Source organism: Balaenoptera musculus, chromosome 7, assembly GCF_009873245.2.
Source record: "Balaenoptera musculus isolate JJ_BM4_2016_0621 chromosome 7, mBalMus1.pri.v3, whole genome shotgun sequence".
Taxonomy (NCBI): domain Eukaryota; kingdom Metazoa; phylum Chordata; class Mammalia; order Artiodactyla; family Balaenopteridae; genus Balaenoptera; species Balaenoptera musculus.
The window spans coordinates 63,563,495-63,635,583 of record NC_045791.1 but is presented as its reverse complement, the minus strand read 5'-3'; the positions used below and the strand labels follow the sequence as shown (position 1 = coordinate 63,635,583).

Below are 72,089 nucleotides of genomic sequence, written 5' to 3'. Positions count from 1 at the left end.
CCAGATACAGTTGGATCATGGGAACCAGGAATGTTGCCCCAGACTCAGCTTTCCATCCACCTTCCTCAACCATGGCCACACTACTGTCTCCCATGCTGACAAAGAGCCACCCTGAGTGGCAGCCTCATGACAACATTCCAAAAGGAGAATGTACAAAAGCTACTCTTTTCTTTTCTTTTTTTTTTTTTTTTGCTTTCTTACAAATTTATCAAACTGGAGAAGAGAAGTCAGACATAGGTATTTCCCACATGTTCTGGAACCAGAAGAAACAGGTCTTCCACTTTCCTCTGGCAGAGTCTTCCAGAGCATGACATTCTCCTTTCCTTTGGGATACTAAGCCTAATGCTCAGTCTGGATGGAAGAATGGTTATCTTTGCTATATTATAGAAGAAAATATGCAATCTGAATCCTCTTTGCATGATTCTAAGCAACAGAAGCCTTGGATCAACTTGGAACTAGGGATTACTAAAGATAAAAATATATTGGTTTAATAGCTCCACACCAACAACTACTTTCTACTTGCTCTGTGTAATTTGGAGCTGAGATGAAAATACTTGACTTTCCACAGTAGTATGTCTTTTAAAAGGGTGACTTTTTCAAACCATTATTTCATTCTATGATTGTTTCAGTTGTTCATATTTTCTTGTCATCACTGTCTTTTTGTTTTAATTCTGTACTGAGGTGATTTCCCAAAGGGCAAAATTTTAAAAAATCAAATCAATAAATATACTTTATTGCTACCTAAACTGTAAACCCAAAATATTTTACCAAGTGATTATGTTGAGATTATTTACGCATTCTCTTTTAAAGGTCACTCTTCTAAATTGAAGGCTTTCTATCAAGCTGACATTGCCTGTGTTTTGCTCATCATTGTTTAACCTATGACAACCTATTTTCCTCTTAGGAGAAGAAAACCTCATTAATTCACATTAATATACACAGGTTTGACAGCCAATGTTGTTAGGCCTTCAATGCTTATTAATACTCATGTACCATGACCTTGCTGAGAATTTTTCTTCTTGTCAAATAACACACTGAAAACATTATATGAAAATACAGCTTCACTAAAGAGGCTTGCTTGAGAGTTAACTTTGTACCTAATGGATCAAAAATATTTGCTCCATTGATTGTTCCTCTTCAATTCAAGGTTTAGTAGACTAATTCATTAATCATACAGAGCGGTTGTATGAAGGAAGGAGTCAATTCATTTGTGCTAAATGTGTTTTTGCGATGTGGGAACATGGATCTTTTGAGCTAAACTACAAATATATTGGAGATTAGGTAGAATGGTAAGGTAGTAATATAAATTTTTTATAATGAACAAACAAGTTTTAAATTGTATAGCAGGAGAAACTTAATAATATTGGGTCTATAACAACCCAAAACTTTATATTTTATTGTAGTTTTTAATGTTTTATCTTATCAGTGGAATTTTTCTATTAATACTTGTGCTTTAAAATCAACCACAAAGAGGAAATATTTGTAGCCCTAAGAATGGGTCATTTCTTCAAGGAGAAAAGGGAAAATGGAGAAAATCAGAGGCTCAAAGGAAAAAGAAAAATCAAATAAGGAGACCTACCAGCAAATTAAAGACTGTAAATGAAACATATTGTTCAAATTGATTGGTTTTATATATAATCTCTCTAAAACCTGGAGAAGAACATTAAATAATTTCAGAGAAATGTTTGTGATGTGCTGCGATACTAGAAGGCAGATACTTCCCTGATGAGCTATAAATAACACCCATTCATTCATTCATTCATCCGTTCAAAACTTACTCTATGCTATGTACTCTGTGAGGGACTGAGGATACAGAGTTAAATAAAACAGTCCCTGACCCAATGAAGCTAATTTGAATGCTGTTAATAAAGTCTGTCTATAAAGAAAACTATGTTACTTCATTCGAATTATGCTTGAATGTTTCCTAATGGCTACTATAAGAAACAAGGGACAAGAGCAGCCCATATTTCTCATTCTGAGATATACCTACTTCGGAAAAGAAAAGCATAACTACCATTATATTTGGCTTGCCTGTTCAGTTTGGAATTGGTGCTGAATCCCAACAAGCAGAGAAAGTCCAATTAAAGTAAACTATACTCAGCAACTAAAGACAGTTGTGGGTATGGATGCAGCTGTTTGACTTTGAGTTTAAGGTGGAATCAGTGAGTATATGACTTAAAGCAACACGAAATTATTATCTTACAATTCCAGAGGTCAGAAGTCCAAAATGGGTCTTACTGGGCTAAAATCAAGGTGTCAGCAGGACTGCATTTATTCTGGAATTTCCAAGGGAGAATTAGCTTCCTTGCCTATTCCAGCTCCTAGAGGGCACCTTGCATTACTTGGTTCATGGCCCCTTCTTCAATCTTCAAAGCCAGCAGAGCAGCATCTTCAAATCTCCCTCTGACTCTGACCCTTCATATTCTGGCCTCCCCCTTTCACTTATTACCACCTTTGTGATCACATTGGGACCAATCAGATAATCCAGAATAATCAAAATCCCTACTTCTATCATATCTGCAAAGTCCCTTTTGCCAAGTAAGGTAGCATATTCATAGGTTCTGGAGATTAGGACATGGACATTTTGGGGGGCCATTATTCTGCCTACCACACTGAGGTTTTATTTTATGATTAGTTATCTATAAAACCTTTTCACAAACACTTCCAGGAGATGGGGTTTTATCAGAAGTTTTCAGAAACTGGCTGCATTTGGAGGATGCAATATCTAAAGACCTAAAGATAGTCAGTTCCTAGCATATGAAAAAGTCAAAAAGAGAAAATTAGCCCTGTTGAAACCATCAAGAGGAGCCTATTGTTTGTGGGAGTCATACACCTACAAGCAATTGATGTATTTATACTCTTCCTACCAATAATGTTTTCAACAAAGACAGGACTACTTTTTTAGTAGTTACTGGGTAGTTGGTGAGTATGTTAGTTAGTTTGTTAGTTAGTTAGTAGTTAGTGGGTGGTTAGTGGGGATGTTTTTGGTTGTCAAAATGATTGGAAGGGACACAAGTGGCATTTAATGGGTGGGGGTCAGACATGCCAGATACACCACAATATGAGGACCAGGACTACACAAATTAAGTATGAAATGACAACCCACATGATTTGTGTAGGTAAAAACCTGTTTATAATTACTTAGGCCTAGAAACTAATTCCATTTTACATGTAAATACAAAGTATTTTTTTCTTTTTTTTTATACAAAATATTTTTTGCATTCTTTTATGCAATGATCATATACATGGTACTACATAATCGAGCGAAACATGTGGTTTTTTTATTCAGAACTTAACCAAGAACTGCTCATCAGTTTGGAAAAATTATACCTTCATCCATCATGCTTCCTCAATGTATCAATCAGTACAATACAACCTGCATTGTTAGCTACTGCATTCAGTGTGCTCCTCGGTATACATGCAATGACATGACATCATCATGTCTTCCAGTGTAATCCTGCTCATGGATTTACATACTGGAATACATGTTTATTACATATTATTTTGTTTCTATCCCTTTTGCTATTACAATTAGGGCATTATATTTATTTTCTTAAATTTGTGTGTGTAAATTTTTAAATTATCTATGAATTCCATGTTAAGTAAGGAAGGGAGGCATAATAAAACATTTGTTATAGAAAGGGAGCCATAGGACTGTGCTGCATTTTCAGGGCTACGACTAGCATTGATCTTCACTTTGGCATTGATTTTAGGTAGCCTTTGAAAATTACAGATGCTCTTTACTACAATCACCGAATAATGATGAAGATTTTGCTTGCCACTTTCATACTTCAACTAATTTAGTTGGCTGCTTAGAGCTTTCTTATATACAGTGGCTAACGGTCTACAACATGTCCCTCTACTAGACCTCAGGGACTTTTTCTCCAACACTACTCAATCTACAGTTGTGGACTGGGGGGGGGATATGAGAACATTAAATGAAAGTATTTCATTACACTAGTAATATAGGGTGATGAAATAGATCCCAATTTTTTTAAATAGAGAGGGGTTATGATACCAGTTATCTAGAAAACTACAAGAAGAATTTGGTTTCTATAAAGTGTGTTTTATTTCATTTACACAAACAGCATGCCCATAAAAAGGAGTTAGATGTAGAGTGTTAGGCAGTAGGTGTCTGTAGACGAGATAATGATTTATTCTCTTTATTTAAAAAAATGAATTAATATTTCATATTCTTACCCCTAAACTTTGGGAAATAATTTTTCATCTCCTAGAGAATTCTTGGTGTACATGTCAAGTTTTTAGAGGGAAGAACAATTTCTTTAAAAGGAAATATACTGGATAACCATAGGTAAGAGGAGATATACTCACAACCTAAGTATAATGGGGCTTCCATGAAGCCATGCTTATCAACCAAAAAGCAAAAAACAACAAAAAACAAGTATTGCACGAGCCTTGAAAAATGATATATTTACCAGAGTTTTCCTGAAAGGGGCACTACAGGGTAAGTTTTACCTAGCACATCACACAGAATGTTGCCTAAAATTCTTCTTAACATTCCTCTCTCCTCCTGAAGTGCCACAAACATGGCCATTATTAAACTTTCTTCACAGTGTCTGTATGTTTTCAAATTATGACCTTTCTTACCAGCCTCATAGGATAAGGGGTTCATTCCCTAGGATAACTCCTTTTTTTAAAAGACAAGTCCCCAAGAATTCTGCCGAACAAAATTCTTCTCAAATTTCCAAATTAATGTTTATTACTCATACATCCCAATTGGTTTATAAGGCTTCTGCTCTCCCTCTTAGGCTCTGTCTTAGGGACCATCTCAGATGTTCTGGGCCCTTCTGTACCTCATCAGATTATAATATTTCTTGCATCCTCCCAAATCTGGAGCCAGACCAGAAGTTCCTAAATCTGAGATACTCTATGGTATCTGGGCCATTATAACTGTCACTAGAGTCTACCTCATATGTTTTCCTGTGCTTATTTTCTCCATCTTCAAGTGCTTTCTGTCTATGAACTCCAAAATCCTTCCAAGATGGACTTTCACTTCTTCAGGAACTAACCACATTAAACAGATTAGGAAGCTAGCATTCCAACATTCTCCTTTCCTATGAATTTGTCATTTGCTTTTGATTTCTTAACTGTGAGACCATTTAAATATTCATTTATAATTCTCTAAAGTATTATTTACCATGAAACCATTTATACAGTCTATTGAAAGATAAATATTAAAACCTTTTTGTGACTCAACTCTAATTAAATAAATACCCTTTTTTGCCCCTGTTTCTCAGCATATGAGATTAATTATAGTTTCTATCCAGCATTGCCCAAAGGAGACTTTGTATTTGGAAAACATGACTGAGTGTTGTAACTAGAAATATGTGCCCTATAGAGAAGAGTTCTATACAATCTACATTAAAGAGACCACAGGATGACCCAACCCTTTTGCTCTGATGCAATTTCATCCCAAAGAGTAGTCAGTGGATTGGAGTTAACTGCATATTAGATAGATAGATTAGATAGATATTAATATAATATAATATAACTTATTATATCTATTGAGGACTTTTTGGTCCTGAAAATTCTGCTTTGCTTAGGTATTCAACCTCCAGATGGGTCAGCCATTTCTCAGAACTAATATAGTCTCCTCACTATTAATTTGTTGATATCAGCTTTCCTATAACATCTGATTTTGTAATCTACGCAAAAAATTCTGAAACAGAAAAACAAGGAAAAGGGAGGGAAGAGATGAAAGGAAGAAACAATTTCCTATTTATGTTCTTCAGTTGATGTTCCTTTTAAATAATTTTTATCCTGTAATATTGTGTGTGTGTGTGTGTGTATATATATATACATATATATATATGTATATATATATATATATATATATATATTCAAATGCTTTTTTGGAAAGGACCAAAGTACAAATATAAACATATACACTTACATAACACAGTTATATTTTCTTCTGACCCTTCACATTCTAATTCCTATAAAAATATTTTTCCCCACTCTGGAATAATCTCTTTTACACAGACTGTGTTTTTTTAAAAAAAAAAAAAGTTAAAGCCACATCTATTAAGCTTAATATAAATGTAAATAACTATTTTAGGAGCCTCAAATATCACTATTCTTAGCAGGATGCAAAGGGCCTTATAGTTAAATGGTAATATAATTAGCATTATGCCCAGCAAAAAACCAAAGCGAAAACTTTAAGGGTGTTTTTAAAGCTACAAGGGTTCATTTTTTTTGTACAGTCACAAAATTGTTGACCTCAAACTTCTATGGTTCTAAAATCACTCAGGGAAGGCTGCTTTAGAACATTTAACATAATGCATATTTGTTCTGTGAACTGATCTGTAAGTGCTATTACTGTTCTACTGCCTGCTCCCCACTCTCTACCAGCAAGTAAGTCTCAGTAGCATTTTGAGTGCTGTGATTGGAAATGGAATAAAATATTTCAAGCACATTAAGATTTATCAAACTTAATAAAAAATAATTATTTCTTGAAGACTAACCTCTTTATGAAGTAATGTTTTAAGTGCATAAACTTTGTAATTTCCCACTAATAGGAAGTCTGCACTTTATAAAACTAAGAATAGCTTGCTTAACATTTACTTATATAATACAGTTGACCCTTGAACTACTCTAGGGTTAAGGGCACCAACCCGCCACGTAGTAGACCTGGGTATAACTTTTCAGAGGGCCCTCGGTATCCGCAGTTCCACATCCACGAATTTGACCAACCTCAGATGGTGTCCTGCTGCAGTATGTGTTGTATTTAGTGGAAGAAAGTCCGTGTAGAAGTGGACCAGCGAAGTACAAGCCCTTCTCATTCAAGGGTCAACTGTAGTTACTACTTGCCATGCACTATTCTAAGCACTTTATATACATGAATTCGTTTCATTTTTTCAACAGCCCCATGTGGTAGACACTAGTACCATCCCCCAAGATCATATAGTTAGTGGGTGGAAGGATCTGTCTCCAGAGTGCACACTCTGAATCATTAGACTAAACGGTCTTTCATTTGTCTCTGTTTGGGAAATAGGTATTATTTCTAAAAGCATTACTGAATAGGATATCTTTTTTTATGGATGCAGGTAATCAAAGGTGGAATGAGGGAGAGATGTGCCTTTGGGAGGAATCGTGAACTTCTGTCACCACAAAATTTGTGATACTTTGAATTTCATTACCTGAGTCCGTAACTCTTTTTTTTAACGTCTATATATATGTTTCCACGTAAACATGCTGAGTAAATAAGTTTAGGCTTGGACCATGTGTCAATTATCAGTTATCACAATAATGCTGCATTTTAATAAACTATCCCCAAACTTAGAATCTTAAATAACAACCATTTATTGTTTCTCCTCTTTGTCGGTAAGCTGGGCAGTTCTGGTTTCCGCTAGCCTCACTCATACCTCTGTCATCAGCTGTGGGTCAGGCAGGCAGCTCTGCTGATCTGGGCCAGGCTTGGGTTGATTCAAAATACCTGGGATGACCCAACTTTGTTCTACCTACTCTCTCATCCTCCACTAGGCTAACCTAGGCTTGCTTTTACGGCGATGGCAGAGTTGTTGCAAGAGAAACAAGACTGCAAGGGTTCTTGATGCCTAGACTTGGGACTTTTACACCATCATTTCCATTGACTCCATTAACCAAAGCAACTGACTACACCATCCCAGACTCAAGGAGCGGAGAAATGGACCCCACTCTGCGATGCAAGAAACTGCAAAGTCACATTGTGGGGAGGTGGGGGGGATAAGGTGAATAACTGGGCCCTTTTGTGATGTATCTACCATTGCCTACGCCATTTCTTTTGTATTATTCTGAAACATTCTAATATATGGTCTATTCCCAATTATTTCCAAGTGTATACAGAACATACAACAATATAGATCATCTTCAAGGCCATAAAACAAATAGTATCAAATTTTAAAAGATAGAAATCATAAAATTAATTTTCAAACCATAACAGAACTAACTAGAAATCAATAACAGAAAGGAGTCTGAAAAATCCTCAAATATGTGGAAAATAAGCAATGCATTTGTAAATAAGTAAGTCAAAGAGGAAGTCTCAAGGGAAATTTTTAAATATTTTGAACTACATGAACATTAAAATCCAACATTTTAAATTGTGTAGAATACAGCTAAAGCAATACTTAAAGAAAAATGTATGGCATTAAATGCCTATATTAGAAAAGAAGAAAGATCTAAAAACAATAACTTAAGCTCTACTTTAAGAAGCCAGGGAAAAATACCTAAAGCAAATGGAATAAAAAACTAAATATTATGGCAGAAATCAGTACAATTAAAAATACAACTGAGAAAAACCTATGAAACCAAAGGCAGCTCACACTAAATAAAGGTGAAATGAGAACTTCCTTGAAATATTATAGTGCATTGGTTCTCACACTTAGTCCCAGGACCCCTTTACACTCTTAGAAATTATTGAGAACACCCCTGTCCCCAAATTTAAAACAAAAGCATACACAATCACGCATTCCATTAGCCTTCATAGAGATATTACCGCCACATATCATGTAGCCTCTGAAAAACTCCAATGCGTACTCATGTAAGAATGGAAAAGGCAAATAATGTCTTATTATTACGAAAAAGTTTTGAGTTCATGGATACTAAGCAAGGCTCTCAGCAACCCCCAGGGGTCCCCAAACAACACTTTGGAGAAACTGAAGAGGAAGATCTCCAAAGGCTTAGGTAGATTGGAATGTTAGAGTGAATTTATCATATGAGACTTGCTCATCTACCCCTTAAATATATATCCCCTGGAAGGGTTCAGAGGACACTCCTTTAATTAAGACTGTGCAATATACATTCATGAGGGGAATCCCAGCATCCTCAAAGCTCTGTGGTGGCTGTTCTTTGCAAGCCAGGAAAGACAGAGGAAACTGCTGCCACTGAACCGTGCTCCTTGAATTCAATAGGGTTAGTGGCAGAGTGACAGGGACCGAGTCGCAACACTGAATTGCCAAAAACAGGTTGATGTGGTTGCCATAGAGGGTTGTAAAGTCAAAGCATTAATCAGAATAATTTGGCATAAATATATATCTTTGGCATAGGTAATTGATCATGGTGTCCCTAGGACTGAATTAGAAGGGCAACCTACTAAAGTCTTAATTTGTAGATTTAACTTAAATCTGACAATGTTACATTGGAGTTAGGGTTTCAGTAGGAATAGGAACTTGCTGCTATAAGAAATTGTATTATGTTAAAGATTCGGTGTGACCAGGCTTTATTGACCCTTAGAGAACTGAGTGCCTTAATGCTTGCTGCAATTTACAATGCATAAGCAAATCCTAGGTAAAGCAACTTCACCTTTTTTAGTTTAGAAAACTGTGGAGGGCTTCCCTGGTGGCACAGTGGTTAAGAATCTGCCTGCCAATGCAGGGGACACGGGTTCGAGCACTGGTCTGGGAAGACCCCACGTGCCGCAGAGCAACTAAGCTCGTGCACCACAACTACTGAGCCTGCGCTCTAGAGCCCGCGAGCCACAACTACCGAGCCCACATGCCACAACTACTGAAGCCCGTGCACCTAGAGCCCATGCTCCACCGCAATGAGAAGCCCGCACACCGCAACGAAGAGTGGCCCCCGCTCACGACAGCTAGAGAAAGCCCGTGCGCAGCAACGAAGACCCAAAGCAGCCAAAAATAAAATAAATTTTTTTAAAAAAGAAAGCAGCACATCTATTGTGCCCAGCACTTTACCACAAAAAAAAAAAAAGGATTAAATTCGTTCCTCTCCAGAGAGATGGGAGTTTCTCCCTAAGAATGCTTATGCATTATAGTTCTATCACTTAAAAATAATTTAAAGCTAGTGCCCTTCTAGTGCACAGAGTTGGTCAATTTATTTTGAAACACAAAAGCACAATAGAGGATTAGCTTCCATCAATGTGTATACTATATTGAATACAGATGATTTTGAGGAAACCTCTTTTGAAGAACATTCTATTAGTTTCTGCTAAGTCCCATTTGGGGCCTTCCTGCACATTGGCCTAGAGGTTTTCCTTTGTCATATTCTCTTAGAACTACAACTTCTTAAAAAAAAAAACTACAACTTCTTATCCATAGCTTATGGAGAAGCTCTGTGGTCCCAACCTGAAATGTGATGCCTCAAATGAAGTTACGTTTTACTGAGCTATTATTCTATACAAATGTAGAAAACAAACAGTTATTTACAGAGGACTGACTCACAAAACTCATATGCTGCTTCTGCCTGTGACAGCCAAAATGGAATGCTGTGGAAAATGTATCCAAATTTTAAGAAACATTGAGACAGGAGCTTAAGGACAACCTTAATAGCTTTTTATTCTTCTCTTAAGCTTTAGTAACTTCGGTTTTATCAAAAACTTAGTTTATGGGAAGAAAAAAAATGCAAAAAACAGGGAAAAAAGGGAAGGAGAGGATTAAGATTGGCTTCAGAGACAATTCAAGCTTGGCTTTGCTACAGATAATAGGTATCATTTTTCCCTAAATGAATGAAGTAACTTTAAATTCATTTAATTGTTCCAGATCATGTTAATCTGGATTTCCTGGAAAAGAAATATATATTAATGATGAAATTCAGAAAATGTAAAAGGCTTTTCAAACCGTCAAAATAGTGTCTGAAATCAAGGGTATAAATTACTCAACTTTCAACTACCAAAGTCGAAAGGTGATTACCCTTAGAGAGAGATTAATTGTAAAAACCACTTGTGCTGTCAAGAGAACACAGAAATTTACATAATTAAATTATCACAAACTTAGTGGCTTAAAACAGCGGAAATTTATTACCTTACAGTTCCAATAGGTCAGAAGTCCAGTGAGCTCAGATGATTCTCAGAGTCTTACCAAGGCCAAAAATCGAGGGATGTGCTCCTTTTGGAAGGTTCTAGGAGAGAATCTGTTTCCTTGCTCATTCAGGTTGTTGCCAGAAGTCAGTAGTGGTAGGACTGACGTCTCCATTCCTTTCTGGCTGTCAGCTGAGGGCTCCTCTCAGATTCCAGAGGCTCTATCTCGGACTTGGGAGAAGGAGGGGATCCTCTGAGCTTAAAGGTTAATTGATTAGATTGGGCCCACCTGAACCATCAGTGATACTCTTCCCATCTCAAGGTCCACACCCTTTTGTTTGGTTGGTTGGTTGCTTTTTTTTTTTTAATTGAGGTATGATTGACATATAACATTGTATTAGTTTCAGGTGTATGACATAATGTATTTATTGTGAAAGATTCACACTAGTAAGCCTAGGTAACATCCATCACCACACACAGTTAAACAAAATTATTTTTCTTGTGATAACTTTTAAGATCTACTCGTTCAGCAACTTTCAAATATGCAATACAGTATTATTAACTGTAGTCTCCATGTTGTACATTACATCCCCATGACTTATTTATAACTGGAAGTTTGTACCTTTTGACCCTCTTCACCCATTTTCCCTCCCACATCCAACCTCTGGCAACCACCAATCTGTTCTCTGAATCTATGAACTTGGTTTTGGTTTTTTGTTGTTTTGTTTGTTTTTACATTCCACATATAAGTGAGATCATACAGTATTTGTCTTCCCCGTCTGACTTATTTCACTTAGCATAATGCCCTCAAGTTCCATCCATGTTGCCACAAATGGCAAGATTTCATTCTTTTTATGGCTGAATAATATTCCATTATATATATATATATCCCCCACAATTTTTTACCCACTCATCTGTCAATGGACACTTAGATTGTTTCCACATCATGGATATTGTAAATAATGCTGCAATAAATATAGGAGTGCATATATCTCAAGTTAGTGTTTTTGTTTTCTTCCGATAAATACCTGTAAGTGGAATTGCTGGATCATATGGTAGTTCTATTTTTAATTTTGGGGGGACCTCCATACTGTTTTCCATAGTGGCTGCACCCATTTCCATTCCCACCAATGATGCACACGGATTTTGTTTTCTCCACATCCTCGCCAACACTTGTCATTTATTGTCTTTTTGATAATAGCCATTGTAACTGGTGTGAGGTGATATCTCACTGTGGTTTTGATTTGCATTTCCCTGGTGATTAGTGATGTTGAGCATCTTTTCATGTTTACCTGTTGTCAAGGCCCATACCCTTATAACATCTGCATAGTTCCCCTTGCCATGTAATGTAACATAGGCACAAGTTCTGGGGATTAGGACACTGACGCCTTTGGGGACCATTACTGTGTCTACCACAAAGAGGAAAAGGGAAAGTCCTAAAAGGTCTAGAAGATCCTGTGTGATCTGAGCCTCTACTACCTCTGATCTCTTTTCCTCCTACACTTCCCTTGCTCACGCAGCCCTGGCTTCCTCCATGCTGTTCCCTGAACACACCAGGCAAATTCCTGCCTTTGTCCTTGTTGTTCCCTCTGCCAGAGGCTCTTCCCCAGATTCCACTCTAAAAATTTCATCCCCATCAAGTCTTTGCTCAGATCTCATCTTCTTAATGAGGCCTACCATCAGTGCCTTGTTTGATACTCCAGTATTTCTGATTGTTTTTTCCCCATAGCACCTATTACCCTTTAACTTACACTACAACTTATTTACTATGATTATTTCCTGCTGTATCTTTCTGCTGGAATATTAGGTCCACAAGAGTGTCTTTATTCCTGGGATGTATCCCAAAGCTGTAGTACACATTAGGAGATCAATAAATATTACTTGAATTGGTTGAACAAAGTTTTCCAAATATTGACTGATGGATGAGATTACACGTATACGTTCTACGTTCTTTTTGTAGGTCATGTAAACTGCCAGAGTGCCTGAAATACTGAATTATCTCCTTGATCCTTACTAATTTCTCCTTTTTAAATCAATGACATTACTCAGTGTTTCCATATTTTAATTCATCAAGATCAATATTCCTTTTATTCTGGCTCAAAAGAAAACTTTGAAAAAAAATGACTTATTTATACCTGTCCATTCCCTCTAAAAAATATTTTTGATCCTTTGTGATAAAAGCGAAGATGTACAGTAAGACTAACACCAAACCTCAAAAAAAGGCAAAAAGAAACAAAGATGTGAAAAAGAAGTTGTGTTTATTTCCAAAAGCTTAAATACAGCAATGGCTTTTTATCTCAGATTTTCCAGGTTCTGTTTTTAAAGTTTACTCTAAAACCTTTTCATTTTGGACACTTCTGACAGTCACCACAAGATGGAGGTAGTTTAAGTTGAATATGTTTCTGAAGTATTAGGAACACAAACGATGTTTTCAACAATAAAAAATCTAACTACTTAAATTCCACTTTGAAATTACGCTTCAAAAACTACCTCTGCAAGACTTAACAGCAACTTACAAGAAACAGCCAGGAAGAGACAGATGGCTTAAATTTATAAAACATCTCTACTGCTTAATCAAGAAATAACCTGTTAATTTAAGAGACGACCCACAGGCTCCAAAGACACCTGTTTCACTGACCCACCTGAGAAAAAAGTTCTAAGTCCCTTCCCAGTGTCAATATCTCTGCTCCAGCACACACTGCCCTAAGGTTTCTCACAGATTGCAGAGACTTGGAGCTAAAGCATGCATATGTGTTCTGGGCCAGAGATGCCTTTTTGTCCCAAGAATTTCCCTATGCCTAAACCTAGATTAAGTGCTGGCACAAACAAAATAAAAAATATTTATATGAGGAATTCATCAAACTTGAATGATGTTTAAATATTCAATTAACAAACATGTGCAGTGAGTGATTTATGTTGAGCTGATCCTTTGTATATTGTAAATTTTTAAGAAACTTTATATGACCAAAAATAACTCATTTGCTTTATGTTGTTTTTAATATTTTCTTTTCAAATAGTCTATTACACAGTAGATATTTCTAGAGCTGCAATTAGAACCCAGGAAATTGACTTAAAACACTTCTCAACTCCAGTGCATCTTAATTAAATGATTTAAAAATCAAATAACCTAAGTTTTAAAGAAAATACACTATAATTCCACAACACTGCACTCTAAAGAATCTGGGTTTCTGTCCAGTTGCTGTCAGTATATATCTATGTGATTTTAGGCAAGACATGTGTTCTGTGTTCTTATCTTCTGTTCCAACTGCTCCATAACCTACCTCCCTAAAACTCAGTAGCTTGAAACAACCATCATTTATTTTTATATCTCACAATCTTGTGAATCAGGAATTCACACAAGTTTTGGCTGGGTAATTCTGTTCCACGTGTTATGAATGGACTCCCAGTGATATTGAGCTGGCAGCTGGGCTCTGTGGAAGGGTCTGTGACAGCCTCACTCACATACTTGGTGCCTTCCTTGGTCAACTAGAAGGCTTAGTTTAGCTAAGTCCTTTTCCCATTCCATGTAGTCTCAGGCCCTTTCCATATTTCTCCCACAGGGTGATGGGTCTGCTTACCTGGCAGATCAGGACTTCAAAAGACCAAGGTGGAAGTTGCTGGTCCTCTTACAGGCTAGTTCTGGAACTGGCATAGCATCACTTCCCCTGTACTATATTGGTTAAACACACACACACACACACACACAAGGAGAAATAGATCCTGCGTCTCAATGGGGAGGAATGTCAAAAATTTGCACCCATCTTTAATCCAACCCATACTCATTTTTTTAATAAGGGTAATTAGCAAACATATTTACTACATAATGTTTAATGGATGCTTAGTGCATGCCAGACACTATTCTTAGTGATTTATATGTATTCATTCATTTAATCCTAACAATCCTATAAAGAATATACTATCATTATCACCATTTTATAGATGATGAGGCTGAGGCACAAGAAGGTTAAGTAACTTGTCCAAGGTTATACAGTTATCAGACAGACAGGACTTAAAAACAGTCTCAGTCCAAAATCTATGCTTTTAATCTTTATAAAAAGAAAATTCCAAGATTCCAGTAACTTTAACCACTACCTTTCTTTTTAATATATAAATTTTTTTTTTAATTTTATTTTTGGCTGTATTGGGTCTCCATTGCTGTGTGTGGGCTTTCTCTAGTTGTGGCGAGCGGGGGCTACTCTTCATTGCGGTCCACGGGCTTCTCATTGCGGTGGCTTCTCCTGTTGCACAGCAGAGGCTCTAGCTGCGCAGGCTTCAGTCGTTGTGGCTCGTGGGCTCAGTAGTTGTGGCTCATGGGCTCTAGAGCGCAGGCTCAGTAGTTGTGATGCACGGGCTTAGTTGCTCCGTGGCATGTGGGATCTTCCCGGACCAGGGCTTGAACCCGCGTCCCCTGCATTGGCAGGCGGATTCTTAACCATTGAACCATCAGGGAAGCCCCTAACCACTATCTTTTAATCAACCAGTTAGTAGTACAGTAATCTGAACTGCATAGGATATCAGAATGCTTACTAAAATTAATGTAAGGACACTGAGTCAAGAAAATGAGTATCAGATAGATATCCACTTTGGAAAGCTATTTAAAATTATGTCAGAGGGATTATTTTCACCTTGAGTCATTTCCTTTTAATGACCCAGTCAAAATTTTTTAAGTTAAAATAATTTTGATTCAACTTATTTACTGATGTGAGGTGAATTTCCAAAACTGGATCTGAGTCGCAATACCTACGCTTCTGCTTCATTAACATCCAACAGTCTTACAAGCTCATTAAGAACTTTAACTTCAATCAGCTTTCTACATCAAATAGAATTCTCAGCCCTTTTCAAGCCTGTCTGAACCTACAATGTCTGCACAACATATACTAGTGTATTTTACTTTTAGTCTATTCCTACTTATTATAGGGATAAAAACATGTATTGGAAAGTACTTGAGGTTTAAAAGAGTATTCATATTTAAGGCTAACTTTGTAATTCACAGGAGTGTCTTCATGCCCTAAATCACAGAGCTACTGCCAACCAATTCACAGGAAGTTGGAGAAACAGAGACTCACCTTTCTCCCTACTATCATAACATGAGAGTATCCAGTATTATGAATAGAAGGGAAGAAATATACAGAGCATTTGCCATTAAAGTTACACTGGAAATGTGAGATACAGATGAGCTGGAAAACACAAAGCTGAAAAAAATACAGTCAGAACACAATGTCATCCAGCTCAAGATTTGTTTATGGCCATAAACTTTCCTTTACTTGCATGGTAGAAGATGATAAAGCTGTGTATCAAAGTTAAACTTTTAAATATCAAAATGCAATGGAAGTTTTTTAGGTTTTTTTTCTAGTATCTTTCTATTTTTCTATTATTCTTTTTTCATAGTGTGGGAAAACATGGGGGCTGGAGAATCAAGAAAGGCAGTGAGACTAAGGTAACTGGGTAAACAAGAGTAAAAAATGTCAGGGGAATGAGGGGAACACTAAGTAAATTAATCATCTTGAGTCCCAGAAAAAAGATCAAAGTCCCATGCCTTATTTCTGCTCAATCTCTAGCAACTAGCATAATGAATAAGACAAAATAAACATTTGACAAATGAATGATAAGAACTTTAAAAGAGTTAGGATCAGGCAGCAAGAGGAAGGATGGAAAGGAAAAGTGCTCTTTAGATTTACAACACTTTATAAAACCTGATTAAGACATTTTGGAGAAAAGGCAAAACAACATTTCAGAAGGGAATGAGGGAATTTAACCACAAACTTTCAAGCTAGAAATTACTACCTTTTTAGCCAACAACGGTTTCTTTGCAGAACTTCATCCCCTAAAAACATTTCTACATTTCTTCACTCTAATTGCCAAAAAATATAGTTGGCAACAAAACCATAGTTCTTCATCTACAAAAACATCCAACAACTCTGCACACATACACACAAAAGGAACCACTGTGAAGTTAGCAAGGCTTCCTAGAACCTTACCCTTTCTTAAATTTCAGGAAAACTAATTTCATATAAAAATGAGCAAGACCAAAGTAGTGAGGTCAAATCCCATACAACGTTATTATGAGAAAAAAAGAAAAGAATGACATCCCTATAGACAATGAAAGCACACCAGAAAGACATAAGCCTAAAAAGATCAAACCTATAAACTTCTGTTTCAAACTGAGCTAAAAGACATCAATAAAATGATACAAGCATGAAATAACATAAATCAGAATTAGAAACCTAAAAATGATGTACAGAATTCAGAAAAGAATCAAAAACCAAAGGAAAAATCATTTCAAAATGAAGACTAAACCAGAAGGCACACAAGACTGAACAAATACAAGAAATAAAGACTTAAAGGAAAAAGAGAGTGAAAAGAAGGAAAACTCAAAAAGATACGGAAAGTATTTTAGTTTCTCTCACCTCCAACTGAGGAAGTAATTTTCAGTGTCACAGCAAGTCTTCCTCATTTTTCAGAGTGCACTGAAGAAGAGGAATACAGTGGTATTTCCAAGGGCTGTTAAATTCAGGGTCTTAGTTGACCTGCTGAGTCAAAATGTTCTCATGGTTCCTGTTAAAGTGGGGTCATAAGGAAGCCAGATGACAGAACCTTAGCCCATGTCTGTCTCACAGTAGGCCAGTCACAATATATAGTCAGAGAACTCTTGATCATTTGAACATTGTGCTGATCCACTACATTGATGGCATCACGTTCACTGAACCTGCAAGAAATAAGTGGCAAATACTCTGGACATTCTGGTAAGGTACACGTATGCCAGAGGGTAGAAGGTAAACCACAAAAATTCAGGTTTACCACATTGGTGAAGTTACGAGTCCAGTGGTCTGGGGCACACTAAGACACCTCTTCCTAAAGGATAAATTATTGCACCTTGCTCCTCCTACCGTTAAAAAAGAGACACAGCACTTGGTAAATCTCTTTTTGGTAGGCTTCTGGATTTTGGAGACAACCGAGTATCAATGAGAAAGTGCTTCAACCCATTTCTCAGGTTACTTAGAAGATTTTAGTGGAGCCCAGAGTGAGAGAGGGCACTGAACAAGTGACTTAACACCTAATCATCAATTACATCATAGCATATGAAATACATGACCAGAGCTGTCCCTCATAAGCTCGGTACTGTCAGATCCACGAAGCCCTGAGACTGAGCCAGCATAACAGTAACCCATGGCACATTCAGGTTGGGGCACAATGAGGCCCACACGCTCCCAGTTTCATGACAAGGTGACCCAGAAGCCCATGTCACTTACCTCCAAGACATTGAACACCTCTCCCTCAACTCACAATCTATGACTTGAGTTCACTACCATCAGCTGACAGGAGAAAAAAATCCAGGCTTGATTTAGACAGATCAGCTTGATATGTTGCTGTAAGCCAAACCCTGACTGCTGCCATATTAGATTCAGAGTGGACTTGAATGACAGTGATGAGGGGAAAATCCACCCAGTGGGCTGAGCTTCAAGCAATAAACCTGGTCAGCATTTTGGTCTAGTGATGTGATGTCAAAATTAATGCTCACCACAGACTTTATGTCAACATCTTCCTAGTTATTTAACTTGTCTGAGCACATTCTCTAGTCCACTTCTCAGGAAGCGCTCAAAGGAAATATTTCCTGAATTGTTGCATATTGATATTGTCTGAGCAATGACTTTTATACTTAAAAATCAGTTTCATCAAAAACATACATACATGTAGATGCAGAGAAAAGACTGGTGGTTACCACAGGCGAAAGAGGGGTGGGGGAAGGGGAAATGTGTAAATGGGGTCAATTGCATGGAAACTAGACTTTTGGTGGTGAGCATGCTGTAGTGTATACTGAAGTCAAGTTACAATGTTGTACACATAAAACATAGATTATAAACCACTGCTACCTCAATATTTTAAAAGATCAGTTTTCTTAGATATAAAATCTGCTCACATTTTTTTCCCACAATATCTTAAATGTATCATTTTCTCCTGGCACAGTACTGTATTTAAGTCTTGCTTTTTCTAAGTCACTGTTTTCATCTAGATAGCCAAACCCAGTTTATATCTGGGAAAATATTCTTAGGTAGACAAGATGTTCTTTCAATATGTAGCTCCAAATATTCTTTTTCAGCATTCTTCATACAGTTTTGTTCAGTATATGTATTTTTTTAATCTCTAAAATGTCACTTTTCTATAAATCCTTTCTATACCTTTTCTGATTTCTAAAGCCATCATCCTTTTTTACATTGTATTTCCATAAGGCATTATCTGTTGTTCATCTACTTTTGTGTGTATTCTCGTTTAGTCTTCATTTCTAAATTTTTTCCCTTTATTTCTAGTATTTTCCCAAGTTCTTCAAATTCTGATTTTTAGTATACTTTCATATTTTGCAGCATTTCCAAAACATCTTAGAACCTGTTTTTAAATAACAGGTCATAATTTTGATCTATTTTATGTGCATGCCTTTCTGGTGTGCTTTCAATGTCTATGGGAAATTTTGTTCGTTATCTGCTTTATTTTTTTTAAACAACTTTGCATGACTATACTTTTTTTGGTTTTTTTATTTAGTTAGTTTTGGCTGCATTGGGTGTTTGTTGCTGCACACGGGCTTTCTCTAGTTGTGGCGAGCGGGGCTTCTCTTGTTGCGGAGCATGGGCTCTAGGCATGTGGGCTTCAGTAGTTGTGGCTCACAGGCTCTAGAGCACAGGCTCAGTAGTTGTGGGCCATGGGCTTAGTTGCTCCGCGGCATGTGGGATCCTCCCAGACCAGGGCTCAAACCCGTGTCCCCTGCACTGGCAGGCGGCTTCCTAACCACTGCGCCACCACAGAGAAGTCCCATGACTACAGTTTTACGTTACTTACTTATTTTAGTGTGAAATCAGCTTTTCTGAACTTTAAAATGAGGCTTGTTTCAAGGTAACTTTTCCAGCTTCACAGATTCTACTGTTTTTGTATAGTACTGAAAATGCGGCAGTTTGTTTCCTCAGATTTTCCTGGCTTTTACTTTTGTTTTGTATTTTTGTTGGTTTTATTGTATTTTTTAAGTTGAGATACAACTGACATATAACATTGTATAAGTCTGAGGTATACAAAGTGTTAGTTTGAAATATTTATGTATTTCCTGGTTCTTTTTAAATAAAGGATGTGATGGATAAAAAGACAGGTAAGATACAATACTGGGTAAAAATAAGGAACCCAAACATAGCGAACAAATATTTTTAGCCAGAAAGCAAACTTCATGCTCCACAGAGGTTTACGGAAATAAAATGCCCTCTCAAAAATAAAACCCACAGCCCTTTTACAAAAATGTGTATAACTCAAATACAAATCCAACAGTTTAATAGGAAAAGTATCCAGATCTACCTTGAATAATTGAGTTCTGTATGTAAGGAAACAGGATATAAAATATACTCCTATTTTAAGGTGGAAAAAACTTTAAAAGTTTCAGATGAAAAATACTCTATAAATGTAATGATAAATGGATTTTCATCCATGCCAGTACATTCCTCAGTTTCACTTCATCTCAGAGAACTAAACAAGTCTTCAATGGTAGTTTGCTGTGATTTAAAAAGGATATCAAAACCTTCTATACAATGTGTTATTTTAGTTATTCTTTATAAATATGTATTAAAGATAAAGAAAGATGCAGATTACCTAGGTACATGTATTATGGTGAAATATCATGTCAATTAAAACCTCCTTTTCATACAAGTGCCAGCTTGATGAGGTTCTCACTGGCCAAGGAGGATAATTTGAATAAAAGAGTGATGACTGCAAGTCACTGAAACAGTGAATTAAAAAAAAAAAAAAAGCCGTAAGTGCATAGTGATACCAAAGGAAAAAAAATTTTAACTCAGGACAGCAGTGGAGGTTGCCAGGGCACCAAAAATAACTCTGAAAACTGATAAAGGAAACGAATTAAATATTTATCCTGCTATCCTGGTATGAATGTATTCCATGATAACCAAATAGCCCTAATGCATGGATGGAACAAGGTTCTTCTATATGAAAGAATTCCAACTAATAAATGCAACAGGAATGATAGGTTTGGAAAATCCTCAATTTGCAAATCTTAATGAAATAACTGATTCAGGCAAGCATCATTAATGCATGCTTTTAAATACATTATGTAAAAAGTTTACGGGGAACTTTCCAATGATGGTGTTTGGCTTTTGCCCGCATGCCCAATGAACAACCTGAGGACCATTAAAAGTGGGACAACCAGAACTAAATGCCTCATGGTTGAACATAAAGTACACCATACTACTATCAAGTATTCTTGCTCAAAAAAATGAGATTGCAGAATCTAATTAACCTTGTCTAGATATAACTTCTAGGATATGGGACAAATGACAGAACTAGTTAAACAAGAAAGCTATTCTTGTTTAGATCAAATTCAGTCTGTGGGACACTCTTGAGGCAACTCACATGGTTCCTTCAACAAATCATGGTGTACTGAACAGTGGGGAAGAGCAGGGGAACTCTAATTTAAACTTCAAGACACTCCAAAGACAAAACCAAATACACTGTGTAGACCTAGTCTCGACAGAGACTCAAACAAACCAAACATAAAATTCAACAAATTTTGGAAACAATTGGGAAATTTTTAAAAGGACCGGATAATAGAAATTAAGAAAATAGTGATTGTTATATGGTTATTAAAGCTGGATTACAGGTGGATGGAGGTTCATGACATATTTTCTCTATTTCTGCGAAGACTTCAAACTTCTTGTACTAATTAATAAACCACCCTTTCAAAAACTGCTCAATACATATAATTGACAAGTTTATTATCAAGAAACTTCAGTAGGTTTTTTAAAAGACTGTGTTGGTTTTACAAGACTGAAAGATGACAATCCATGACAGGACAAATATAAACAAGGATAATTAAAATATTAAATACCATCTAAATTAAAAGACCAGAATTCAAATTGTTAATTATAATCTTTGTGTCTTGTTAGAATCAGCTGTACAGTTACCCTTCATGATATTCACCTCACCAACTCATGAAGACTACAAAGCCTCACTACAAACTCAATTACATAATTTACAATAATCAATGAGTTTTTTGCACTTAAGCATGCACTGTCACAGAAAGCACAAAATCTTATATACAGGGATGTTTTGTTTCTTTAAAATGTATCTCAAGCATCGTTTAAAGTGCGAGTTACAAATATGCTGTATCCTTTAAGAAAAAGGCTTCCAAAGGAAGTATGAGACAGCTATACGATACTGTCAAGAGTGGTTATATAACTAACCGAAGGAAACCCAGCAGTACCCTGCTAAGTCTGTTTTATTGTGGCAACCTTCTCCTTTGTAGCTGAGTTCTTAGCTCTTACTGTATTACCAGCCAAACATGTATTCCATTGCTTTGGATACAAGACTTTCATCTTTTTTTGGCGTTTGTCTGTCAGAAATAACCTATTAAAAAAAACACACACAATTGTAAGGTTATGGTTTCTTTAGTATCACAGTCAATTCTTCAGTTAACGGCTAATTTAAAAATGCCAAACACTAAACTAAAGTGGATTTGCAGCAATAAATTGTATATTTAAAAATTAAAATATAGGCTTAGTTAGAACATCCTTATGCTTTTAAGAATAACAAAATTGTATTCCTTTGGCAAGGCAAATTACATCTGCTCCTTAAATTAGTAAACTGAACAAACAACACAAAAGCTAAAAGAGATAAGGACTTTAAAATACTGGTTTTAATAAAAAAAAAAACTAAAGGGAAAAATTAAACCAGTTCTAGAATGATCCCCAAATTTCAAGGGAAGTCAAACTGCCTTACTAAAGTGTTTTATCTGCTAATCTCAGGACCTGTGTCTGCAGCTAGGCAAGTTCAGAACTCCTGGCTAATTAAGCAGGCGACAATAACATACGGAATGACAGTCATAATACTTCTAGCATTCTTCAATGAATATAATGAACTTTTCCTTTAAGCTTTTTTGAAATGAGAAGTTTTGAAATGGGGACTGGTCAATGTTTTCTTTTGATAACCAAAGCTACTTCCAACCAGAGGTTCTTCATTTGCGACACCATCAAATTTAGTTATCAGTTTAATAGGGATTTAACATTCCCTCATGCCAGAGACATCCATAAGAGAAACTTTTTATGTATGCAACATACCTTAGAAAAAACTAAACTAATTAACTCTCAAAATGTTTTTTAAAATGGCAAAGAATTATTTTAAAAATTCAAGATAAATTTCCAACTGGCTAAAATTCTAATTTTTAAAATAGGAAATTTAAAAATGCAAAGTTTATAGGTTTCATCAAGCCAATCAACTTCAGTAGGAAATATTTAATGGCATACAAATCAATCCAATGAAAAAGTTAAACATGCTAAGCATTGCAGCCTTTAAAGTATATTCTTTTACCCAATCTTTAAAATACCTGATAGTCACTAGTAGAAGCTTTGTATGCTGTAGCAAGAGGTCTCATGGTAGAAATCCTAGGAGTACTTCCAGGTTGGGTTGGTGTACCTAAGGTTTTGATTGGTGGTGTAAAGGCAACAGATGGAGATGATAAAGCACACCTGTCACTGTTTTCCATAACACTCTAGAGAAATAAAGAGAAAGAACTTCTCTGTTTATTAACATAATACATATCCACTATTACATCCTACTTACAAAGAAAACTTCATTAAAAGTAGCGTACTTTATTTAATTAAACTTTCAAATAACTTTAGGCTTGATAAAACAATATGTGCTTCTTAGCTAGCATATGAGATCTAATGCTCAACCAGAAATCTCACTTGAATGACCTCAAATATCCTCAAGAAAACTACAGACTATCAAGAGTAAGAATCTCCTAACAAACACTACGGAAAATCAGTAAGAAAAAAAAAAGAATTCTTAGGGAAACTGAGGGGTGTGGGGCATCAAAGTCCAGTGCTTTTTAGTATCCAGTAAACCCAAATTTTCCTCTAGCCTCTGCAAACATCTGCCACAGCACAACGTAATAATTACACAACTACTCAGTAATCCTAGATTATGATAACAGGAGCCATGTCTGCTTCGTGCACTAGTGTGTATACGTAAGTCCCAAGCACAGTGCCTGGTAGGTAGCAGAAGTTCACATAGATTTACTTAAAGAATGATCATGATTTTACAAGCCACGAAGTTTAAATTGTGCCCAGTATTATTTTATCAGTATACAAATATATAATAATATTTAAATATTTTAAGGTAGAAATGACTAATAAAAAGCTTCAGCTTTTAGAAGTTAACCCTCAGTTACCATTCGTATAAAATATTTCATTCTGAAATAGCACCACGCCTTTGAGGTAAAGAATTTGATGTTGCTTTGCACAAAAAAGGGAATGGGTTAAAAGTTAAAAGACCTAGAATGCAGGCTTCACCTTAACAACTCTGGGAAAGTTACCTAATTCCTCTTGGCCTCTTTATCTGTAGAGTGAAGGGGTTGGGATGTATTACCTCTAAAGTCTTGTGACTAAATACCTTTGACTTACCATAAAAGAGTGCTGTAACATCATCCATCACATTTTTAAAAATAAGAGGCAAAGTGAAGCAAAGTGACATAACCACCAATGTTAGTACTCAGACTTGTGCACTGCATATAAATTAAACTATTTTCCTTACATCAGCAATAACTTACTTTATCTATACATGGTTTTACACCAATCATGATGGACTCTCCAAAAATTCTCCCATCTTTGCTTAAAGCTTTCCGGGCCTGCAGTTTAGATTGATAACGAATATGCATCCAATTTCCTGTGTTAGACATCTGCAAAAAATGAAGTTTTCTCTTAAATTAAAATACAAAGTATATAAAATTTAAACTTAATGAGTTCTATTAGAAAACAGAAACATATGAAATAAATCTGCTTCCACTTTTTATTTGATGCCCTGTAAAAAGCTGTATACTAGGATTCAACAAAAATCCTATTAAACAATTTCAATACATTTCAATAGTTCTCAAATCTCTTATATAAAAAATATGTGACAAATATTCTCTGAAAGCAAAGTAATTCTCATAAGATAATGTTTCTTATAAAAAGGTCTTATCAAGACTTGCTATGAAATTTTTTAAAAACTGTATTCATCGGGCTTCCCTGGTGGCGCAGTGGTTGAGAATCTGCCTGCTAATGCAGGAGACACGGGTTCGAGCCCTGGTCTGGGAAGATCCCACATGCCGCGGAGCAACTGGGCCCGTGAGCCACAATTACTGAGCCTGCGCGTCTGGAGCCTGTGTTCCGCAACAAGAGAGGCCGCGATAGTGAGAGGCCCACGCACCGTGATGAAGAGTGGCCCCCGCTTGCTGCAACTAGAGAAAGCCCTCGCACAGAAACGAAGACCCAACACAGCCAAAAATAAATAAATAACAAAAATGATTGTTAAAAAAAAAAAAAAAACTGTATTCATCAATCTGATTTTGTGTAGGAGTTAAGTCAATTTCTACTAATAGAAAAAAGATTTGTTATTTATAACTTGCAAGCTAAAAAAGCTCTAAGAACTCTAAGTCGGAAACATCTCCCTTTTGCTTTATCCCCAATAAAACAAGCTCAAATTGGAAAACTTGGCATGATCTTTTTTAAGAGACTGTGAAATATTTTTAAAAGGGGGAAGCCTGAAAACTCTCACTCTCTTGCTTCTCTCTTTATCCCTTTTTATCAAATACTACGCAACTACCAGCCTTCCAAACTCCAAAAGATAGATACATCCTATGAAAACCTTAAAAAAAAAAAAGAAAAATTTTTAAGTTTGGAAGAAAACCAGACAACACTCAGCAGCAAAGTTTTCCCTCAATTCACAGGTTATCTTTCCTCAGCCTAAATCTTGAAATGAAAAGAATTAAGACTTACCACATGTTTTAAGATATTTCCATACTGTGCAAATTGTAATAATATATAGGAAGCAGATGCTTGAGGAAACCTGGGGTTGGGGGGGACAAAAAATTGTCTGAAAAGTCAACTTCGATAACACAAATGCAAATTACCTTACAAGTGTTTCACGATAAACTCCCTGTAACTGTCTAGTACATTAATAAGAGACCCTGATCATCCTGTTTTCCCCTATATTAGCTAAATCTATTCATTTGCCCATCACCCAAAAGCAAATTATGTTAAAATTAGTTTTGACTCAGCCACTTTTCTCCATCCCCAAATTCCACCTTCTACTCTCACTGTCATTATCATAATCCTTAGAAAAGTACTATGAAGTTACAGTTCTGTAAATAACTTATTTTACATGGGTGGGTGTGGGTGTGTGCGTGCGTGTGCGCACATGCATGAGAGAGAGAAAGGGAAATGTTGCGATATACTGCTATGGTTATTAAAGGGGAAAGAACTTTAAATTATATAGAATCATATCAATATATATTGAGCACTACCTGAAAATTCAGAAATGTATTCCTGAAACAAAAATAAAGTCAGAACCAATATCAATGGTAAACAATCAATTAAAAGGATGGTTACCAAAATTTTAATAGACATATCTCTGTATGGGAAAATTTTAAGTGATTTTTACTTTCTTCTTTATAAAGTTCTATATGCTTTGAATATTACAATGAGATATAACTTTTATAGTCCAAATAATAAAGCTATTTTCAGCTTGAAAATCTGGAGTTTCCTTAACCAGTAACTTCAGTTATCTGGAGCTTGGATTAGAACCCTAAAGGAAAAAATGTAAGTCACAAAAATAAATGAGAAACTCCACGCGTTAAAATCTATGTGACTAAAATACTCACTGCATTCAGGATTGGAAATTTATTTTATGTTACGTAAATTTGGATATAAGATTTCTAATCTCAAAGAAAAACAACAAATGACTCAGGGTGCCTACAAAGCAGAACTAAAAAAAAATTAAAACGAAAGGGAGAAATAATGGTTGCAAGTGATGCAGGCACTTGAGAAATAAAACATAATTCCAAGAGTCTAGGACCACTCTGAGTAGAAGCAGTCCAATATCCTGTCAAAGAATCACCCTACAACAATAAATGATATTTCATGATGACCCTGAGTCAGCAGGAAAAAGTTAAATTATCAAAGGAAGATATATAATGTATTTTAGATGTACTTCCCTATAGATAATCAAAATAAAATATTTTATCCCTTAGAAGAAAATGTTTCTGTTCTTGCAATTAAACTTATATGCAGGGTTACTGAAACATAAAACCAACAGAAAATAAATAGCTGGGAAAGTGTACATCTTAAAAATGAAGGGCTAACAGAAGTACTTCAAGTAATTTATCCAATTACTGAGGAATCTTAAAAGTGACACCATTACTACTGAACCTGAAAAACACTTGAGAGTGGACAGACACATTCAAAAACATACAGCCACTTACTTCACAAGAGAATACAAAAATTTAAACACATAAAAGGGAAGAAAAAAAAAGAAGCAGCAGCAGTCAGCCCAACTGCTCTGGACATATGGCTGAGCATGGGCTTTCTGGAGAACAAGGGAAAGCAATGACCCTGCTTATTACCTAAACAGAATCAGTAACAAAGAATCTCTCTGAAAGGTTACACAAAAAACAGGTGGCAATTACTGCCTTACAAGGGAGAAAAACTATCTGGGGGAAAAAGTGGGAAAGAAAACTTTTCACCATATTCTTACACATGCTTCTGAATTTTAAATAAATTGAATATATAAAGTCCACTAATATTTACTGTGCATTGTTCTTCCTTCAAGGAACTCATATGTTTTTATATTTTTTTAAACCCCAAAACTAAATATAGTAAGGTCCAGTAACAGTATGACACCACACTTTCAGAAACCAACCTTATGTAGTACAGTATAAACAATCACAGCCTGAAAATAAAAGACCTGGGTTTTTGATGAAGCTTTACTAATAACTAGATGTAAGCCTCTGAGTAAATCACTTAATCTGTCTATACCTCAGGTTTCTCATATGTAAATGATGCAATATGATCTCTAAGACGCTTTAAAGTACTTTATTAGATCTAAAAATCTATCCAAATGCATCTAGGACTGTCATGCACAATTTCTATTAATATTCAATATTCTGTAGCTAGAAAGTATCAACCCTGTGACACAGTATGCATATATATACAAATGAAATTCAATCTGTTAGTTCAAAACTGGTTAAGCCCAATATAAGCATAGACACAGTCACAACAAAGAGAGAAAGGAGCTTCCTAAGTCTAAAGGGACAATCCTCTTCCAATATCCAGCAAATATGCTGAAGAGAAAATAATCTGAGAAGAGGCATACAGATAAATGATGGAAAAACTATTAAAAATCAAACATTACTTAGTAATATACATGCTGAAATGTCAAGGTAGTTATGCACTGATGTCTGCAACTTACTCTGAAATATACCAACAACAAAAAAGATGAATTAATGGTAGATAAAACAAATGTAGCTAACTGTTAACAACTGCAGAATCTAGGTGATGGGTATATGGGTGTTTGCTGTGCAATTGTTTTAGTTTTTTTATATGTTTGATAATACTCATTAGAAAATGTTAGGGCTTTTTTTTTTTAAGTAAATAATCTAGAAACCTTACCCGAACACAGTCACCCAAGTGTCATCGAGGTGATCTTCAGATGTCAAAGAATCTCCTTGAGTATAAAAAGGATCCAACTGGGCAGGAGATAATGTTGTCTTTCGTGGTTGACCAATGTTTGCTGGACTAAACATACTTTGCCCTATATTAGTATATTTAGTAAGTTAGTTACCAATATAAACATCTTGATTTAAAATATCAAAGCTTTAGTTTTAAATGGAAAAGTATATTAAAAGTTGGCAATTCCATAAATAATTCAAAATACACACTATAATCAAATGATAATTATACACTACCACACAATTTGAGAGGAAGTCATTAAAATTTGAGCATAATTTATGATTTTGCAAATGTTTTATTATTTATTATAAATTTGCTAAATGTTTTATTAATTTCCAGTTAAGCCTACAGCAGAAGGATCTCCAGTCAACCTCAAGGACTTCTGTTGGACTCATATTCCAAACCTACCACTTTCATTATGACACCTCTGCCTTAAAAAGATTCAGTAACTCCTCATTACACACAAAACAAAATCCAAATGTCTTGGTTGGTCTCCACAATATAGTTCCAACCTTACTTTTTCAATATACCCCTAAACAGTATCTACCCTAGTCCCTAAGATGTGAACGCAGTTTTCTTTTATTCAGGTCATTTCTATCTGAAATGTCTGATTCTGTTCTTTCTTTTCTTATTCTTCAACAATAATTACCAATTAATGAGTACTTCACGTCCAACATGTCAAGCTAAACACTTTACGTGTTCATTTTATCTCAGAGGCTCTGTCCTACTGAGACCACACATTTCTGAGAAGCAGAGACTATTTCTTTTCATCTTTGGAGTAGTAATAATGCTTCACATACAAGAAATATTTTTCAGCACTTAAATGTACACCAAGCATTATTCTAGGTATTAAAGATACAGTAATGAACAAGTTAGACCAAAGGGGGAAAAAATCTCTAATAGAGCTTAAATTCTAGTGGAAGAAAGACAAGTCAATACCTAGTATGTTAGAAAACAGAAAATCTTACAGGAAAAAAATAATAACAAAGCAGAGAAGGGTGAAAAGGAACATGTATATACATAAGGGTTAATATCCAAAATATATAAGAAACTCATACAATAGCAAAAAACAAACAAAAAAACAAAAACAAAATCAATTCAATAAAAAATTGGGCAGAGGAACTAAATACACTTTTTTCCAAAGACATACAAATATCCAAAGAAAATGAAAACAGGATCTCAGATATCTGCACTCCCATATTCAATGCAGCACTATTCACAAGAGCCAAGATATGGATACAACCTAAAGGTCCATTAATAGATGAATGGATAAAGAAGATGTGGCACGTATATACAATGGAATGTTATTCAGCCATGAAAAAGAAGGAAGTCCTGCCATTTCCTACAGTATGGATGGATGTTGAGGGCATGATGTTCATGATGATAAGTGAAAGAAGTCAGACAGAAAAAGACAAATACTCTATCACCTCACTTATATGTGGAATGTAAGAAAGGCAGAACTCACAGAAGGAGTAGACTTGTGGCTACCAGGGGCTGGAAGCTGGGGGATATGGGGAGTTATTGGTCAAAGGGTACAAACGTCCAGTCATAAGATGAATAAGTTCTGGGGATCTAAAGTACAGCATGGTGATTACCTCTAATAATACTGTATTATATACTTAAAAGCTGCTAAGAGAGTAGATCTAAAGGTTCACACCACAAGAAAAGAAATGGTAATTAAGTGACATGATGAAAAATGTCAGCTAAGACACTATGGTCATTTTGTAATATCAAAATGACCACAGTGTGTATCAAATCAACACACTGTATACTTTAAACTTACACAATGTCACAATGTCAATTATATCTCATTAACTCTAATAAATGTTAGTTTCCCTTTATTATATCCATAAATTAACCTGTAACAGAAGACTTACATGTTACTCCAAGAATCAAATGAAACTTAGGTAGACAAGAACTCACAAAAGTTAACTGTTTTAATATATAACTTCAATACTATAAATGATGCACTTGGTACAATTATTCTTTTGCATCAACAGCACAAATATATTCAGTCAAACCTAAAATAAAAGACTTCCAGGAATGATGTCCATTCTCTTGCCTCCGAACAGTACCAAACCAAAACTACACCCTCAACAGAATTAAAAGCCAAAGGCATCAATCAAGTAAAAACTACAATGCAACAATGTGAGTCTAACTAAAGAGGAAAAATATGGTCATCTAAGGATTTCAAAATTCTTAATTCTTTATGCCATACAACTTGAATCCCTTTACTTCATCTGGAGTCAAATTTAGAGACCAGAATTAATCTAATTTAACCCATTAATGTAGCCTTTCCTTAAGGAAAAAAAAAAAAATACATTTCAGATCACCTCAGATCTACTAGGCTTATTAAAGAATCTATTTAATTCAAAACACTATCCTAGACCCTACTAGAAAACAAAGATGCTCAAAACTGACTGCTTATGTTCAGTTGTCGAGTAACCAGGCAAAAAAGAATTTAGCAATGAGAAACAAATATTCAAATATTTTTACAATAGTAATCAAGCAAAATAAAGTATGTAACAGTTATTAACTCTAGAGAAAACAAAAAGATATACAAGAAGGACATGGAATCCTAGTACATTACATGGCCCAGTCTTATAGATTTATCTAATTTTAAAATTGAGTTCATGCTTAAAAGAGACAATACGAAGTAAATAACTGAAAAGAATGTCAAACTGCATTGTCAAACTGCATACATGCTATAATACATCTAGCAATTTTTCTTTTTCCTAGCAATTCTTCTTTTCCTCATCACCACGGATGCATTTAATAGGTACAAAACATTTCTAAAATGAGGCTGATTTAAAATGAAACACCCCACTTTGACAAGTGTCTGCTAATCAACCAACTTATCAACTATCCCTTTAGGAAATAAGGAGAAGCACGCAAAAGATAAGCTTAAATAAGTTTAGTTCTTACTACAAAGACATGCCTTTAACACAAAAAGATAGTAAAAGGCATTCTAGTATAAAACCTAAAGCCAATTCAAAATTTTTATGTCCTGCATTACCATTAAGAAGGTACAATTTAGTTCTGCTACATCATGTAATAACCTTCAAGCAAGAAATTAAATGGAAGTCTCAAAATGAGACTACCATTATGACTTTTAAAAATAAAACAAATCAAAATTAAGTCTCAAACGAATAAGCAATCTAATTTTTGCCCTGTCAACTACTCTGAAAAACATAATTACTTATACATAATCTAAAACTATTTACATACCTTTAGCATAATTGCCCCCCACCTTGTTAATGTTTCATTGCTCCACTGATTTTACTTCCTTTCAATCAGACTTCTGGTACTCACATGCAATGCTTTATAAGATGAAAATAAAGTGTGCCTAGCAAACCACATCAAATTGAACTGTAATGTGTCTCCCTTTGTAAATCACTACTCAGTCTTCTTAAGATCAGACTGAAGCAGAGGGCAAAAGAACTTATTACCCTTTATGAAAATGTCTTCAATTAAAGACCAGATTCAATTATTTCAAAATAGAAAACTAACCTAAATGAAAATAAAAGAGATAAAAAGAGTAGGAATTTTAAACAGATACTTGGCATATGAAACTTGGGAGAAAAAGAGGTTCCTGGCAGTGTTGTTACCTTCTTACCATGAAACAATGTAGCACAATGTATAATAAAGAACTTGGCCTCAGCCCAGAGAGATGTCTGGCCTTTGTCAGGTTCCTGGGAGACAACCTCTAAACCCTAGGAATTTCCCCAGCAACAGGAGCGTTTTCATTACTCGTGGCAGACCCCCTCAACCTCAAGAGCACCTGATAGTTTATGATAACAAGATGACTCCTGGTGAGGGTAGGTCACGCCATAAAGACCAACCATGAAGACCATCCATGTTATAAAAAAGGTCACCTCTGAGCAGGAGGGATGGAGACTGAGTTTAGCCACTTGATCAGTGATTCAATCAGTCATTTGTATGTCATGAAACGTCAATGAAAACTCAGGACATGGAGGCTCCAGTGAGCTCCCTACTTGCCAATACGCTGTGCGCAGTGCCATATATCAATGCCAGGAGGGTAACACGTCACGGAAGTTCTTGTTTTCAGCCTACGTATCTCTTTCTTTAGGTGGTTCTAATTTGTCTGCTTTCTCTATAATAAAACTGTAACCATAAGTATAGCACTTTCAGTGGGTCCTGAGTCTTTCCAGTGAATTATCTAACCTTAGAGTGGGCTTGGGAAAGCTTGAATTTGCAGCCAGCAGGTCTGAAGTGAGGGTGGTCCTGGGGACCCCCAAACTTGCAGCTGGCACCTGAAGAGAGAGCAATCTTCTAGGGACTGTTTCCTTAGACTCTTCAGTTTGACAAACTCTTTGTACCCAGAATAATATTGAACAATGAATACAACAATAACCAAAACAATATGGCGAACTGAACACTTGTATTCATCTCTAATCCCTGTCAGATACCTAATGACAGTCAATCTAGAAAGTCCCAGGTTTTGGAGACCACAGAAACTGTGAAAGGTGTGAAAGAGGCTCCTGGTTGAAATCAAGGAAAACTAGTTTAAGAGTGTATAATATGGGATGAAATGGCAAGCCCTTCCTCATCTTACCCAGCCGCTCCACCCCCAAGAGACCAAGGCTTTAGTCCCTGAGGAAAAGGAATCTCAATGGCTCAGGACTCAGTGGGTCCCAGTCACAGTGGAGAAAAACTATGTAAGAGAATAAGTGAAAATCTGCATAGTGAAAAGAAGACTTCTCCTAGGGTGTGGAAAAAAGGGAACCCTCCTACACTGTTGGTGGGAATGTAAACTGGTACAGCCACTATGGAGAAAAGTATGAAAGTTCCTTAAAAAACTAAAAATAGAGTTACCATATGACCCAGCAATTCCACCCTTAGGCATATATCCAGAGAAACCCAGAATTCAAAAGGATGCATGCACCCCAATGTTCCTTGCAGCACTATTTACAATAGCCAAGACATGGAAGCAACCTAAACGCCCACTGACAGAGGAATGGATAAAAAAGATGTGGTACATATATACAATGGAATATTACGCAGCCATAAAAAGGAATGAAATAGTGCCATTTACAGAGACGTGGATGGACCCAGAGATTGTCATACAAAGTGAAGTAAGTCAGAAAGAGAAAAACAAATATTGTATAATATCACTTACACTTACATTTACAATCTAGAAAAATGGTACAGATGAACTTATTTGCAAAGCAGAAATAGAGTCACAGATGTAGAGAACAAACTTATGGTTACCAAGGGGAGAATGGGGGGAGTGGTATGAATTGGAAGATTGGGATTGACATATACACACTACTACGTATAAAATAGATAACTAATGAGAACCTACTGTATAGCACAGGGAACTCTACTCAATGCTCTGTGGTGACCTAAATGGGAAAGAAATCTAAAAAAGAGTGGATATATGTATACGTATAACTGATTCACTTTGCTGCACAGCAGAAACTAACACAACATTGTAAAGCAACTATACTCCAATAAAGATTAAAAAATTTTTTTTAATTTTAAAAATTAAAAAAAAAAAGATGACTTCTCCCTTTCTATATTCAGAACACCAGCTTAGACATTAAGACTGAATATTACAGAATTCTTCTTTGGGAAACTTAAGAGAAAGACCTATATATGCTAAAATCAGAGATTTTTCCAAACAAAAATCTACCTAACTGTCCAATCCTCCTACAGTGAAGTCCAAAAAGAGACAAAACAGCCTCTCTCCACCAATTTCCCCCTTCCTACCATTGTTAATACACATACACACACGGATTCCAAGTAGCTTTTTAGTGCCTCATTTCACCAAGAAAGGCAGAAAAGGTGAAAAAAAAAAGAGAGAGAGAAAAAAAAAAAAGAACTAGAAGGAAACAGACAATATGAGCAGGAATAAAAGACCAACATGAACCTCACTGATAAGTTATTTTACCCATGAAACAAGAAAAGGATGCTACATTTTAAGTACATTAAGAGAGCAACAACAAAAAAGGTTACTGGAAATTAAAATAAAATAAATTATTAGATGTGTTTGAAATTGAGATTGTGGACATCTTTCAGAAAGTAGAATACAGACATAAAAGGCACTCTCACAGAGAAAAAGTAGAAATTTAGAAATCTTTGCAGTGCTCACAAACAGAAAAAATTCCAGAAAGAGGGAACAGACAAAACAGAGGGAAAGCTATTATCAAATACAGGGAAGGTTCCCAGAATTCAGGGTAAGTGTCTTGATTTAAAGGATCCACCAATTCCCCAGAAAAAATATATGGAAGTCCCAGACCAAGGCACATTTGTGAAACTGAAAACACTAACCCTACAGAGATCTTAAATTTTTTGAAACCAATCCCCATACAACAACTCAGGAATCATCACTACAGATGACTTCTGCAGAACACTAGAAGCTAGAAGGCAAAGAAATAATGCCTCCAAAATTCCAACCTAGAACTCTACACTTGGTTAAACTAGCAATCCATTTTAAGGGAGATAAAAAGCATTTCAAACTTAAGGTCTTAAATTTAATTTCCCATGCAAGCTTTCTCAGAAAGCTACTCATATATGTTCTTCACCAAAATCAGGAAATAAGCTAAGAAGAAAACATGTTAACTAGGAAAAACATCTCAACTCTAGAAACTTGCTAAGGCAAGTCCTAAGATGATAGCTGTACATCATGCTGATATAGGAAACAGCCAAAAAAGAAGCTGAGAATGAGAAGTTCTCAGTTTAAAACAAAACAAAGATGTGTCTGAAACTATGTTTGAGCATTTTTAAAAAGATAGATATATATCATAGCAGCAGAATATTTGCTTAAAGTATGAGCAAATGGCACACAGAAAAATTAGACAAATGGAAAAAAGAAACAATTATTAACTAACAAAAAATTAAAATTTTACAGGAAGAATAAATTATAATACTACTACTTGGTGCAAAACCAAACAGTGCTTACATAATCATAATAATACACTGACAAAGGAATAAAGTTTGATATATTTTAATTATATTCAGATAAGGTAATTGAAGATAATTGTATCTTATCTCCCCTACATTAAGATAAATATAGCAATATTAAAAATAAAAATAAAGAATTAGCAATAGGACTTCCCTGGTGGCTCAGTGGTTAAGAATCCGCCTGCCAATGCAAGGGACATGGATTCAAGCCCTGGTCCGGGAAGATCCCACATGCCGCAGAGCCACTAAGCCCGTGTGCCACAACTACTGAGCCTGCGCTCTAGAGCCTGTGAGCCACAACTACTGAGCCCACGTGCCTAGAGCCCGTGCTCCGCAACAAGAGAAGCCACCGCAATGAGAAGACTTCGCACCACAATGAAGAGTAGCCCCTGATCACCACAACTAGAGAAAGCCCACGTGCAGCAACGAAGACCCAACGCAGCCAAAAATAAATAAATTTTTTTTAAAAACACCAAAAAAAAAAAAAAAACAATTAGCAATATAATCATATACAGCTGACTAAGTAATGGCCCTCCAAGATGACTACATCCTAATCCCTGGAACCTATGAATATTACCTTATATAGCAAAAGAGATTTTGCATTTATGATTAAGGATCCTGAGATGGGAAGATTAATCAGGATTATTCAGGTGGACCCCCAAGATATCCACTACTGTCCTTACAAGAGAGGTGACGTGATGATGGAAAGAGACTGGAGTGATTCAATACACTTTGAAGATGAAAGAAGGGGCCACAAACCAAAGAATATAGGTAGCCACTAGGAACTGGAAAAAACAAAACAAAAAACAGCAAGGAAATGGATTCTCTCTAGGGCCTCCAGAAGGAACCAGTCTTATCAACACCTGACTTTAGCCCAGTGAAATTGATTTTGGACTTCTGACTTCTAGAACTATAAGAGAATAAATCCGAGTTGTTTTAAGCCACTAAATTCATGGTAATATGTCACAGTGACAACAGAAAGCTAATACAGCATCTCATTTAGTTAAGTGGAGGTAAATTCCAAAAGGAATAGCTCTAAGATCTGGACTGGCTAGTTGTGAGGAATAAAGCTAAAGACGCTGCATTTCATTATAAGTATTTAAGTACTATTTGATTTTTTAAAACAATCTGCATTTATTCTTTTGACTAAAATATAAAATATTATCCCACCAAAATTAGAGACCAATAAATGGCACTATGGCTAGTCTGGCATGAAACTAAATAAATTTTGGTGACTAATTTTAAAAACTTTATGTGGTAGGCAGAAAATGGTCCCTCAAAGATGTCCATGTCCTGGGGAGGAGAGAAGATGGCGGAAGAGTAAGACGCGGAGATCACCTTCCTTCCCACAGATACAGTAGAAATACATCTACACGTGGAACTGCTCCTACAGAACACCCACTGAACGCTGGCAGAAAATGTCCGACCTCCAAAAAGGCAAGAAACTCCCCCCCGTACTTGGGTAGGGCAAAAGAAAAAAGAAATAACAGAGACAAAAGAATAGGGACGGCACCTGCACCAGTGGGAGGGAGCTGTGAAGGAGGAAAGGTTTCCACGCACTAGGAAGCCCCTTTGCGGGCAGAGACTGCGGGTGGCAGAGGGGGGAAGCTTCGGAGCCACGGAGGAGAGCGCAGCCACAGGGGTGCGGAGGGCAAAGCGGAGAGGTTCCCGCACAGAGGAGCGGTGCCGACCAGCACTCACCAGCCCGAGAGGCTTGTCTGCTCACTCGCCGGGGCGGGCGGGGCTGGGAGCTGAGGCTCGGGCTTCGGTTGGATCGCAGGGAAAGGACTGGGGTTGGCTGCGTGAACAGAGCCTGAAGGGGTTAGTGCACCACAGCTAGCCGGGAGGGAGTCCGGGAAAAAGTCTGCAGCTGCCGAAGAGGCAAGAGACTTTTTCTTCCCTCTTTGTTTCCTGGTGTGCGAGGAGAGGGGATTCAGAGCACCGCCTAAACGAACTTCAGAGACGGGCGCGAGCCGCAGCTATCAGCGCGGACCCCACAGCAACAGGGGCGCAGAGGGAAAAACGGAGAGATTCCCGCACAGAGGCTCGGTGCCGAGCAGCACTCAGCAGCCCGACAGGCTTGTCTGCTCACCCGCCGGGGCGGGCGGGGCTGGGAGTTGAGGCTCGGCTTCGGTCGGATCGCAGGGAGAGGACTGGGGCTGGCGGCGTGAACACAGCCTGAAGGGGTTAGCGCACCACAGCTGGCAGGGAGGGAGACCGGGAAAAGGTCTGCAGCTGCCGAAGAGGCAAGAGACTTTCCCTTGCCTCTTTGTTTCGCTGCGCGCAAGGAGAGGGGATTCAGAGCACCGCCTAAATGAACTCCAGAGAAGGGCGCGAGCCGCGGCGATCAGCGTGGACCCCAGAGACGGGCGTGAGACGCTGGGGCTGCTGCTGCCACCTCCAAAAAGCCTGTGTGTGAGCACAGGTCACTCTCCACACCACCCCTCCCAGTAGCCTGTGCAGCCCGCCACTGCCAGGGTCCCGTGATCCGGGGACAACTTCCCCGGGAGAACGCACTGCGCGCCTCAGGCTGGTGCAACGTCATGCCGGCCTCGGCCGCTGCAGGCTCGCCCCGCCTCCTCTGTACCCCTCCCTCCCCGCGGCCTGGGTGAGCCAGAGCCCCCGAAGCAGCTGCTCCTTTAACCCCGTCCTGTCTGAGCGAAGAACAGACGCCCTCACGCGACCTACACGCAGAGACAGGGCCAAATCCAAAGCTGAACCCCAGGAGCTGTGCGAACAGGGAAGAGAAGGGGAAATCTCTCCCAGCAGCCTCAGAAGCAGCGGATTAAAACTCCACAAACAACTTGATGTGCCTGCATCTGTTGAATACCTGAATAGACAACGAATCATCCCAAATTCAGGAGGTGGACTTTGGGAGCAGCATATATTAATTTTTCCCCTTTTCCTTTTTTTTGTGAGTGTATATGTATATGCTTCTGGGTGACATTTTGTCTGTATAGCTTTGCTTTACAATAGCTTTATTTTACTTCACTATATTATAGGCTCTTTCTTTCTTTCTTTCTATTTTTTCTCCCTTTTACTCTGAGCCGTGAGGACGAAAGGCTCTTGGTGCTCCAGCCAGGCATCAGGGCCGTGCCTCTGAGGGGGGAGAGCCAACTTCAGGACACTGGTCCACAAGAGACCTCCCAGCTCCACGTAATACCAAACGGCAAAAATCTCTCAGAGATCTCCATCTCAACATCAAGACCCAGCTTCACTCAACGACCAGCAAGCTACAGTGCTGGACACCCTATGCCAAACAACTAGCAAGACAGGAACACAGCCCCATCCATTAGCAGAGAGGCTGCCTAAAATCATAATAAGGCCACAGACACCCCAAAATACACCACCAGACGTGGACGTGCCCACCAGAAAGACAAGATCCAGCCTCATCCACCAGAGCTCAGGCACTAGTTCCCTCCACCAGGAAGCCTACACAACCCACTGAACCAACCTTAGCCACTGGGGACAGATACCAAAAACAACGGGAACTACAAACCTGCAGCCTGTGAAAAGGAGACCCCAAACACAGTAAGATAAGCAAAATGAGACAACAGAAAAACACACAGCAGAGCAGGGTCAAAATACACCAGACTTAACAAATGAAGAGGAAATAGGTAGTCTACCTGAAAAAGAATTCAGAATAATGATAGTAAGGATGATCCAAAATCTTGGAAATAGAATAGACAAAACGCAAGAAACATTTAACAAGGACGTAGAAGAACTAAAGAGGAACCAAGCAATGATGAAAAACACAATAAATGAAATTAAAAATACTCTAGATGGGATCAATAGCAGAATAACTGAGGCAGAAGAAAGGATAAGTGACCTGGAAGATAAAATGGTGGAAATAACTACTACAGAGCAGGATAAAGAAAAAAGAATGCAAAGAACTGAGGACAGTCTCAGAGACCTCTGGGACAACATTAAACGCAACAACATTCGAATTATAGGGGTCCCAGAAGAAGAAGAGAAAAAGAAAGGGACTGAGAAAATATTTGAAGAGATTATAGTTGAAAACTTCCCTAATATGGGAAAGGAAATAGTTAATCAAGTCCTGGAAGCACAGAGAGTCCCATACAGGATAAACCCAAGGAGAAACACGCCAAGACACATATTAATCAAACTGTCAAAAATTAAATATAAGGAAAACATATTAAAGGCAGCAAGGGAAAAACAACAAATAACACACAAGGGAATCCCCATAAGGTTAACATCTGATCTTTCAGCAGAAACTCTGCAAGCCAGAAGGGAGTGGCAGGATATACTTAAAGTAATGAAGGAGAAAAACCTACAACCAAGATTACTCTACACAGCAAGGATCTCATTCAGATTCGATGGAGAAATTAAAACCTTTACAGACAAGCAAAAGCTGAGAGAGTTCAGCACCACCAAACCAGCTTTACAACAAATGCTAAAGGAACTTCTCTAAGCAAGAAACACAAGAGAAGGAAAACACCTACAATAACAAACCCAAAACATTTAAGAAAATGGGAATAGGAACATACATATCGATAATTACCTTGAATGTAAATGGATTAAATGCTCCCACCAAAAGACACAGGCTGGCTGAATGGATACAAAAACAAGACCCATATATATGCTGTCTACAAGAGACCCACTTCAGACCTAGAGACACATACAGACTGAAAGTCAGGGGATGGAAAAAGATATTCCATGCAAATGGAAATCAAGAGAAAGCTGGAGTAGCAATTCTCATATCAGACAAAATAGACTTTAAAATAAAGACTATTACAAGAGACAAAGAAGGACACTATATAATGATCAAGGGATCGATCCAAGAGGAAGGTATAACAATTGTAAATATTTATGCACCCAACATAGGAGCACCTCAATACATAAGGCAAATACTAACAGCCATAAAAGGGGAAATCGACAGCAACACAATCATAGTAGGGGACTTTAACACCCCACTTTCACCAATGGACAGATCATCCAAAATGAAAATAAATAAGGAAACACAAGCTTTAAATGATACATTAAACAATATGGACTTAATTGATATTTATAGGACATTCCACCCAAAAACAACAGAATACACATTTTTTTCAAGTGCTCATGGAACATTCTCCAGGATAGATCATATCTTGGGTCACAAATCAAGCCTTGGTAAATTTAAGAAAATTGAAATCGTATCAAGTATCTTTTCCGACCACAACGCTATGAGACTAGATATCAATTACAGGAAAAGATCTGTAAAAAATACAAACACATGGAGGCTACACAATACATTACTTAATAACGAAGTGATCACTGAAGAAATCAAAGGGGAAATCAAAAAATACCTAGAAACAAATGACAATGGAGATACGACGACCCAAAACCTATGGGACGCAGCAAAAGCAGTGCTAAGAGGGAAGTTTATAGCAATACAAGCCTACCTCAAGAAACAGGAAACATCTCGAATAAACTACCTAACCTTGCACCTAAAGCAATTAGAGAAAGAAGAACAAAAAAACCCCAAAGCCAGCAGAAGGAAAGAAATTATAAAGATCAGGTCAGAAATAAATGAAAAAGAAATGAAGGAAACAATAGCAAAAATCAGTGAAACTAAAAGCTGGTTCTTTGAGAAGATAAACAAAATTGATAAACCATTAGTCAGACTCATCAAGAGAAAAAGGGAGAAGACTCAGATCAATAGAATTAGAAATGAAAAAGGAGAAGTAACCACTGACACTGCAGAAATACAAACGATCCTGAGAGATTACTACAAGCAACTCTATGCCAATAAAATGGACAACCTGGAAGAAATGGACAGATTCTTAGAAATGCACAAACTGCCGAGACTGAACCAGGAAGAAATAGAAAATATGAACAGACCAATCACAAGCACTGAAATTGAAACTGTGATTAAAAACCTTCCAACAAACAAAAGCCCAGGACCAGATGGCTTCACAGGTGAATTCTATCAAACATTTAGAGAAGAGCTAACACCTATCCTTCTCAATCTCTTCCAAAATATTGCAGAGGGAGGAACACTCCCAAACTCATTCTACAAGGCCACCATCACCCTGATACCAAAACCAGACAAAGATGTCACAAAGAAAGAAAACTACAGGCCAATATCACTGATGAACATAGATGCAAAAATCCTCAACAAAATACTAGCAAACAGAATCCAACAGCATATTAAAAGGATCATACACCATGATCAAGTGGGGTTTATCCCAGGAATGCAAGGATTCTTCAATATACGCAAATCAATCAATGTGATACACCATATTAACAAATTGAAGGAGAAAAACCATATGATCATCTCAATAGATGCAGAGAAAGCTTTCGACAAAATTCAACACCCATTTATGATAAAAGCCCTGCAGAAAGTAGGCATAGAGGGAACTTTCCTCAACATAATAAAGGCCATATATGACAAACCCACAGCCAACATTGTCCTCAATGGTGAAAAACTGAAACCATTTCCACTAAGATCAGGAACAAGACAAGGTTGCCCACTCTCACCACTATTATTCAACATAGTTTTGGAAGTGTTAGCCACAGCAATCAGAGAAGACAAAGAAATAAAAGAAATCCAAATCGGAAAAGAAGAAGTAAAGCTGTCACTATTTGCAGGTGACATGATACTATACATAAAGAATCCTAAAGATGCTACCAGAAAACTCCTAGAGCTAATCAATGAATTTGGTAAAGTAGCAGGATACAAAATTAATGCACAGAAATCTCTTGCATTTCTATACACTAATGACGAAAAATCTGAAAGTGAAATTAAGAAAACACTCCCGTTTACCATTGCAACAAAAAGAATAAAATATCTAGGAATAAACCTACCTAAGGAGGCAAAAGACCTGTATGCAGAAAATTATAAAACACTGATGAAAGAAATTAAAGATGATACAAACAGATGGAGAGATATACCATGTTCCTGGATTGGAAGAATCAACATTGTGAAAATGACTCTACTACCCAAAGCAATCTACAGATTCAATGCAATCCCTATCAAACTACCACTGGCATTTTTCACAGAACTAGAACAAAAAATTTCACAATTTGTATGGAAACACAAAAGACCCCAAATAGCCAAAGCAATCTTGAGAACGAAAAATGGAGCTGGGGGAATCAGGCTCCCTGACTTCAGACTATATTACAAAGCTTCAGTAATCAAGACAGTTTGGTACTGGCACAAAAATAGAAATATAGATCAATGGAACAGGATAGAAAGCCCAGAGATAAACCCACACACATATGGTCACCTTATCTTTGATAAAGGAGGCAAGCATATACAGTGGAGAAAAGACAGCCTCTTCAATAAGTGGTGCTGGGAAAATTGGACAGGTACATGTAAAAGTATGAAATTAGAACACTCCCTGACACCATGCACAAAAATAAACTCAAAATGGATTAAAGACCTAAGTGTAAGGCCAGACACTATCAAACTCTTAGAGGAAAACATAGGCAGAACACTCTATGACATACATCACAGCAAGATTCTTTTTGACCCAGCTCCCAGAGAAATGGAAATAAGAACACAAATGAACAAATGGGACCTAATGAAACTTAAAAGCTTTTGCACAGCAAAGGAAACCATAAACAAGACCAAAAGACAACCCTCAGAATGGGAGAAAATATTTGCAAATGAAGCAACTGACAAAGGATTAATCTCCAAGATTTACAAGCAGCTCATGCAGCTCAATAACAAAAAAACGAACAACCCAATCCAAAAATGGGCAGAAGACCTAAATAGACATTTCTCCAAAGAAGATATACAGATGGCCTACAGACACATGAAAGAATGCTCAACATCATTAATCATTAGAGAAATGCAAATCAAAACTACAATGAGATATCATCTCACACCGGTCAGAATGGCCATCATCAAAAAATCTAGAAACAATAAATGCTGGAGAGGGTGTGGAGGAAAGGGAACACTCTTGCACTGTTGGTGGGAATGTAAATTGATACAGCCACTATGGAGAACAGTATGGAGGTTCCTTAAAAAACTACAAATAGAACTACCATACGACCCAGCAATCCCACTACTGGGCATATACCCTGAGAAAACCATAGTTCAAAAAGAGTCATGTACCAAAATGTTCATTGCAGTTCTATTTACAATAGCCAGGACATGGAAGCAACCTAAATGTCCATTGACAGATGAATGGATAAAGAAGATGTGGCACATATATACAATGGAATATTACTCAGCCATAAAAAGAAATGAAATGGAGGTATTTGTAATGAGGTGGATGGAGTTAGAGTCTGTCATACAGAGTGAAGTAAGTCAGAAAGAGAAAAACAAATACAGTATGCTAACACATATATACGGAATCTAAGGGGGAAAAAAAAAAAAAAAAGGCCATGAAGAACCTAGTGGCAAGACGGGAATAAAGACACAGACCTACTAGAGAATGGACTTGAGGATATGGGGAGGGGGTGGGGTGAGATGTGACAGGGTAAGAGAGTGTCATGGACATATATACACTACCAAATGTAAAATAGATAACTAGTGGGAAGCAGCCGCACAGCACAGGGAGATCAGCTCGGTGCTTTGTGACCACCTAGAGGGGTGGGATGGGGAGGGTGGGAGGGAGGGAGATGCATGAGGGAAGAGAAATGGGAACATATTGTATATGTATAACTGATTCACTTTGTTATAAAGCAGAAGCAGAAGCTAACACACCATTGTAAGGCAATTATACTTCAATAAAGATGTTTAAAAAAATAAAAAATAAAAAAAAAATTTAAAAAAAAGATGTCCATGTCCTAATACCCAGAAGCTGTGAATACGTTACATTACATGGTAAAGAAGAATTAAGGATGCTATGGAATTAAGATTGCTAATCATCTTATCTTAAACAAGAAGATTATGCTGGATTCACAGAGTGAACCCAACACAATCACAAGGATCCATAAATGGGAAGGAAAAAGAATGATGTGAAATAAAGACTCAATTAGCCATCGCAGGCATTGAAGATGGTAGGGAGCCAGGAGCCAAGAAATATGGGCAGCTTCTAGAAGCTGGAAAAGAGGAAAAAAACCCAAGATTCTCCCGTAGAGCCTCCAGAAAAGAATGAAGCCCTACTAATACCTTGATTTTAGCCCACTGAGACCCATTCCAGACTTCTAGCTTCCAGAATTTTAAGATAATAAATTTGAGTCGTTTTAAGCCACTATAATCTGTGATAATTTGTTTCAGCAGCAATAAGAAACCAATATAATCTAGATTAAGGCTAGTGGTGACTCAATATTATCAAAGAAAAACTACGCCATGCCAAGTTGGACACAAATATTCCAATCGCCATTTGGTTTTGGGACGTCATTGCCTCAAAACACAATATACATACATGAGTTTCCTCTGTCTGTTGTGACAAACTACCACAAACTGGGTGGCTTAAAACAACAGAAATTTATTCTCCCACAGTTCTGGAGGCCAGAAGTCCAAGAATAAGTTTTCAGCAGAGTCAAACGCCTGTTGAAGGCACTAAGAAATAATTCATTGCTGGCCCCTGTAGCTTCCGGTGACACTGGTAAGTTTTAGTGTTCATTGGCTTATGGCTACTACACCAAAGTTTGCCTCACTTCATATCACCTTCTCTTCTGTGTCTTTCCTGTTTGTGTCAAATTTCCCTGTGCCTCTAAGAACACTTGTGATTGGATTTAGGGCCCATCCAGGTAATTACCAGGATTATCTTCCCCTCTTTTCCTCTCTCCTTAACTCACTAAACTGTCCTTGAGAGCTACCCTTCTCAAGATCCTTAACTTAATCATGTTTTGGCCACATAAGCAATATTCAAGGTTCCAGGAGTTAGAATGTGAACATATCATTTTGGGGGCCACCATTCAACTCACAACTTACATCCATCAATCTGTTCAGTCAACCAACATTTACTGAGGTCCCTTTATACCCAGCTCTGTCACAGGTAAACAATGAAGATATACAGAAGGAATCTCTGCCCTTTAGATCATAACCCAGTAATGGAGAAAGATAAGAACCTAGCAGAGAGAGCTTTATAGGAGCACATACAAGGAACAGCTAACCCAGATCAGAAAAAGAAGTGTCAGGGAAAGGTTCCTCACAGATAAATTAGTTCTTTATCCACCTTCTGGGAACACTATCAGAATTCTGAGTTCCTGGCATCAACAAAAGCAGCCAAAAACTGCTATAATCTAAATATCACACTTACCCCATTAATAATATGCTAACACAAATAAGGATTCTAGTTCAGTACATATAAGTGGTATACCACCTGAGAAGAGAGCTGATAGATAAATGAAAGAACTTCTCAAGAAAAAAAAATTTTTAATTAAAAATACGATGAAAGGTGGACCTTCAAGATGGCAGAGGAGTAAGATGTGGAGATCACCTTCCTCCCCACAAATATATCAAAAATACATCTACATGTGGAACAACTCCTACAGAACACCTACTGAACGCTGGCAGAAGACCTCAGACCTCCCAAAAGGCAAGAAACTCCCCACGTACCTGGGTAGGGCAAAAGAAAAAAGAAAAAACAGAGACAAAAGAATAGGGATGGGACCTGCACCTCGGGGAGGGAGCTGTGAAGGAGGAAAGGTTTCCACACACTAGGAAGCTCCTTCACTGGCGGAGACTGCAGTGGAGGGGAGTTTCAGAGCCACGGAGGAGAGCGCAGCAACAGGGGTGCAGAGGGCAAAGTGGAGAGGTTCCCACACAGAAGATCGGTGAGGACCAGCCTGAGAGGCTTGTCTGCTCACCAGCCAGGGTAGGTGGGGGCTGGGAGCTGAGGCTCGGGCTTGGGAGGTCAGATCCCAGGGAGAGGACTGCGGTTGGCTGCGTGAACACAGCCTGAAGGGGGCCAGTGAGCCACAGCTAGCCGGGAGGGAGTCTGGGAAAAGTCTGGAGCTGCCTAAGAGGCAAAAGACCATTGTTATGGAGCCTGCAAGGAGAGGGGATTCAGAGCACCGCCTAAATGAGCTCCAGAGACTGCATGAGCCACAGTTATCAGAGCAGACACCAGAGACAGGCATGAAATGCTAAAGCTGCTGCTGCCGCCACCAAGAAGCCTGTGTGCAAGCACAGGTCACTATCCACACCTCTCCTCCCGGGAGCCTGTGCAGCCCGCCACTGCCAGGGTCCCATGATCCAGGGACAACTTCCCTGGGAGAACACATGGCGTGCCTCAGGCTGTGGCAATGTTACGGCCTCTGTTACTAACTACCTTACGCCTACACCCCCCGACCCCAGCCTGAATGAGCAACAGCCCCCTAATCAGCCCCTGCTTTAACCCTGTCCTGTCTGAGGAGGAACAGAAGCCTGAGGGCAACCTACACGCAGCGGTGGGGCCAAAACCAAAGCTGAAGCCCAGGAGCTGTGCAAACAAAGAAGAGAAAGGGAAATTTCTCCCAGCAGCCTCAGGAGCAGCAGATTAAATCCCCACAATCAACTTGAGGTACCCTGCATCTGGGGAATACCTGAAGAGGCAACGAATCAACCCAAAATTGAGGCAGTGGACTTCGGGAGCAGCTGTACCCTTGGGGTTTGCTGTCTGCGACTGACTCGTTTCTGATTTTTATGTTTATCTTAGTATAGTTTTTACTTCTTGTTATCATTAGTGGATTTCTTTATTGCTTTGGTTGCTCTCTTCTTTTTTTTAATTACTTTTTTATTTTAATACTTTTAAAAAAATTGTTTATTTTAATTACTTTATTTTATTTACATATTTATTTATTCATTTATTTTCTTTCTCTTTTTCTCCCTTTTCTTCTGAGCCATGTGGCTGACAGGGTCTTGGTGCTCCGGCCTGGTGTCAGACCTGAGCCTCTGAGGTGGGAGAGCCAAGTTCAGGATACTGCACCACCAGAGACCTCCCGGCCCCATGTAATATCAATTGGCAAGAGCTCTCCCAGAGCTCTCCATCTCAACACTAAGACCCAGCTCCACCCAACGGCCAGCAAGCTCCAGTGCTGGACACCCCATGCCAAATAACTAGCAAGACAGGAATCCAACCCCCCACCCATTAGCAGAGAGGCTGCCTAAAATCATAATAAGGTCACAGACATCCCAAAACACACCACCTGACGCAGTCCTGCCCACCAGAAAGACAAGATCCATCCCCACCCACCAGAACACAAGCACCAGTCCCCTCCACTAGGAAGCCTACACAACCCACTGACCCAACCTTACCCACTGGGGGCAGACACCAGAAACGGGAACTATGAACCTACAGCCTGCAAAAAGGAGACCCCAAGCACAGAAAGTTAAGCAAAATGGGAAGACAGAGAAATATGCAGCAGATGAAGGAGCAAGGTAAAAACCCACCAGACCTAACATATAAACAGGAAATAGGCAGTCTACCTGGAAAAGAATTCAGAGTAATGATAGAAAAGATGATCCAAAATCTTGGAAACAGAACAGAGAAATTACAAGAAACGTTTAACAAGGACCTAGAAGAACTAAAGAGCAAACAAACAATGATGAACAACACAATAAATGAAACTTAAAATTCTTTAGAAGGAATCAATAGCAGAATAACTGAGGCAGAAGAACGGATAAGTGACCTGGAAGATAAAATAGTGGCAATAACTACTGCAGAGCAGAATAAAGAAAAAAGAATGAAAAGAAATGAGGACAGTCTCAGAGACTACTGGGACAACATTAAACACACCAACATTCGAATTATAGGGGTCCCAGAAGAAGAAGAGAAAAAGAAAGGGACTGAGAAAATATTTGAAGAGATTATAATTGAAAACTTCCCTAACATGGGAAAGGAAATAGTCAATCAACTCCAGGAAGTGCAGAGAGTTCCATACAGGATAAATCCAAGGAAAAACATGCCAAGACACATATTAATCAAACTATCAAAAATTAAATACAAAGAAAAAATACTAAAAGCAGCAAGGGAAAAGCAAAAAATAACATACAAGGGAATCCCCATAAGGTTAACAGCTGATCTTTCAGCAGAAACTCTGCAAGCCGGAACAGAGTGGCAGGACATATTTAAAGTGATAAAAGGGAAAAACCTACAACCAAGATTACTCTACCCAGCAAGGATCTCATTCAGATTCAATGGAGACATTAAAACCTTTACAGACAAGCAAAGCTAAGAGAATCCAGCATCACCAAACCAGCTTTACAAAAAATGCTAAAGAAACTTCTCTAGGCAGGAAACACAAGAGAAGGAAAAGACCTACAATAACAAACCCAAAACAATTAAGAAAATGGTAATAGGAACATACATATCAATAATTACCTTAAATGTAAATGGATTAAGTGCTCCAACCAAAAGACACAGACTGGCTGAATGGATACAAAAACAGGACCCATATATATGCTGTCTACAAGAGACCCACTTCAGATCTAGGGACATATACAGACTGAAAGTGAGGGAATGGAAAATGATATTCCATGCAAATGGAAATCAAAAGAAACCTGGAGTAGCAATTCTCATATCAGACAAAATAGACTTTAAAATAAAGACTATTACAAGAGACAAAGAATGGCACTACATAATGACCAAAGGATCAATCCAAGAAGAAGATATTATAAATGTAAATATTTATGCACCCAACATAGGAGCACCACAATACATAAGGCAAACGCTAACAGCCATAAAGAGGAAATCGACAGTAACACAATCATAGTAGGGAACTTTAACACCCCACTTTCACCAATAGACAGATAATACAAAATGAAAATAAATAAGGAAACACAAGCTTTAAATGACACATTAAACAAGATGGACTTAATTGATATTTATAGGACATTCCATCCAAAAACAATAGAACACACTTTCTTCTCAAGTGCTCATGGAACATTCTCCAGGATAGATCATATCTTGGGTCACAAATCAAGCCTAGGTAAATTCAAGAAAATTGAAATCATATCAAGTATCTTTTCCGACCACAACGCTATGAGACTAGATATCAATTACAGGAAGAAAACTATTAGAAATACAAACACATGGAGACTAAACAATACACTACTAAATAACCAAGAGATCACTGAAGAAATCAAAGAGGAAATCAAAAAATACCTAAAAACAAATGACAATGAAAACACTACGACCCAAAACCTATGGGATACAGCAAAAACAGTTCTAAGAGGGAAGTTTATAGCAATACAATCCTACCTCAAGAAACAAGAAACATCTCAAATAAATAACCTAATCTTACACTTAAAGCAATTAGAGAAAGAAGAACAAAAAAAACCCCGAAGTCAGCAGGAGGAAAGAAATCATAAAGATCAGATCAGAAATAAATGAAAAAGAAATGAAGGAAACAATAGCAAAGATCAATAAAACTAAAAGCTGGTTCTTTGAGAAGATACACAAAATTGATAAACCACTAGCCAGACTCATCAAGAAAAAAAAAAAAAGAGAAGACTCAAATAGATTCAACAGAATTAGAAATGAAAAAGTAGAAGTAACAACTGACACTGCAGAAATACAAAGGATCATGAGAGATTACAAGCAACTATACGCCAATAAAATGGACAACCTGGAAGAAATGGACAAATTCTTAGAAAAGCACAACCTTCCGAGGCTGAACCTGGAAGAAACAGAAAATATAAACAGACCAATCACAAGCACTGAAATGGAAACTGATTAAAAATCTTCCCACAAACAAAAGGCCAGGACCAGATGGCTTCACAGGCAAATTCTATCACACATTTAGAGAAGAGCTAACACTTATCCTTCTGAAACTCTCAAAAAATATAGCAGAAGGAGGAACACTCCCAAACTCATTCTATGAGGCCACCATCACCCTGATACCAAAACCACTACAGACCAATATCACTGATGAACACAGATGCAAAAATCCTCAACAAAACAGTAGCAAACAGAATCCAACAGCACATTAAAAAGATCATACACCATGATCAAGTGGAGTTTATGCTAGGAATGTAAGCATTCTTCAATATACGTAAATCAATGTGATACACCATATTAACAAACTGAAAGATAAAAACCATATGATAATCTCAATAGATGCAGAAAAAGCTTTCGACAAAATTCAACACCCATTTATGATAAAAACTCTTCAGAAACTAGGCACATAGGGTACTTACCTCAACATAATAAAGGCCATATATGACAAACCCACAGACAGCATGGTTCTCAATGGTGAAAAACTGAAACCATTTCCTCTAAAATCAGGAACAAGACAAGGATGCCCACTCTCACCACTATTATTCAACATAGTTTTGGAAGTTTTAGCCACAGCAATCAGAGAAGAAAAAGAAATAAAAGGAGACCAAATCAGAAAAGAAGTAAAGCTGTCACTGTTTGCAGGTGACATGATACTATACATAGAGAATCCTAAAGATGGTACTAGAAAACTACGAGAGTTAATCAATGAATTTGATAAAGTTGCAGGATACAAAATCAATGCACAGAAATCTCTTGCATTCCTATACACTGATGATGAAAAATCTGAAAGAGAAATTAAGGAAACACTCCCATTTACCACTGTAACAAAAAGAATAAAATACCTAGGAATAAACCTACTTAAGGAGACAAAACACCTGTATGCAGAAAACTATAAGACACTGATGAAAGAAATGAAAGATGATACAAATAGATGGAGAGATATATCATGTTCTTGGGTTGGAAGAATCAACATTTTGAAAATGACTATACTACCCAAAGCAATCTACATATTCAATGCAATCCCTATCAAACTACCAATGGCATTTTTCACAGAACTAGAACAAAAAATTTCACAATGTGTATGGAAACGCAAAAGACCCTCAATAGCCAAAGCAATCTTGAGAAAGAAAAAACGGAGCTGGAGGAATCAGGCTCTGTTATTGAGACTATACTACAAAGCTACAATAATCAAGACAATATGGTACTGGCACAAAAACAAATATAGATCAATGGAACAGGATAGAAAGCCCAGAGATAAACCCACACACACATGGTCACCTTATCTTTGATAAAGGAGGCAAGAATATACAATGGAGAAAAGACAGCCTCTTCAATAAGTGGTGCTGGGAAAACTGGACAGCTACATGTAAAAGAATGAAATTAGAACACTTCCTAACACCATACACAAAAAAAACCTCAAAATGGATTAAAGACCTAAATGTAAGGTCAGACACATAAAACCCTTAGAGGAAAACATAGGAAGAACACTCTTTGACATAAATCACAGCAAGATCCTTTTTGACCCACCTCCTAGAGAAATGGAAATAAAAACAAAAATAAACAAATGGGACCTAATGAAACTTAAAAGCTTTTGCAGAGCAAAGTAAACCATAAACAAGACCAAAAGACAACCCTCAGAATGGGAGAAAATATCTGCAAATGAAGCAACTGACAAAGGATTAATCTCCAAAATATACAAGCAGCTCATGCAGCTCAATATCAAAAAAACAAACAACCCAGTCCAAAGATGGGCAGAAGATCTAAATAGACTTTTCTCCAAATTAAACATACAGACTGCCAACAAACACATGAAAGGATGCTCAACATCACTAATCATTAGAGAAATGCAGATCAAAACTAAAATGAGGTATTACCTCACACCTGTCAGAACGGCCATCATCAAAAAATCTGCAAACAATAAATGCTGGAGAGGGTGTGGAGAAAAGGGAACCCTCTTGCACTGTGGGTGGGAATGTAAATTGATACAGCCACTATGGAGAACAGTATGGAGGTTCCTTAAAAAACTACAAATAGAACTACCATACGACCCAGCAATCCCACTACTGGGCATATACCCTGAGAAAACCATAATTCAAAAAGAGTCATGTACCAAAATGTTCATTGCAGCTCTATTTACAATAGCTAGGACATGGAAGCAACCTAAGCGTCCATCATCAGATGAATGGATAAAGAAGATGTGGCACATATATACAATGGAATATTACTCAGCCATAAAAAGAAATGAAATGGAGGTATTTGTAGTGAGGTGGATGGAGTTAGAGTCTGTCATACAGAGTGAAGTAAGTCAGAAAGAGAAAAACAAATACAGTATGCTAACACATATATATGGAATCTAAGGGGAAAAAAAGGTCATGAAGAACCTAGTGTCAAGATGGGAATAAAGACACAGACCTACTAGAGAATGGACTTGAGGATATGGGGAGGGGGAGGGGTAAGATGTGACAGGGTGAGAGAGTGTCATGGACATATATACACTACCAAATGTAAAATAGCTAGCTAGTGGGAAGCAGCCGCATAGCACAGGGAGATCAGCTCGGTGCTTTGTGACCACCTAGAGGGGTGGGATAGGGAGGGTGGGAGGGAGGGAGATGCAAGAGGGAAGAGATATGGGAACATATGTATATGTACAACTGATTCACTTTGTTATAAAGCAGAAACTAACACACCATTGTAAAGCAATTATACTCCAATAAAGATGTTTAAAAAAAAAAAAAAACTAAAATTAGAACTACCATGTGACCCAGCAATCCCACTACTGGGCATATACCCTGAGAAAACCATAATTCAAAAAGAGACATGTACCAAAATGTTCACTGAAGCACTATTTACAATAGCCAGGACATGGAAGCAACCTAAGTGTCCATCAACAGATGAGTGGATAAAGAAGATATGGCACATATATATGATGGACTATTACTCAGCCATAAAAAGAAACAAAATTGAGTTATTTGTAATGAGGTGGATGGACCTAGAGTCTGTCATACAGAGTGAAGTAAGTCAGAAAGAGAAAAACAAATACCATATGCCAACACATATATATGGAATCTAAAAAGAAAAAAAAAATGTTTCTGATGAACCTAGGGGCAGGAGTGGAATAGAGATGCAGACACAGAGAATGGATTTGAGGACACAGGGGTGGGGGAGGGTAAGCTGGGATGAAGTGAGAGAGTGGCAAACAGATAGCTAGTGGGAAGCAGCTGCATCGCACGGGGAGATCAGCTCGGTGCTTTGTGACCACCTAGAGGGGTGGGATAGGGAGGATGGGAGGGAGATGCAAGAGGGAGGGATATGGGGATATATGTATACGTATAGCTGATTCACTTTGTTATACAGCAGAAACTAACACAACATTGTAAAGCAATTATACTCCAGTAAAGATGTTTAAAAAAAAAAAATCCTAAAGAAAAAATAAACATAAATTTTTTAAAATAAAAATAGGATGAAAAGTAGAGGAATATTTAAATAGTAACAGAAGAAAACTGAGGGGTGAGGATGGGGAAAGAGAGGGCAAACATTGAGTACTGTTTATCAGAGAGGACAAACATTCAGTATTGTTTATCAGAAGCCATAATGGTTGAAAAAAGTTTTTGAAATTCTTTAATCTAGATTTCCCACTTTGTTATATGACCAAGGTTTTTCTACACCAGAAATAAGATTCTAAAAGAGATTTTTAACCTCAGTTTCAGAATTAAAATCTAACCAAAGTCACCTTTGGATACAAGGACCTAAGCATAAAATAGCAATTCATGCCATTAAATCCTGTGACGTCTCTTTATAAAAGGTGTCAATCTCAGAAAGTTAAAATTTACAAATCATACAAGAAATTTTCATTTATTTAACACTAAATATAAGAGTTTAAAAAATAGCTGTAAGTGAAAAGTCTTCATTTTCCACCTCAATTTTCTCAACTCCTTTCTTCCATGTCTTCTTTAGTATTGACCATGCATGACAGTCCTCTTGTCTATCACATCTTTTCAAAAGTATTCTTAAAAAAAAGAAAGTATTCTTTTTCACTTATGCCCCATTAAGACTTTACATAAATTCCTTAAACTCAAATAAGAAGCAGCAGTGGCTCCCAGTGGCCAATTTATGACAGTTATCTTTTGCTATCATAGTTCTTATATTTTCACATATGATTTCTAAAATTACAAGAACCTCATAGAAGTTACAGTATTAGAAAAAATAAATTAACAAAAGGAGGTTTAATTAACTTTAATCCTGTACTCTTCCACTTGACAGCAATCAGAATATTACAATGCATGCTTTTCAGGCAACTAAGAGATCCTTTAAAGCATAAAATACATTACTTAACATTATGTGCTTTTGCATCTTCAATGTCTCTGGGATCACTTACTGACTCAACCGAATAGTCAATATTATAACAAATAGCCACGTAGCAAAGCATTATCACATAACAAAGCACTGTCATCTGCCTATTTGATCAAATTAGGATTGTTAAAACCTGAACTAATTCCCCTAGAATATTTCGCCTCAAGTATGTAACTGAGACAGAGGTGACATCCTAGATTTTTCACCATTATATATATGTGGCAGACAGAAATCTAAAGACATCACCCCAAATCTTCTGTCCCCTGGTTTGATTGATTGGTAATTCAATCAAACTCTAAGCCAGGTATTGCTGTGAAGGGACTTTACAGACAGAATTAGGTTATTTATCAGCTGATCTTAAAAGAATTACCCTGGATTATTCCAGTGAGCCCAAAGTAATCAAATGAGCTCTTAACAGCAGCAGATGGCAGAAAAGTCAAATCAGAGATACAATAGAAGAGAGAGATCAGAGAGATTCAAATCATAGAAAAGGATTTGATCTGCCATTGCTGTCTTTGAAGACAGATGGGGAACCATAAGCCAAGGAATGAGGGCAGCCTCTAGAAGCTGAAAACAACCTACAGGTGACAGCCAGCAAAGAAACAGAGACCTCATTCCTACAATGACATGGAACTGAATTTGGCCAACGACCTGGATGCAGATTCATTCACAGAGCTTCCAGAAAAGAACAGAGCCCTGCTAACACCTGACCTCTAAAGCAAAGAACCAAGCTGTGCCCAGACATCTGACCTTTAGAAACTATGATGTAGTAAATGTGTGTTGCTTTAAGCCACTAAGTTTGTGGTAATTTGTTATGGCAACAATTTAAAACTAATACAGATTTTGGTACCAAAAGGGATGCTGCTGTAACAAATACCTAAAAGTGTGGAAATGACTTTCGAATAGGGCAGTGGGTGGAGGCTGGAAGAAACTTGAGGAACATAATAGAAATAGCCTTGAACAAACCAGTAGTAGAAATCTAGACTTTAAGAACACTGACATGATGACTCAGACTGCTTGAAGAAATCAAGATTTGGAAGATAAAAAGATCTAACTTGTCATCGGATATTACTTTTGTTACCAGCTTGCCTTTAAACAGGAGTGTTTAGCACATTTCGTTTTATATAGTTGTCCATTTGGTTCATTTAACCCTACTGTCTTGCTACTGTTTCTTTTGTTCCGTCTGTTTTTGCTGTTGGTCCTCCTTTCCTTCTTTCCTGCCTTCCTTTATGTCTAAGCCACCACCATCTCTCACCTGGACTAATGCAGTAGCCAACTGTATGGTCTCCTTGCTTCCACCCTGTTCCTTATTTCAAAGTCTATTCACATCACAGGACCAGTCTCATCCTATTTTTTTCCACCTTTTCTGGGTAAAGACCGACTGTTACGATGACCTACAAGGCCTTGTTGCATCAGCCCACATTATCGCTCTGACCTCATCTCCTATTATTCGCCCCCTCACTCACTCCATTTCACAGTAACTTCTTTATACTTGTTTGAACACCCCAGACACAATCCCACCTCAGTGCCTTTGTACTTGCTATTTCCTCTGTTTAGAAAACTTGCCCTAAATGTTTTTGAGCAAATGTTACTTTTCCTATAACTATTTGTAGTAAGCAGAATAATGCTTCCCCTCACCCCCAGATGTCCATGTCCTTATCCCTGGAACCTGGGAGTGTTATATTACATGGCAAAGGAGAATTAACGTTGCAGATGTTAAGATTGCTAATCAGCTGACCTTAAAATAGGGAGATTATCCTGGATTATCCAGAAGGGCTCCAAGTATTCACAAGAGTCCTTAAAAGAGAGAGAGGGAGACTTGACTGCAGAAGAATGGTCAGAGATACAATGTTGCTGGCTTTAAAGATGGAGGAAGGGGACCACAAACAAATGTGGGCAGTCTCTAGAAGATGGAAAAGGCAGAAAACAGATTCTCCCCTAGAGCCTCCATAAATTAATACAGCCTACCAATGCCCTGATTTTAGCCCATTGAGACCCATTTCAGATTTCCCACCTCCAGAACTGTAAAACAGTACACTGAACTGTTTAAACCATTTTTAAGTTTGTGGTAATACGTTATGCAGCAAAAGAAAACTAACACACTACCTTAGTTAATATAAGCCCTCACTCCCTACTTCCCTTTGCTGCTTAATTTTCATCCATAAAATATATTACCTTCTAACAAACTATTTTATTTATAAATGTGAATTCTATAAATAAATGTAAGCTCCATAAAGGCAAAGATTATCTATTTTGTTCAGTTTCCCAAGGCCTGATACTTGGTTACATGCTCAAGTATTTACTGAGTGAACATTTGATAGATTATAAATATACAAATATGTTAGAAGAGCTGTGCTTATGATGATGCTAACCGTGATAAAAAAAACCATTAATCTTAAAGAAAAATGAGATATAATCAGTGGCTGTTTGTAGTCAATGACATTTAGATTTATAGCTATGCACTAATATCTCTCAAAACATCTTTATTATTCAGTCTCTGTATTCTTCTTCTTCTCAATTGCAACCACTTTTTTTAAAATTACAGTTTTTAACAATTCAGGAGACACTATTAAATACATAATTTTTAAAATTCTTAATATTTTTCAGTAAAATATCACATCTTATCTATAAGTTCAGAAAAGAATACTATACAAATAAATATTTCCTTGCTGAAGGAAGTTACTGACATCTGAGAAAGTCTCCAAGTTTGAAATATAAAAGGCAAAATTTTGGCAATGACCAACAAAGGTCTTATATTATCTTCATTCAAAGAGTAAAGAATAGTCATTGGTGTTAAAAGGCATTGCTTACCTGTTCCAGGAGTAGTTGTCATAACTCCGACAAGAGGACTCTGCATTACTGAAATGTTTGCCTACATGAAAACAGAAGAAAGTGTTAAAGTAAAAATGCAAAGTTCTAACCAAAACACAAACACAGTAAGTGTTGAAAAACTACATTCAACAGACAACTGAATGTCTACCAGGTACTGGAAATGCCTATTAGCTCACAATTGAAGAGTACTCTCTAAGTTTTGTTTTTTTTTTAAGCTGAACAGTATTAATCTAAAATGCCAGACTTGTTAGCATATTATATGCTTAACATAAGAAAAGTTGCATTAGGTAAAAAGACATTATTTTTAGTAAACAGTAACACTGCTATTTGTTTTTAGTTCCTAAGATACAATATTTGAAATAACAGAGATAATGGTGATTCCTCAAATCATCAAGTTCACATTGAAAAACAGAAAGATGGCAAAACTGTATTTCTAAATTGATATTTACAAACCATGAAATACTATAGATTCAAATCAGTCTACACAGTAAAAGACAGCATATCTCTGCCTTTACTAGTAGAAAGTAACAAAGACTAATTCCTTTAAATGTGAGAAAATTAGAGATTAAAGTAGTTAAAAGTCCTTCTATAAACAAAAACAGAAATATCTACTCCAGAATGAGAAACAGACTCTTTCTCTAGAAGTAAACATATAGAGAGAAATTTTTTTAACAGATTCTGACTAAACTAAGAAAATCTAAAATCTGGCTATTATCCAGCAACCAGACCAAATGCTGAGAGATTGTTAGGAGGGATACAAAATGCATTGTTCAATTCTTAATGATAACTTCTTTCCTGATTAGAGAGAGGTTGACTGAAGTGTCAGGCGGCAAAACTAATTTGGACTTTAATAATATTCTTACCAACTTCCAAATCAAAAATTTTCTCTACAAATTATGACCCACAAGATTTTTAAACATTTTGAACATAGCAATAACTATAAACTACCTTTCTTTTCATGTATTATGAGAAGTAATGAAAACTGGCATAAACTTATAAGCCAGAGATCCTCATATCAAACTAAACATCAGATTTATCTATCAACCTCTAGAAAAATACTCCAGACCAGAATATTCTGGACATAGTTAAGTTTATAACACCACTGTCCACATATAACACAAACCACACAAGTAGTTGTTAATTTTCTAGTACGCATGTATATCTCAATTCAGTATAGGACTAGCCACATTTCAAGTGTCAACAGCCACACTTGGCTAGTAGCTACTACACTCGACAGGAGGGCACGTGTAGAAGTGTTGGAAAAAGAAAGTAATCTGTTTAACACAATGAATTAATTTTGCCTTGCTTGACAAACAGGCCTAGTATGCCATGCATATCAAGCCTATAATCAAAGTTTACTGAAAGATTTTTCTACTTTTCTTAAACTTGCCAACAAACATGCTATATTTGATTTAGGGAAAGGCCATAAAATATTTCTCCAAATCAAACAGCAGAAATGTTGTTATATAAAGAACTTACCAGTTTAGCTGATACACTTTGTTTATATATCCTTCTAGGCATAATAGTAATAGGAGAGAAAACTTTTGACTATAAAAGCTACTAAACTTCCTACTTAAAAGAAAAATCCACACTACCTTTCAACTGACAATCAAGAGTAATCACAGTAGTATGTATTAGCAGAACACTGCTCTTGTAAACACTGGCTCTAGATTCAAGATTGCTAGGTTTAAAATCTGGCTCTACTAGACTAGCTGACTTACTCTTGTCAAATTACTTAGGCTTTCGGTGTCCTAGTTTCCTCAATGATAAAATAAAGCTCGTAAGGGCTACCTCACAGATTCATTGTGAGGATTAAATGAGACAATACATGAGAAGTTATAAGATTAGGTCATGTACACTGTAGGTACTTCGTAAGTATTACATACTTTTTTGTGCTATCAGTACCATTATAACAGAGAATCCCTAACTTGTATAATCTGACTGAAAATAACACCATCAGAACACCTACATCTACACCAACCAAAACTTAACATCACCATCAGAACACCTACACCAGGAACACACTAAACCATCAGCTCATAAACATGCAGGAGGAAGCGTTTTTAGTAAAATAAGTAAACAGTGAACACAGCTCTAAAAGGATATTGGTCTTATATTAATAAAACTATCCCTAAAATAAAGACCTCAAATCATTACAAGGTGCCTTAGATCTGGATAAACCCTGAATCTTCACTTGTTCTTTCACAAAATTATGTATAAATATTGAACTTTTTAAACAATGAACAATTTAAATGATAATCATTTCTACATGTTTATTAACGAGGTTGGGGGCATGGACAGGTGAAGAGGCACACCTTTAAAAGCCACAGAATTACCTATACGAGACAATTATCTAAGTTCTATTTCATTTTTAAGTACATTTCATGATAAACACAATTTAATTAGACTCTATGATAACTGTCCCTAATGCTTATTCTGTGCAATAAAATTACACTAAAACAGACCTCAGGCAAACACTTCAAATTACTGACCCTCCCTGTATAACCGCATAAAAACATGAAATAAGGATATGTATGGTCATGAACGAGGATATGTATAGTCATGAATGAGGATATGTATATCACCTGTCTTCTTGAAGTTAAAGGTGTTGATCCAAGTCCTGGGCTGGAAATGTCATCATATATACTTCTAACTGGTGGAGCTCCACTTTTATCTTTATGAGCTGGTACAACTGGCTGTGGTGGTGACCCACCTAACAATGTACAAAAAATATAGACAGATGAGAAAATAAAGAAATCCTCCATCTTTCTGGTAAGATCTTTTAAATTAATATTTTTAAAATAATGACTTCAACTCCTGTCTCCCAGCGCTTCTCAAACCTTAATACACATAAGAATCACCTAGGCATCTTGTTAAAATTCAGGTTATGTCTCAGATCATGTGAGATGGAGCCTGAGACTATGAATTTCTAACAAGCTCCCAGTGATGCCAATGTTGGTGATCCACAGACTGCACTTTGAATAAAAGGTTCCAGAATAAGTAAAGAGAAATTTTAGTTTTTAGTAAACACATGCAACTTTTGTTTTCTCTACAAGATGCTTAACATTTCAATACAAAATTTGATCCTATTTCTCACTTGAAAGTAGGTATTAAACAGCTGCAGTTTGTATACACTTGAATATAATCTCCTAATGTGGAATTTGACTGTCAAATTCCTATTCGTGTTTCTCACAGTAGAAATATATTTAAGTACATAATAAACATACAGGAAAAGGACCAACTTTGGGGGATACAAAGGGATCTTCGTTAAGTCAGAGAATCAACAATGCCAAGTAGCGAAGCAGTCCAGGCCCTCCGTAAGACTAATGTCTGAGCCTAGACAGTACGGCATAAGGTATTTAGATTAGAGCACAGGCTATAGGACAAGACTGACCTGGGCTTTAACCTCCTGCTGTCACCAACCAGTGAGCTTCAGCAAGTTCTATACTGCATTTAGCCTCAGTTTCCTCTTATGGAGGATACTACTAACTAACCTTTAGGACTGATAAAAGAATGAAAATAACATATAAAATGCTTAGCATACTGCCTGGCTCATAAACACTCAATATATGGTAGCTACAGTAATAAAATAATACACTTGAAATATGTAAAAAACAAAAATCTGTCCAGAATAAAACTTATAATTCTCCCTGATCAACCCTAAAAAAAAAAAAAAAAAAAGATAATAAACCACTTTAACCAAAATAATACCTTAAGGACAATTAAAGTAAGAAGAATTTTCATTGAAACATCTATTAAAAGGATATTAGCTCACATTTGGAATTCAACCATTTTTGTAGCTCTCACTATTCACAGTCAAAACTTTCAAGTTATCTTTTACAATATTTGTTTGCTAAAAGAGTCCTGTAAAAGATACGTTTCATTTACATAACATTTTGGGCTGGCAACTGCAAATCATAGTTTGTGGAGTAAGTCCTTTCACTAAACACACTATAAGTGAGACTCTTAATTCACTATGACTAGAAGTAGAATTCATATCTACAGATTTTCAAATTATACTTCTTTTGACTATTTGCTATTATTATATTTAAGATGAATTATTTAAATTGAATTCAGCTGAAGTTAAACGACCATATTCCCCTCCCCCCACCCACACACACTTTAACATCTCTGAAACGGATAATTTACAAAAATTGGCAAATGGTGTTCTATCATATTTAGTGTTTTTCTTTCTTAGTGGTACTTAAAATAATGGTGAGTTTTACAATCAATGGCCTCTTAGATTGAATAAAATGTAGTATACATATTTTTAGTGAGTGGTTCTTGGAATTATAGTAACTTATATTGCTTACACCTCTATTCCAATAATCTTAAAATAAAAAATAGAGACACTGCTTAATTTTTTTAAATAAATGTGGTTTGAGGGTGAACGTTGCACCACTACCCTTTTTAAAATTCTAGTACATGTATTGATAGTACTATAAAACTATTTTAAGCAATTTACCTACCTGCAAGTAAAGGTGATCTCATTTCCATTACTCCTACTGAAGGGCCACTAATTGATCGAGGTTGTGGAGTCACTGGAGCTGGCAAATCCCCCATTAAAAATCCAGGTAGGAACTGGGCATTAACCCCTGGCTTTGGAGACGTGGGTGAACCCAGCATCATTGGTTCAGATCCTAAATGAATCAGAAAATAAAATAATACAAAGAAAGGACTTTAATGTAACAATATCTAACAAAAAGATGCAAGAATCCAGCATAAACAATTTTGAGAATTTAATCAAAACTGTTAAGTATTACAGAACCATAGTTAATTTTATTATTTTAAAAAACAATAAAAATTATTTCTAGAAAAATGTGAAATATTTTGTATTAACCAAATAATATTTGACAGCTGTTTTTGTTTACATTACTTCATAGATTTAAGAATCAACATTTATTTAAAAATTTTTACATTTTAGCTTATTATCTTAAAAAAAAATCCCTAATACATACAGAATAATTTCTTTCCATTTCTGGATCAGCTTCTACTATGTAACAACCGAAAATAAGAACAAGGTGCACTAGTTACAGACCTCGGTTCCAGTCTCAGCAAAATGGACATAATTGTAGCACCCACCCACAGAGCTTTGATTAGACTTAATAGCAAGTAAAGCACTTACCTCAAGTGCCTAATATACAGTAAGTATTCACCAAATATTAGTTATTATTATTATTCTAATAGTATCTTACAATAGCCAAAACTGAGGGACTGATGTGTATATGTAGAATTTGCAATTTCTGCTTACGAAAATTTAATTTTTCAACTATCTGACAAGCCTGAATGTGATTCATGGCACTCAGAAAGGTCAAACATTTGGTATGTTATTTATATTACCTTTATTAACTATTCCTTAACTTCTAAACAGCCTCAAAAATGTGTTTCTTGCTATCCAAATGCTGTCAATTATTTACTCTTCCTCTTATTTCTAATCATAGTAGACCTAGATATTAAAATGCAAACACATAAAAAAAGGAAAAAGGAAAAGAAATTCAGGAAAAGAATAAAGCAAATACTGAAATAAGGTGTGAAGAGCTATATTACATTGTAATTACTTCAAAGTGCTAGTTACGATGTTACCACAGTACTATTACATATTTCCAAAGAACATAACACTAAAATCAAACCAAAAGTCTAAATAAAAGCATATTATGAACATATATTTATAAATCCATAGTAATAAATGTATTACAAAGCTTTAGGTACCACTAACTACCTTCACTCTCCCAGCCCCAAAAGAAAAAAAAAATACATATATGGCAAATATAGTAATAATGAAGTCAAGAAAATTTCTGACACATCCGAATGTATATTGTGATACAGTAGAAAGCAGCAGAGTGAGAAGGGCACAAAGGGCTCTTAACTGAACTGTCACTTACCACCTAACCCTGTCACTTAGGGAGCTATACCAATGGATTTGGCAAGTCTTAAATTCCATTTCAGTCTTGTACTCCTAACATGTTAAGTACGGTGTCTTACTCGGCTAGCATTGTTTGTTGAAGTAACCATTAGTTTTACTATACCATTAGGTGCTGGGAAAATGTTTATTCCTCGTCTGGAATATCTGCAATATGTGGACTTGAACAATTAATACAACTAATGTCAGATTTCTGACCAAAGGTTTATTCATATTTGTAACCCCAAAAAACATACACTCCAAAATGTTTTTGTTGAGTAGAAAACTTTGGAACTGGAATGAAAAGTTTTTTGACCTCTAAAATAATACAAGACATAATACCCAGACCAACTTTAAATGTAGCTGAGTATCTCTGTTGATATTATGCATTTAGTTTTTTATAACTAATGCTAAAACAAGTTACTCTATTCTCAAAAGAAACTTATTTTGCACAAAACATGTCAAGCATTATATATCCTTCAACTCTAATAAAACTCATTCTACAGATACATATCCTGTTTGCTCTCCTTTCAAACTCAAAGTTGTAACCGAACTTTCAAATACATCTCTATGACAGTAGACGATTTATTTTCTGTTCTAAGATATCCGACGGTTCTCACAAATCCCAAAACTCAGCAGACACACACACACAAAATCGACATCCTGCTAACTTGGCAAGATTTTCTGAAGACAACACATCTCAGCAATGCCCCTCCCCATTAAATAATGGTAATGAATTTTTTTAAAAAAATCATGACGTGACCGATTAGAGGAAAAGATCTCCTACAATACTTAGTCATTTTCCCAAGATAAAGGCGGGGGAAATCGAGCGAACTCCTGGCTTCCTATTAAGGCTAATATCTCAATGGCTGCCATCACCTGGTTAATTAAATGTCGCACGATTCAAGCTTCCTTCAAAAACAGATTTCTTCTGCAAAGCCCTAGAGAAGGAAGGAATCAAACAGGAACTAAAAGCCTAGGTGACCAAACAGAGGTGAAAGGTAACCACACCCCAGGGCACTGCCCACCCAGGTGTTCACAGGTGAGTTCCTTCCCACCAACGCTTCCCCGGATCCCTGAACCTAGCATCGCGTCTCCCGCGCTGGCGGAATCCCAGGTATGGATAGGTCTGGCTCCGGCGTATGGGGGCACAAAACAGCTTAGTCACCACAAGACCGCCGTTTCTTCGCCCTCCTCGGGGCCCGCATTTTCCCGGAGCCGCCTTGGTAGCGGCTGGGTGGAGACTCCTCGAGTAGGGGGCGGACTAAGAAGTTGGGTACGAGCCAGAGCCTGCCCCTCTGCGGCTGAAATTAGCAGACGAGAGCCCTATGACTACTGCCTTTCAGGCTTGCCCGCTTCCAAGATTACGGTGTGCATCGCAGTGCTAGGTAGGAAAAGCAGTTTTTTACTCACCTAACGTGGGCACCTGGGGTTCCACGGCAAAGGCTGCCATCCCAGCAGCGGCGACACTTAGCCCCGCACCTCCCCGATTTTCAAAAATGGCGGAAATTCTCCCCACGGGTAGGGGCGCGCTACCTTATGGGATTGCGTAACTTCCGGACATGCGCTATACCTAAGTTGTGGCGCCGGAGCCGCCATTTTGGAATGGGAAAACAGTCTTTTCGGAGACGCAACGTCTCAGAGAGGGTCTTTACTGGTAGGGTGATGAAACAATGTGGAAACTGCGGTTCTAGGAATTCTTCTGCTCACCTTGTGAGCCTTCTGATTTGTTGGTGCTTGAGTTTTATAGAAGCACAAGTTATTTTACTCACGATTTCATAATTAGCGTGAGTTTACCCAGTGCTCTGTCATCCGTCAGCTTTTCCAAGTACCACCTGGAAAAGTTGGCCTGCAGAAACAGAGGGGGCCGCTTTCCAATGTAGATTTCCGGCCTTAGTTGCATGAAACTCAATTCTCAAAACATATTTTCTACCATCTCTATGCCATTTTTTAAAATTTTGTGTTATATAGGCACAATTTTACATTAAAGCGTAACTCATACTTGCTGTTTTATTATATATTAATACATGCAAAAGGTATTAAATAATGAAGGCTAATAATAAACACCCGTGAACTCACCACACTGCAGAATCCTCTGTGTACCTCCCTCTGCCATCCCTGCTGTCCTCCTCCCCCTATTTTGCTGCTTTTCTTTAGAGCGTATTCAAATATCACACACATATTCTATATATGTGTGTGTGTGAACATATGTTATTTCACCATTTGCAGCAACATGGATGGACCTGAAGATTATCATACTAAGCGAAGTAAATCAGACAGAGAAAGACAAGTATCATATGATATCACTTATATGCGGAATCAAAAAAAAATGATAAAAATGAACTTATTTAAAAAACAGAAACAGGCTTAGAGAACAAATTTATGGTTACCGGGCGGTAAAGGGTGGGGGGCAGGGATAGACTAGGAATTTGGGATTGACATGTACACACTGCTATATTTAAAATAGATAGGGAATTCCCGAGCGGTCCAGTGGTTAGGACTCTGCGCTTTCACTGCGGAGGGCACAGGTTCAATCCCTGGTCGGGCAATTAAGATCCCACAAGCTGTGTGGGGCGGCCAAAAATAAAATAAACTAAAACAAAATAGATAACCAACAAGGACCTACTGTATAGCACAGGGAACTCTGCTCAGTACTCTGTAATAACCTAAATGGGAAAAGAATTTGAAAAAGAATTTATACATGTATATGTATAACTGAATCACCTTGCTGTACACCTGAAACTAACACAACATTGTTAATCAACTATACTCCAATATAGAATAAAAATTAAAAAACAAACAAGAATAAATGAAAGGAAAAAATATGTTGTTTTGTTTTGCTCACTAATTTTATAAAAGTGATGTGCTACATGTATATATTCTGAGACGCTCTCTGATCCATACCAAACTCATTATCCTCAAAATACCCACCCATCCTCCCTATTCCCTGTGGGATTTCCTGAAATCCCAAATCCAGCCAAGAATTTTGTAATTTCTGTGAGGCAATAATAATTCCAGCTTTAAATGACAAGTTCCCAGAAATCAAAATGTAAAACCACTTACAGATGAAGTGACTTTTTTTTTAACAGGTGTATGGGTTGAACTGTGTCCCCCCAAATATATGTTAAAGTCCTAACCTCCAATACATATGAATATGACCTTATTTGGAAATAGGGTCTTTGCAGATGTAATCAAGTTCACATGAAGTCATACTGAATTACTACAAAATTGGTGGCTTAAACCAACACAAATTTATCTTTTATAGCTCTGGTGGCCAGAAATCTGAAATGAGTATTATAGGACTAAAATCAAGGTTTCAGCAAGGCTGGTTTCTTCGGGAGGCTCCGGGGAGAATCTGTTTCCTTGCCTTTTCTAACTTCCGAAGGCTAACTATATTACTTGGCTTTTGTTCTTTTCCTCCTGCTTCAAAGCCAGTGGCATAGTATCTTCTATCTCTCTGACACTGCTTCTCTCTGCTTCTGTCATTACATGGCCTTCTTCTTCTATAGTAAAATCTCCCTCTGCCTCCCTCTTATAAGGACATTCGTAATTACATTTAGGGCCTACGCAAATAATCCAGGATAATCTCCCTACTGCAATATCCAGTTGCAGTGATTAAGTTAATAATCACATCTGCAAAGTAACATTCATAGATTCCTGAGATTAGAGTGTGGATATCTTTGGAGGCTCCATTCAGCCCACCACACCCAGCAACCCGCTTTCTAGAAATAATGTACCAAAAAATGTTCATCAATGAAGGGATTTTGATATAAATTATGGTCTAGCCAAACAAAAGAACATTATGCACCTGTTAAAAAGAATAAGATGGATTTGATATGTGACTGTGTGTATTGACCTAGAAAAATCTCCATGATTGATATGAAAGAAGCAATTTGAAAACATTATACAGCATCATTCTATTTTAATTTAACAAAAAGTGTACTTTTGGGAACAGATGCAAAGAGAAAGAGAGATGCTTGTTTAAATAAAGGAAAAACCTAGAATACATTTCTGCCAAACTATTAACAGGGAAGGTAAAATTGGAGAGGGGTTTGTAAATTAGAGGACTTAAGAAGGGCCTTCAATTTACCTTATATAATTTTTAGTGGTTGATTATAGGAGTTACTATTTTTAGTATTCTTCAAATTAAAACATTTTTTTCCTTTAAGAAAGTCGTTTTCCTTTCTTCACTTGCCTTTCAAACTTCTACTCTTTCAATTGTCTCTTTCTTTACCAAGTTATAAAGATGCCCAGTTTTCCCTATCAAAAACCCTTCCCTAGACACTGCTCTTTTTTCTAGCGACCATACACTAATTCCTCTCACATCTTCTCTCTTTTTCTCAAGATCTCAAAATAAGAGACTACAGACTTTAGTAGATGGTCTATTTCCCTAACTTCACCATCTTATTGTTTAATTCATTACACACTGGCTCCTGTGTGAATCCTCTTCTGAAACTACTGACCCCAACTATTTTTCTCCTAATGGCTAGATTAAGCCTGTCTCCTTGACATCTGCAGTATTCAACAGCTTTGACAGTCTTTTCCTCTATACAGTGTTTTCCTTGTTTTTGGTGGTACTACACTTCCTGTTTCACCTCATAACTTTCTATTCTTTTTCTGGCTTTTCTATACCTGATCCTACTTCATTCTAACCTGGACACATTAATTATTAGTAGTCAAGCCTTTGTCCTCTCTCTCTTCTTCAATTCTTTATAGGCTCTCTTGGAGTCCTCATCAATTGTCACATCTATGAAAAAAATCCCCAATATTGTATGCCCCAGCTGTCTCTAAACCAAATGATACTTTTCCAGATGCTTGATGAACAATCTACCAGCACATCAAACCTCAAAAACAAACTCATCTTATCCCTAAAATCAGCCCCATTCCAGTTGTCCCTTTTTCCATTAGTCTCAGAAATCCAAATTAAAAGCACAGTATGTTAGAGCAGAATCTAAAGTAAGACGGACCTGAATTCAAAGCCTGACTTTCCCACTTAAATCCTGTATTACTTCAATTTGTATTACATCTCTATAGATTTTATTTTGTGTAAAATAGAAACAATACCTACTTTGAAAGGTAGTTATGCTTAGTACAGTGCCTGGTCCACTTTGCTTTTCCTGGCTTCCACCTTCCCTTCCATCAAACATTCAAATACCAAGTCCTATTCTTTCTCTCTCCTCAGTGCCTAGACAATTGCAGTCAACTCTTAACATCTCCCTGCCTTCAGTCTCTCCCACCAAATCTAACACACCACTAGCCAATGCTCCCCTCCTTGTACACATTAGTCAGCTGTCCAAAACCCTCACTGACTTCCTATTCCCTACAGCAGCCTCATTTTCTTCAATGCCACAAACTTCACGTGTGCAGCACATGCCAACCAATAGTGTCCTCCATTACTCTATATACATTCTCACCCAGGCAGCAACGGAAGAGGAAAATCAGAATCTCTTGGGGGTGGGGATGGGAGGACTTACCCGGTGGTCCAGTGATAAAGAATCCGCCTTCCAACGCAGGGGATGCAGGTTCGATCCCTGGTCAGGGAACTAAGATCCCACATGCCACGCGCGGGGCAACTGAGCTGGCACGCCACAACTACTGAGCTCGCGTGCCTCAACGAGAGAGCCTGAGTGCCACAAACTACAGAGCCCAAGCGCCCTGGAGCCCGCACGCCACAAATAGAGAAAGAAAAACCCACACACCACAACCAGAGAGAAGCCCGGGCGCTGCAACCAAGAGCCCACGTGCTGCAATGAAAGATCCTCCATGCCTCAATGAAGATCCCATGTGCCACAACAAAGACCGGCTGCAGCCAAAAAAATTTTTTTTAAAAAATAAAGAATCCCTTGGGGTGGAAAGTGCTATAGACTGAATATTTGTGTACCCCAAAGTTCATAGGTTGGAAATCCTAACCCCCAATATGATGTTATTTGGGGGTGGGGACTTTGGGAAGTGGTTAGGTCATGAGGGTGGAGTCCTCATGAATGATATTAGTGCCCTTATAAAAGAGTTCCCATGGGCTTCCCTGGTGGCACAGTGGTTAAGGATCCTCCTGCCAATGGAGGGAACACGGGTTCAAGCCCTCGTCCGGGAAGATCCCACATGCCGCGGAGCAACTAACCCCGTTCGCCACAGCTACTGAGCTTGTGCTCTAGACCCCGTGAGCCACACTACTGAGCCCGCATGCCACAACTACTGAAGCCCACGTGCCTAGAGCCCATACTCCACAAGAGAAGCCACCGCAATGAGAAGCCCGTGCACCACAACGAAGAGTAGCCCCCGCTCGCCACAACTAGAGAAAGCCTGCGTGCAGCAACGAAGACCCAACGCAGCCAAAAATAAATAAATAAATAAATTTTTTTTAAAAAGGAGTTCCCAGAGAGCTCCCCATCCCGTTTGGCCATGTGAGGATATAGCAAGAAGATGCTGTCTGTAAGCCGGGAAGCAGCCTCTCACCAGACACCAAATCTGCTGGTGCCTCGATCTTGAACTTCCCAGCTCCCAGAACTGTGAAGAAATAATTTCTGTTGTTTATAAGTCCCCCAGTCTATGGTATTCTGTTATAACAGCCCAAACAAACTGAGACAGGAGGGTAGGAGCATCTTTTTAGTGATTTCAATAGGCACCCTAAAAGGAACATACATTGTCACCCTGCCTTCACCAAGGGAGGTTGAGAACCATGGCTTCGAAAATAGTCTCTTCACCCTCTCACCCTAACCTTCTGCTCCAATCAATTCTCCCATCATTCCCCCTTGCAAGCCTTCACCCTTTTGTGAAAGATCTTCACATTGTATTCCTTGCTCACAGCAATCTCCCTGCCTAGCATCCCTTTGCTTTCCACCACAATTTGCAAATCCCTGTCCTTCTCACAAGTAGCAGCTCTCTTCCACCATGAAACTTGCCCCAGCCCTGCCAGCCCTCAATCATCATTTCATTTCAAAATGTACAACACATTTCTGCAACTCATTTGCTCCAAGATATTTGTTTTGTAAGTTTTCTTTTCAGCCCCGTTAGATGAATTTTCTTGAGGACAGGATCATAACTTTTTCTATTCTGTATTTCTATCACTTTACAATAAATCTATGTTGAAAAAGTAAATAAATGAACAAATTAATGATAAGGTCTAAATAAATAATAATAAACATTGAATAAAATGTAATTATCTGATATAACATATTTGATGCAATGTTGCATGTTTTCAGATGTTTAAAATAACAATTTTGCACATTAATTCTATTAGAAGGGCTTATATATATTATAAAATGAAGACCTATTTGTAGTTCTGTTTATCCTTTTTCTGGTAAAATGAGATTTTTATAACTTGGATTATCTTGACTGAGTAACATTGTATGGCACCATTTTACTTTTTTGTGTTTCTTGTTAAACTACACTCTTTAGAAATATTGCACGTTCATCATAGTCTTCTGTACATGAATATTATTGTCTTAACTGCAATACTTGTTTTCCTACTTTCTTTTCTGAACATAGTAAATAAAATATCACATAAGTGGAACACCTGTTCCCTATTTCTATTCTGGATTGTGGTTCCCTGAATGCTGCCTTCCAGTGACATATGATTCCATCAAAGTGCTATTTTTGTAGACCACTGATTTTCAAGCTTAGATGGAGAACGCTTTCACTTAACAAGGTATTGCGCAGATACTTAATACATACAATAGAACCACTCTGGTTGGGGGGGGAAAAAACAGGAAAACTGCAAGCCCCACTAATTCAGTGTTCTTACCCCCAAACTGTCGACTGTCGCCTCCAAGTAACCCCTGAAACACTTGGGTAAAGTACCTAGGGCTATAGAGAGTACAACCTGAAAATTAGCTCTGGGCTATATATATTTCAACTTTCTTCTAAACACAAAACAAATTTTTTAAAAGTGAGAAATATGTGAAATCTCAAAATTTATTTATTTTCAATATATTTGATATGTTTTCAGTCAAACCGCTGTATATCTATCATACATACTGAATACTCATCAACCTATTTATAAATGTCTATTAATATGCAGTATTTGTATATAAACCTAAATTCTTAAATCCCACTCCTAGACTATTTTAAAAATAAAAGCAAAAGAATTTTTTTAATTGAAGTGAAGAAAAACGGTATCCACCTTTGGTAAGAATTTAGAGAAAGAATAGAGTTTGTCACCTTTGTAAAGAGAGCGAGGAGAGCCACATCTTCTCACTCATGTTCTGATCGTTTCAGCCTTTGGCAACTGGTTGTAGCATGGGCTGTCCATCACATAGACTGTGATGTCACACAAAGCACACAGAGGAACCATGATTTCCTAGGGCCCACGGACAAGTGATCTCCAAAAGAGCTTCGTGGTGTTTAAGATGTAGGGATTGTACCCAGAAAAATACAAATCCATTGTTTGTTATTAGCATTATCTCACCGCTATAAGTAGTGATGACCAAAGATGTGTCTTTATAATTAAAATAACTAATACATTTGGAAACTTATGAGTTTTTTCTGATCATTTCATTACAATAAACAGCTGGCAGAAAGGGTGTATGAAACATCATAAGATACTCAGTTTAGCTGACTCACTTTGTTGTCTTTTAATCAATTAAATGGTTTTTATCACTGGTTGGAAGTAAAAAGGTAAATAACATACAACTTGCATAACTTTGGGAAGGGAGGGATGAATAGGCAGAATATGGAGGATTTTTAGGGAAGTGAGACTATTCTGTATGATACTATAATGGTGGATACATGTCGTTATAAATTTGTTCCAACCCATAGAATGTAGAACACCAAGAGTGAATACAAAACTAATGTAAACTATGGATTTGGGGTGATAATGATATTCAGTTTCACACTTGTAACAAGTGCACCATTGTTTGTTGATAAAGGAGGAGGCTACCACATATGGGGGCAGAGGTTTATGGGAAATCTCTGCACCTATTGTTCAATTTTGCTATGAATGTAAAACTGCTCTAAAAAACATAACTTTCAGGTGTTCTATATTATATTTTATAAGTATAAATATGTTATATAAAATTTTATTTTCTGCTTTTATATTTGAACTATCAGATAGGCTTAATCGGATATTTGAAAGCCCCATGGAAGTTCCAGCAGGAAAAATGGGCAACACTGAAAAAAAAATAGGATTGACTTTAGAAAAAGCTTTGTCTTTTTCTAAAGAAAGAAGATTATTTCTTCTTTTCCTTGAAATAATCTACTGGGAT

The 72,089-nt window shown here is 37.3% G+C and overlaps 1 protein-coding gene across 6 annotated transcripts; it reads right to left on the bottom strand.

The window, feature by feature from the left end:
- Nucleotides 1-21,489: 21,489 nt before the first annotated feature.
- On the bottom strand, nucleotides 21,490-64,397 carry NUP35 (nucleoporin 35). Of its 6 annotated transcripts, none has more exons than XM_036858921.1 (11): nucleotides 63,972-64,098; nucleotides 63,769-63,830; nucleotides 62,331-62,436; nucleotides 61,460-61,630; nucleotides 59,576-59,703; nucleotides 56,970-57,030; nucleotides 28,219-28,360; nucleotides 25,549-25,618; nucleotides 24,342-24,470; nucleotides 23,118-23,282; nucleotides 21,930-22,141 (listed from the first exon to the last, which is right to left on the bottom strand). In XM_036858921.1, exons 4-11 carry the CDS (start codon nucleotides 61,617-61,619, stop codon nucleotides 22,064-22,066), a joined length of 933 nt encoding a protein of 310 aa, XP_036714816.1. In that variant the 5' UTR covers nucleotides 61,620-61,630; nucleotides 62,331-62,436; nucleotides 63,769-63,830; nucleotides 63,972-64,098; the 3' UTR covers nucleotides 21,930-22,063. The 6 variants fall into 6 exon arrangements, with proteins under 6 accessions (XP_036714813.1, XP_036714816.1, XP_036714814.1 ...); XM_036858919.1 differs by having other exon boundaries at nucleotides 63,769-63,865; nucleotides 64,058-64,089; XM_036858920.1 differs by lacking the exons at nucleotides 63,769-63,830; nucleotides 63,972-64,098 and adding an exon at nucleotides 64,303-64,382.
- Between the last annotated feature and the right edge of the window lie 7,692 nt (nucleotides 64,398-72,089).

Bases quoted from the DNA above. Each gene is read 5' to 3' on its own strand.
- NUP35 (XM_036858918.1), bottom strand. From the start codon at position 64,342: ATGGCAGCCTTTGCCGTGGAACCCCAGGTGCCCACGTTAG. The intron at 57,031-59,575 runs GTGATATACATA...GTTTTCATGTAG, and splicing joins CTTTAACTTCAAGAAGACAG to GCAAACATTTCAGTAATGCA. The intron at 23,283-24,341 runs GTAAGTTATTGC...TTATTTCTCTAG, and splicing joins TAAAACCATGTATAGATAAA to AGTGTTATGGAAAACAGTGA.